The sequence below is a fragment of the Trichosurus vulpecula genome, chromosome 5 (assembly GCF_011100635.1).
Source record: "Trichosurus vulpecula isolate mTriVul1 chromosome 5, mTriVul1.pri, whole genome shotgun sequence".
NCBI lineage: Eukaryota > Metazoa > Chordata > Mammalia > Diprotodontia > Phalangeridae > Trichosurus > Trichosurus vulpecula.
Window position 1 is genome coordinate 274,047,322 of NC_050577.1, and position 72,089 is coordinate 274,119,410.

Here is a 72,089-nt window from a genome sequence, read left to right on the forward strand (position 1 = left end):
TTTCTTCCCTAATCAGCTCAGTCCCTGGTGATCTTCGAAGTTCTATGGTGAAAGAGGATAAAAACAGGTTGAGAAATAGCTGTTTGGCTGGAATGTAGTTCACTTGAAGCAAAATAGTGTGAAATAAGGCAAGGATAGTAGGTTGGAGCAATATTGTAAAATGTCTTAAATGTCAAGCTAAGGAGTTTGCGTTCTATAAGCAATAGGAAGTCACTAGAGAGTTCAGAGCAGAGAAATGACATCATCAGACCTGAATTTTAAGAAGATTATTTTGATAACTGTGTGGAGGACTGATTAGAAAAATGAAGCCTGGAAACAGGGAAACCAGTTAGGTGGCTATTAGTATTCCAGGTCGAAAGGGAAGGATGAGGGACTGAACCAAGGTAGTAGCAAAGAGAGGTAAGAACAGATGTTAGAGTTACTGTGGCAGTAAAATCAACAGGATCTTCCATCATCTGGAATTGGGGGTGGGGAAGGAGCGAGGGATTAGGCAGAGTCAAAGATAACTGTGAGGTTTCAAACCTGAATCATTGAGATGATGGAAGCACCATAAATAAGAAATGAGAAAATTGGGAGGAGGCAGATTTATGGGGGAAGATGAGGTATTCAATGCTAGATGTTTTGAGTTTGAGAAGACAGCAGGACAATACAGCAGGTAGCTAGAAATGCAGGATAGGAGCTTGGGGAAGATCTCACTAAGCTTTGGAGAAAAAATGGGAAACTGTTAGAAACTTTGTCAGTCAGTCAGTAAACATTTATGAAGTTCCTACTCTGTGCCTGGCACTACACTAAACTTTAGAGATACAAAGAAAGGTAAATACAGCCCCTGCTCTCAAAGATCTTATAATTTAATGAGGAAACAACATAAAAACAAATATGTACAAACAAGCTATATATTGGATAAATTGGAGATAATCAGCAGAGGAAAGGCACTAGAATTAAGGTAGATTAGAAAAGGCTTTTTGCAGAAGGTGGAGTTTGAGCTGAGATATAAAGGAAGCTAGGGAAACTAGGAGATGGAGATAGGGAGAGGGAGCATTCTAAGTATGGAGAAGAGCCAGTCAAAGTACCTGGATTCAGGAGGTGGAGTGTATCTTGTTCTAGGAACAGCAAAGAGGTCAGTATCACTGTATCACAAAGTGCAGAGGGGAGGAAGTGTATGGTATAAGAATACTGGAAAGATAGGGAAGATGGGTTATGAAGGGCTTTGAAAGCCAAATCAAAGGTTTTATATTTGAACCTGGACACAATAGGGAGCCATTGAAGTTTATTGAGTGATGAAACAGACCTGTTCTTTTTTTTTTAATTCCATGTTTGATTATTTAATATTTTTTAGATTTCGGCATTGATTTCCACAAGATTTTGAGTCACAAATTTTCTCCCCATTTCTACGCTCCCCCCCACTCCAAGATGGCATATATTCTGATTGCCCCATTCAACCATTGAGCCCTCCTTTCTGTCACACCACTCCCCCGCCCCATCCTCATTCCCCTTACTTTCTCATAGAGCAAGATAGATTTCTATGCCCCATTGCCTGTATATCTTATTTCCCAGTTGCATGCAAAAACAACTTTTTTTTTTGAGCATCTGCTTTTAAAACTTTGCCCCTCTTCCCTTCCCACCCACCCTCCCTAACAAGGCAGGCAGTTCAACATAGGCCACACATGTATCATTATGCAAAACACTTCCATAACAGTCATGTTGTGAAAGATTAACTATATTTCCCTCCATCCTATCCTGTCCCCTTTTATTCAATTTTCTCCCTTGACCCTTTCCCTTTTCAAAAGTGTTTGCTTTTGATTACCTCCTCCCCCATCTGCCCTCCCTTCTATCATCCCCCCTTTTTATCCCCTTCCCCCTACTTTCCTGTGGGGTAAGATACCCAATTGAGTGTGTATGTTATTCCCTCCTCAAGTCAAATCTTATGAGAGTAAGATTCATCCATTCCCCCTCACCTGCCCCCTCTTCCCTTCCCACAGAACTGCTTTTTCTTGGCATTTTTATGTGAAATAGTTTATCCCATTCTATCTCTCCCTTTCTCCCTCTCTCAATATATTCCTCTCCCATCCTTTAATTTTATTTTATTTTTTAGATATCATCCCTTCATATTCAATTCACCCTGTGGCCCTCTGTCCATATATATATGTGTGTGTGTGTGTGTGTGTGTGTGTGTGTGTGTGTGTGTATATATACATATATATATATATATATATACATATATATATATATATATATATATATATATATATACATATATATATATACCCTTCAACTACCTCAGAAGGGTCGCATGAATTACACACATCATTTTTCCATGTAGGAATGTAAACAAAACAGTTCAACTTTAGTAAGTCCCTTATGATTTCTCTTTCTTATTTATCTTTACATGCTTCTCTTGATTCTTGTGTTTGAACATCAAATTTTCTATTTAGCTCTGGTCTTTTCACTGAGAAAGCTTGAAAGTCCTTTATTTTATTGAAAATCCATATTTTGCCATGGAGCATGATACTCATTTTTGCTAGGTGGGTGATTCTTGGTTTTAATCGGAGCTCCTTTGACCTCCAGAATATCATATTCCAAGCCCTTCGATCCCTTAATGTAGAAGCTGCTAGATCTTGGATTATCCTGATTATGTTTCCACAATACTCAAATTGTTTCTTTCTGGCTGCTTGAAGTATTTTCTCCTTGATCTGGAAGCTCTGGAATTTGGCAACAATATTCCTAGGAGTTTTCTTTTTGGGATCTTCTTCAAGAGGTGATCGGTGGATTCTTTCAATTTCTATTTTACCCTCTGGCTCTAGAATATCAGGGCAGTTCTCCTTGATAATTTCTTGAAAGATGATGTTTAAGCTCTTTTTTTGATCATGGCTTTCAGGCAGTCCAATAATTTTTAAATGATCTCTCCCGGATCTGTTTTCTAAGTCAGTGGTTTTTCCAATGAGATATTTCACGTTGTCTTCCATTTTTTCATTCCTTTGGGTCTGTTTTATAGTATCTTGATTTCTCATAAAGTCACTACTTTCTACTTGTTCCAATCTAATTGTTAAGGTAGTATTTTCTTCAGTGGTCTTTTGTACCTCCTTTTCCATTTGGCTAATTCTTCCTTTCAAGGAATTCTTCTCCTCATTGGTTTTTTGGAGCTCTTTTGACATTTGGGTTAGTCTGTTTTTTAAGGTATTATTTTCTTCAGTATTTTGGGTCTTTTTTTAGCAATTCATTGACTTGTTTTTCATTATTTTCTTGCATCACTCTCATTTCTCTTCCCAATTTTTCCTCTACTTCCCTTACTTGCTTTTCCAAATCCTTTTTGAGCTCTTCCATGGCCTGAGACCAATGCATATTTTTCTAGGAGGCTTTTGATGTAGGCTCTTTGACTTTGTTGACTTCTGTCACCAAAAAAGGATTCTAGAGTCTGAGTCTGAATCCATTTTCACTGACTGTTCATGTTCCCAGCCAACTACTTGACCCTTGAGCTTTTTGTCAGGGTATGACTGCTTGTAGAGCAGAGGGTGCTTTGTCCCAAGCTTTAGGGGCTGCGCTGCTGTTTTCAGAGCTACTTCTACAAAGAAAGCTCTGCCACAGCAGTGCTCCTTCTCCCCCAAGAACCGCCAACCAGGACCGTGACCCAGTTCCAAGCAGGCCAAAGCAGGCTCTGCACTCCCACTCTGATCCACCGCTTAATTCTTCACCCTGGGTGGGCCTGGGGCCTGAAGCTGGAGCTCTGGAAGCAGCTGCAGAGCTGCACCACCTCCACCGACTCCCGGGGCTGAGGCCAACTGCACACTCCCCTCACTCCAATCCAGCAGTTTTTCCACTAACCTGCTTTGTTGTCTTTGGCGTTTGTGGGTTGAGAAGTCTGGTAACTGCCACAGCTCAATGATTCAGGGCCCTACGGCCTGTTCTGCCTGGCTCCTGGTCTGATTGGTCCTGACATGGCCCACGCTGGACTGCGCTCCGCTCCCAGCACCATGCCATAGACCCTTCCCAGTGACCATCCAGGCTGTCCTGGGCTGAAGCCCTGCTTCCCTCTGCTATTTTGTGGGTTCCACAGCTCTAGAATTTGTTCAGAGCCATTTTTTCAGGTGTTTGGAGGGACCTGGGGGAAAGCTTAAGCAAATCCCTGCTTTCTAGCCCTAGACTTGTTCTTTAGGAAGATCAATTTGACATCTGAGAGGAAATGAGACCAACCAGCAGGTTGTAGCAAAAATCCAGGTATGAGGTGAGAAGGGCTTGCACCAAGTGATTTGGGAAAAAATATTCTCAAATCTGTCAGTTGGAGAAAGTCTCTAAGGGAGGCAGAGCCAAGATGGCAGAGCAGAGAAACATTCAGTAAAGCTCTCCCAAACTCCCCTCCAAACAACTCTAAAATAACATCTCAAATCAAATTCTGGAGCAGCAAAACCAACAAAAGGTTGGATGAAATAATTTTCCAGCCCTCGCTTAAGAGGTTGGCAGGAAAGGAAGGTCTCACTCGAGTGTTAGTTGGGTCTGGAGCACAATACAGACTGCACAGTGCAGACCCTCCATGCTACAGAACCAGCAGGGGCCTTGGATGTGGCTGCATTGGTGGTGGCAGCAGCAGCAGCTTTGGGAGCTCTCAGCCCACAGGCCATTGGGGGAGGGGCATCAGACAACTGGTTAGGAGATTGCAGGGGACCATTTGCTGACAATGGTTTTAGGGCCCTGTTGCTTTGCCCACAGCACAAGAGCCAAAAGGAGTGATAGCTCTTGTGGTCACAGGGAAGCAGGGGCCTTGGTTGAGGTTCCAGTGCAGAGGAGAGTGCTCATGGGGGAGTAGGGACCCTGGTCTCAATTCCAAGACAGATGGGAGCGTTAGTTATTTGCTGCAGCTGCAGGACAGCAGGGACCTGATCACAGTCCCAGGGGCAGTAGCAGTGGCTACAGGGAAACAAGATTCCTTCCTGGGTAAAGACCAGAGCACAGGCCAGGAGAGCAGGGACCACACTTCTCCTTAGATCTTAGCACCTTGGAAGCACTGAAAACCTACAGACCCCCAGAACTACCTCTGAAAACAGCAGCAAGAAAGGCCTGAAGCTTAGGACAGTGCCACTTCCTTTCCAGGAGCAGAGTCCAACTTTAATATAAAGTTATAAGTGAAGAAATAGACTGGGAAAATGAGCAAACAAAACAAAACAAAAAAAGAACCTGGTCATAACAAGTCACTATGGTGACTGAAGATCAAGACACAAACCCAGAAGAAGATAACAATGTCAAAGCAGCTGCAAACAAAGCTTCAAAGAAAAAATGTGAATTTGGATACAAGCCCAACAAGAATTCCTGGAAGGAAAGAAAAGAACTCCTGGAAGGGGAAGGATCTTAAAAATCAAATAAGAGAGATAGAGGAAAAATTGGGCAAAGAATTGAGAGTGATACAAGAAAATTATGAAAAGAGAGTCAACAGCTTGGTTTAAAAAAGGCACAAAAAATACTGCAGAAAATAATACCTTAAAAAACAGAATGGGCCAAACAGTAAAAGAGGCACAAAAATCCACTGAAGAAAATAATTCTTTAAAAATTAGAAGTAAATGCTAATGATTCCATGAAACCAAGAAGCAAGAAACAAAATAAAAAGAATGAAAAAGAGAAGAAAATATGAAGTATTTCATTGGGAAAACAACAGACCTACAAAATGGATTGAGGACAGATGATATAAGAATTATTGGACTACCTGAAAGCGATGATCAAAAAAAGACCCTAGACATCATCTTTCAAGAAATTATCAAGAAAAACTTCCATGATATCCTAGAACCAGTAGGTAAAATAGAAATTGAAAGAATCCACCAATCACCTCCTGAAAGAAATCTCAAAATGAAAACTCCCAGGAATATTATCATCAAATTCCAGAGCTCCCAAGTCCAGGAGAAAAAATTACAAGCAGCCAGAAAGAAACAATTCAAATATCATGGAGCCACAGTTAGGATCACACAAGATCTAGCAACTTCCATGTTAAAGAAGTGGAGGGCTTAGAATATGAGATTCCAGAAGGCAAAGGAACTAGGATTACAACCAAGAAAAATCTATCCAGCAAAACTGAGTTTAATCCTTCAGGGGGGAAAAATAGATATTTAATGAAATAGAGGACTTTCAAGCATTCCTGATGAAAAGACCAGCGCTGAATAGAAAATTTGACTTTCAAATACAAGGCTCAAGAGAAACATGAAAAGGTAAACATGAAAGAGAAATCATAAGGGAATCAATAAGGTTAAGATGTTTACTTTCCTATTTGGGAAGATGATAGTCGTAACTCCTAAGATCTTTATCATTATTAGAGCAGTTAGAAGGAGTATACATAGACAGAAGGCACAGGTGTGAGTTGACTATGATGGGATAATTTTAAAAAATAATAAAATTAAGGGACGAGAGAAAGGGACATACTGGAAGAAGGGGGAAGGGAGAGCAAAAAGAATAGGGAAATTTATCTTATGAGAAAGGAAGAATTTTAACAATGGAGGTGGAAATGGGGGAGGTGGTGGAAAGCAAAGCTTGAACTTTACTCTCATTGGAATTGGCTCAAAGAGGGAATAACATACACATTCATTTAGGAATAGAAATCTATCTTACTCTACATGGAATCAGGAGGGGAAGGGAATAAGAGAAGAAGAGGTTGGCTAATAAAAGAGAGGACGTGAATGTGAATGGGACACACCCATAAAACAGAATGAATTAAAAACCAGAATCTAACAATGTGTTTTTATTAGAAACATGCTAGAAATAGAGAGTTAAAATAAGGGGCTGGAGCAGAATCTATTATGCTTCAGTTGAGGTAAAAAAAAATAATAAAAATGGGTATCAGTCATGATATCAGACAAAGCAAAAAGCAAGAATAGACCTAATTGAAAGAAATAAGCAGGGAAACTACATTTTGCTTAATAAAAAAAGATACTATAGACAATGTAACAGTATCAATAAAAAATATAGGTTCACAAAATGGTATATCAACCAAATTCTTATAGGAAAAGTAAAATATGAAAGTCTTTAGAGCTCATCTCCTCATATGGGGGAGAGTGTCATATATTTCTTGGTATCCTTTATTTTAAGACCCAGCCATAGGCTCATGAACTATAGTTTCAGAAGTCTCTCACACCCTTTTCACTCCATCCTTTTCTCACTGGGAATGCTTTTAAACTTTCTCATTATATTTCCTGGTCTATAGAAAGGTGTCAAGTAATTAGATCTCAGAGAGCTCCATTAACAATTACCTTTGGGAAGGATGCTGGAATAACCACTGTTTTAGACAGTTTACATAACACAGCTATCACTTCTTCATCCCTGTATATCTTAGATCATACTTTACCTTATTCCAAAGTACCCATGGCACAGTATATATCTATTATAATATCATAAGGAGATTTGGAGATGTGGCCCAGGAACTGCTTCTGTGCATGAATGCTGTCACAGCTATTGAAGACTAAGAAAACTTTTGCTACTGAAGTCCTTAGCACTTACAAATGGTTCAACATCAGATGCTGATACAACTTTATAACATATTTTTATGATTTTATATAGTAGAAATGACATTGAAGATAATATATTACCATCTGTTTTGCTACTGTACCCTACGGACCATGGGACATATCCAAGTGACTTGTAGACAAAGCCTTCTACATGTATTGTCTCTCCCGTTAGAATGTATGCTCCTTGAGAGCAACGGCTGCTAAGGCTTTTCTTTTTGTGTCTCCAACACTTAACAAGGTATTTTGAGCATAGCAAGGGTTTAATAAATGCTTTTTGCTTCCTTCATATATTCTTTATTACTTCAGCCAGTAGCTAACACTCTTGATGAGGGTCAACTCCTGCTACTGGGGGCCAATTTTCTACTAACTGAATTGCGATGATGGCTAACTATCTAGCCCAACAATCAAATACGAAATGTACAATCACATGTGAACAATTGACAACAATCAACAAAAAATTTAAATGACATTTTGATCCACAACAACATAACAATTCCTTGAATCAACTGATTTTGAAGTGAAAGGAACTTTAGAATTTCATTAGGAAAGTTGACTGTCAAAGCATCCTAGAAAAAAAGAAAAGAAAAAAATCAATGGCTCCTTGCAATGAAAGAACAGGAAGCTTTAGTTTGATCCAGAGCTCAAAACAATCCCCACGTGTAGCACTTTTTTTAATCTATACATTGTAGCTTAACATTGAAGAGTTGGGTGTATCATCTCTTCACATCATCATAGCTTTGATCTGACACAATGTCTCCATGCCAGAAGACTCAGGAAGTTGTAGCAAAACACATAGAAAAGAAACAATAGCAAGGTAAATAACAAGAGAAAAGTCTATAAACAAAAGGCTACAGTTTCCCACAGATTCTAACATCAATTTGAGGAGTTCTACCTGAACAAGTCATCCTGTGCAAGTTGGAAATCTCTCACGGTTCTGTCTCTCAGCAACCATCTGTGTTTCACTGATGCTCCATTTTGTCTCTGCAACTCCATTCCAAAGCTGTCGCTTGTTGCTTACATCCCAACCAAGATGATGCCAGCCTTTTCCCCAGAGCTGGAGCTGTCTTAGGTTCTTAGTATTTCTTTCTTAAAGGAATGTTACCACTTTTAAGGGTGGGGTGGGGAGGAGACTATCCATAACCTATTTCATCTCCTTTATTAGTCAGGACCACTCAGAAAAGACCACTTCAGTCTAAATATTTCTTTCCCAAAAATAAATTCAGCAGGAATTTCCTTAGGTCTAATTGGATGATCCAGTAGGTTGTGAGTAAATTTCTTTCAATACCAATCATGCCCTGGCAGCTAACACCAGCATCACGCAAACTATCCTGGAGCTTCAATACACTTTAAGGAGTCGGTAGCACCAGTGCTGGCAACCTTTCCCCTTCATTCCTATTGCTGTATTCAGGTCACTCATACATACATACATACATACATACGTATGTACACACATATAAACATACTATATATGAATTTATAATATACTATGTATATACTTTAAAATTTAAAAAAAAATACATACTTTAAAATTTATGAAGCACTTTCCTCAAGACAACTCTGTGAAGTAGGTGATGAGGTCAGAGTTGGGAGAGCTGGTTCATCAAATGTGAAAGAATTCACTTAGACCTTCTCTGTAGCCACTGGAAGCTTTATTGATGGGAAAGCGGCGGGGCCCGAGATTTAGCAAGGAGCTAAACAAAGGCACTGATGTAGGGAAGGAACCAGACTTATATAGACCAAAAGCTATACAGCCTGTAGGATGATTTTAAGGTTTCTTGTGGGGGTTGGAGATTTAGGGGTAGGATAAGTCTTACAAGATAAGGACACAGGTAGAGGGCAACCAATGACACAAGATAAGAGAGACCAGAATTTTTATGACCCCGGATGGGGGAAAGAGAGAATTCCATGGCCCAGGGTAACGGCAAGTTTGGTGGTATTTCAAAATAAGGGGAGGAGACTTTAGGGCACCAGGGAGAGAGAAACTCATCCCTTAGGGCACCTTTGTATCAAGAGACTTCAAGGCATCTCCAAGTTGAAGGACAAACCAGGGAAAAGGCAACTTAGCCCTTGGGGCACTGTTTACATCCACCACAGTAGAAACTATAATTACTCTCTCCATTTCTGGGGTGCTGAAGCTCAGAATCAGAGAGACTAAATAATATGCCTAGAGTCACACAGATGTTGGAGCTGAATAAAGTTTGGGTTCCAAAACTAATACTCTTTAGTTCACATTTATATAGCACTTTACAGCTTCAACAGACAGATGTTCCTGTTGGCATATGACTTTATACTGATTGTATAAAGATGCGGACAATTATATTCGCCCCCAAATTCATGGTTATTCAATTCAACAAGATGATTTTACAAAATTTTTGTAGTTTTTTTTTACCTGTCTTGGTTTTTACAGAGGCGTTTCTCAACCCAAAGACAATTTTAAAAAAGAGTAAAAGAAAATCTACCTGCTTCTCTCAAAGGGAAGATTGGTATCAGCATAACTCCCGCCAAAATGTAAGTGGCCTAGGGTTGAGTGAAAATTACCACCACCCCCACCCCTTCCCACCCCACCCCCTCCCTATCTTCAGGTGAGAGACAAAACTATCTTTGGTGAAGGTCTCTATAACACAGAGAACTTTCTCCAACATGTGCCAGCAACACATAAGGCATTCCAACTAGAAATGTAAACAAAATTTTCTAAAGGGTCTCTCCAACACAAAGGACATTTGAAGTTTCTTCAATAGAACCCTGCTTTACATGAGCCACAAGTAAGGTAAGAAAGTAAGGTAAGGAAAGAAATCAAACAAATTCAAAAATGTCTGCCTAAAAAAGAATTAAGTACTTCGGATTGATTATTTAGGGATCCTAGACCACTGTTGTTGTTTGTCTTTCATCCTTCATTCTCAAAGAGGATCAATGACATCAGGAGAGTGAAGTCACAACTTGCAAGTGAATTGGATTTAAGTAAGACAGAGCTGTGCAAGATGATCAGCCTCACTCTTCCCTCTAGAGTCATCTGGGTCCAGTGGCAAGACATAGGTCAGGATGATTGTCGATGATCCTGGATTCCAGGAGATCTTGGCCTTTTTAAGCTGACATCTTTCCCAAGTTTCAGTTTGTATCAGGTGTGAAAAATATTATACTATTTTATATCATTTTTAATTTCAACTAGACCCAGAGCCTGAATTAATGAGTAACTGGATGAAGATCCAGGACCTGGGCTTCTTCGTTCTCTCTAAAAGTTTGCTCAGGAAATACCCTTACCACTGTCAACAAGGCAGATTACACTGACCTAAGGACATTCTTACCCCTGTTAGCCATTAAAGGATGAGGCCCTAACCCCAAGAGAGACTACCTCACTTAATATTAACTGACCTTTGTCAACATTCTTTAGAACCCTATTCCATTAAGGAAAATCCTCTTCTTGTATCATGGTTAAGCATACATGGGGGCCATAAAAGTGAGGTAACACAGGCTTGCTGGGTCTGCTAAAGTAGCGTATATAAGTTTTCTCATTCCTATGTTCAGACAGCCAGAGCTTATGCTCTGACTCCTTGAATGTACAAGTAAGCTAGCCTAGCTATGCTTTAAGGGAAAATAATAAACAACATGAATTTTTCTATCACCTAGCTCTGTTGTTTCCTTCAACCAAACTTTCAGGTTTGACAGTTATGGTGCCGTGACCTTTGGATGGAAATGATGGAAACGGGCCAAAGCAGCCCAGCCTTGCCAACACTTTGTGTGCCACAGGATTAATTTTTCCTGGAATTTTAGCCTTGACAAGGTAGGGGTAAGTTGTCTCTCTTCCCAGCTTCCAAAAAGGACTCCCACAAAATTGGTTGAAGTCCGAAAATTCCCTTTAAGCTAGCTCTGGGGGCGGGGATCAAACCTGTGGTAAAACACAGATCTGCAGTCAAATGCACAAAGATCCCCTGGAAACACTGATTGATCTAGGAAATTAGCTATGGATCAATCAAAAACTAGAATTAGAAGTCCAACCGTTCCTCCACTCCCTCCACCCTATTCCTCACCCCCTCCCTCCCTTCCTTCCCTTGGAGGCCCGGATCCGGGGGAGAAAAACTGCACTTTGCTGTTACCCCCTCCCCCTCTGCCTCCCAGTAAAGGCTCTGATCCGGAGGGAGGTAACTCTGTTCTGCTACCATTGCCTTCTCTCTTCTTCCCTCCCCTTTCCCCCTTTCCCTTAAGGGCTCTGTTTTTGCCTTCTGCCCTATTCCTGCTTCCTTCCCTTAAAGGCTCTGATTATGGGGAGGATAAATGCATTTTATCCTTACTCCTAGCCTTCCCTTACCTGTCCTAGTCCTCCTCCATCTCCCCTTTCCCCCTTCCTAAGGGATAGCATATGGAGAATCAGAAAAGTCAGGAACGCCAAGGCTTCCCCAAAGACCATAGGGGTGCTAGTAGCCAACTCATGAAAGCTTCTAATTCTCTGTTGTTTAAACCCTGAGCTCAGTCTGTATTTGTTTTGTTAATTGTCTGTTAATTGTCTGTGTGAGAGCGTGTGTTCTATGTCTATACCGTGTAAAATCTGAAACGCAGGTAGCCAGAGAATTCTAAGGCTGCAGTTAGGGAAACAAAGACTCTTTTCCTTATGGTTCATTGTCTAGTCAACTTGGAATTACAACGGAAATAGGGCTAAAACATTTTAGCAGATTCTGGGATTGATTATTCATTAAAAGTTTGGAAACTGGTTAGTTGGATTTGGGGAGAGAACTCCTGAGACTGTAAAATCACTCCAGGAGCTCACTCTTGCTGAACACCTCCTCCCAATGCTGATCTCTTATCATTCCCCACTCCCTCTCCAGAGTTAAGAGGGAATCTTTTCCTTTAGATTTAAGTGCAAAAAGGTTTTTAAGGAGTGAACAAAAGGTGACGTTTACTTGAGTTATAATCATTGAGATATTTCACCATTGTTGTCCTGTCTCTGACAGAGCCAGGGCTGCAGTAAAAGTTAGAGCAGCTAAAACAAACTCCTTTCCTCTCAGATCAGATTAGGAGAAGAGAATGCAGGAGAACTGTAGGGAAAACTTAAATCACCCTTCCCCAGCTGGCAAAAGGAGGAGAAGGACAGAAATTCGCAGACTAACAGTATTCTGACAGTCCTGTGCCCCTGGGTACCTTTGTAGCCCATCCTTTTTGGCAAAGCTTGGAAATGTCACCCAAGTCCTATGCATTCTGCCCACTCTGTCCCCAGCAGCTGCAAACTGCCCTAGGCTCAGTAACTTCTGCAGTTGTGGGGGAAGGGTGAGGTAGATGGATTTGGACTTTGGTTAGAATTGTCACCACTAAAAAAAAAAAGAATTGTCACCACTGGGATACTAGCTTCTGCTCTAGATAACTTCACGCTTCTTTGTTCCAATTGCAAGACTGTATTTTAATCTCTGTTTGACCTGTTTCCTGATTTGTAAAGGGAAAATAGTAATGATAGTTGTTATGGGATCAAAATGATAACGATTGTAAAATGCTTAACATAAAGTCTGGTATATGTTAGACACAACCTTATTATTATATGTCTCTGATTTAATGTAATTGTTAATTTGAAGTGGTTTTTGAATGCCAAAAGTAATTAGCTAAATAATTTCTATATGTGATAATCTGGAAATGCAATTGATGTCATCTGAAAATTATTGTTTCTGTATTCCTAAAATTGTATTGTATTTCTAAAATTCTCTTAGATTGTGAAATTTGAGAAGACCATTGTGTGATAAGAAATGATATTATAGCAATTTTAATCTGATATTGATATATGTGAATTGGGTTTTTAAAGGGATGTGATAAAATTCGATGATTTAGAACTATTATATGTGGTTATAACAAGTGAATAATTAATAATACTGATGAGAAACCATGAGAACAGACTTTCCATGTGAAAAAGTTTTCTATTATGAGAATATATCTGGTGATTTAAAGTTATAGTTTCAAATGATGAGATGAAAGATTCTCTGTGCATGGAGATTTAGAAATACGTTCACCTAAATTGATAAATGGGTTGTTTTAAGTTTTAAAATGCATAATTATGTTGAGGGCATTGTTACATTTCTAAATTGTGTAATTTGGTAAACAGATGTATCAGCAATATTGAAGAAAAATGTGATTTTATAGATAATAATCTTTTCTTTTGCAGTGCTAAGAGTATTGGGCCTTAGAAATTAAAATGTTACCACTAGTGATTATGAATTCAGATTTGATTTGCTCATCCAACTAAGTTATAGTCTGTTTCAAGTTTTAAATACATGATAATTGCTTGTGGTACACTTATATTTCTAAATTTGTTATATTATGCAACTTGGTTAACATTGCATTACCTATGCTGTAAGAAAAACAATTTCTCTTATAATCCAGATGTTATTATATTAAGAACTGTGCCTAATTAAGAAATTGAGGTTGTTAACTGAAACAAGGACTTTTGAAACCATCTAGTCATGAATTCTTATCAAACTTGTGTAAAGCTTTCTGTGTAGAGGAATTCCTATGAAGTAAGTTTTTAAAGTCCTGGTAAACTTTGTTATTGTAATAAGACTAATTTAATTAGGTAAATTTATAGAAACTAGGTGTCTTCCCCATTACAACACCTTTTTGAGTAAGGAACTTTGTAATATCTAGGAATTCTGTGCAATATTTGAGAATGAGGACATTTGGCACCAATTTAGTTAATGAATTCCAGGGTTTAAGGGTTAATTTGCTGTAAGGAAAAGGAAGGAGATGCCTATCATCTTAAAACCTTCTAAATAATTTTCTTCTGGAAAGTTTAGTGAGTATTCCATTTAACATCAGAATAAATTTTAAACTGTTTTTAAGAAGGGAAATAATTCTAGAAATGTTTTGAAAAATGTTTTTGTGATTTTAAGCAAAAGTTAGAGCTTATCAATGTGTATAAGATTTGATTCCTAAAGTGTCCCTTTCCTCCAGAATGAGTAAATAGGGGACATAAATCCATCAACCTGTGAGGTTGGTCATTAACTTCTTTGTTTTGTTTAAGCTGGAATGGATTCCAGTATAGACAGTTATGTCAGTAAAACGTATTAATTTATGAGCTATTTTGTTTTATGGTTGAAACTTAAAGGAAGACTGAATAATGGGTTTGAAAGATTTGGAAAGGTAAATAAAGGTTTGTTTGGAAATACAAAAGGCAGATAAGAAGGTCTGGGGACAAATGGGAATTAGCTAAGCCTCTCCTGTCCTGAGAGAATACTAGTTTCAGATGGTTTAAGTAAATTGAGAAAGAGTGTGAGAAAGTATTTTAGAAGACAGAAAAGAGATGTAGCTTGATTTGATAATTATTAGCTCAATGAAATTTGGGACAATCCAATATGAAAGATATTTATTTGCTATTTAAGATTTTATGGGACTACAATTCAATATTGTTTTAAGCTCTGATTACAGAGATAGGTCACATGAAGCCAGTATTAGAATGGCAGGCATTACAGGCTGAGAATTTTAAAGGTGGATGTCTGTGCCTGGGAAAAAGTTTTGAAGATAACCTTGGACATGGCCTAGGTAGGATCTTCTGACTCTGTTTCCCAATTCTGCTGTTTCCTTTCTGAAAAGGAAAAATCCCTACCTGATTACTACTAAGTCCTGCTTTTAGCACCTTAGTGACTATATGATTGGCTATCAGATATGACTCATTCCTGGAATCAAACAGAGCTAAGGAAGTTCTTTCCTTCTGTTAAGATATATGACATTGTCCCTCTTTTCTTTCATAGCAAATTTATGTTATCGAGAAGTTTTGTAAGCACAATGCTAAATCTATTAGGTAATAGATGAATATTGGAATATCTCTGAGTTATTATAATGGGATGCAGGAATGAATAGCTTACAATTTTAACCTATGTTCATGGCCAAATAAAAATTAAAAGAATATAGAGATAACATCCTCCCAAAGGAGGAAACGATTAGACAAAGTAATAAGGCAAAGATATAATGTGATAAATGTCTAATAAAAAGAAAGGGGATAGAAAATTTTGGAAAAGGCAATAGGATCAGATTGATTCCTCTAAGAATTATATACAGATGTGTATGATTGCTCCAAAATCTATCAATCATGGAAATTCAAGCTAATAAGTGTGTTTTGGTAATAAGATCTTAAATTAGGATTTTTGCACAAGAGAATTGTATAAGATATTGTTACAAGTGAAATTATATCTCCTTTGTAAAGTATCTGTCTGATAATTTTAAGAGGAAGATCAGTTTGATTTTATGGTTGGATATTCACATTTTAAAGGTTTCTTATACCAGGTACAAAATTTAGGTAAGGATAGAAACAGCAGATAATATATAAACTGAAATACTCTGAAGTTTCAAAAAAAGGAGAGCCAAATTTAAGTGATTGTACTACGTTATATTAAGTTAGAATTGTCTGAGAATTTCTAGCTCTGAACCAGAGAAGTAGAACTCTCTTTTACTATCTAGGGACCAGATAATTACAATCAGGCATCTGGGGAAAAAGAGTGCTGCTTTAAATGGACATTGGGAATATGCAACTGTGATTTAAAGTTACTTTGTATACAAATTGTGCAATTAATTGCTGGAATTAAATCAGCAACATTTTAAGTTTTGTTAAGAATGGCTTGTGGGTTATTTTGTAAATGCCATCAAAGAGACATGGCATGACTAAAAATTTATGATGTTATTTGTACCGTGCTACTAGGATGCAAGGAATTTAATGTTAGTCAGCATTGTTAATAATGATTGCATTACTTTGAATGGTTCATGTTTAAGTTTTCTTGGTTATCTAATGTGTAAATGTAAAACATGTGACATGTAAATTTTCACCTCTCAATACCAGTCTATTATGAGCCATTTAAGTGGTTTGATCTGTACCTGACTCAATGTAATTGTACAATTTGTGAATTGTGAGAAAAACTTTATTGTAATTTTATCACTGTTTGAACTTAGCCCTGCCTGGCTGGGACCTATGTTGTGCTGTTTTTCTCTCACTTATCAAATCATATGTGTTCTGGGAGCTCCTGTCAGATCTGACTATTTCTATAGCTGCCAACTTGTGGATATGGACTCCTTGATCCTTCTGTCACATCTGATGACTGCCCCTGCTCCCAAGTGGACATCTGAGCCCATAGGAGACCTTGCCCTCCAATTTCAAAGGAGCCTGAAGGGGACAGCATCAGATGCAGGCAGCCCCTCCCAAGAGTCCAGACCAGAACCTGAACAAAGAACTGCTCTTTCCCTTTCTGAGTCCCTTGTGTTCCCAAGACTGTTTGCCTATGTCTTTGGTATCTGTAGCCATTATGCTCCCTACTGATACCCCTTGCAACTTGCTCCCTCTGCTTGTTTACAATTAGTTTACAATTACTGTCCATCTCTGGGGATGTCCAACCACAGAAAGAAAGAAAAAAACCTGAATCCACCTAGATAAGGATTTTTTAGAACTTCACCCCTGAGGACGATAGAGGTTTTTCCATACCTTAATTGGTCTTCAGGTGAAACTTCCAGTTTGCCTTTGACTAAAAGGAGGAAATGTGAAAAATATTATACTATTTTATATGATTTTTAATTTCAACTAGACCCAGAGCCTGAATTAATGAGTAACTGGATGAAGATCCAGGACCTGGGCTTCTTCGTTCTCTCTAAAAGTTTGCTCAGGAAATACCCTTACCACTGTCAACAAAGCCAGATTAGACTGACCTAAGGACATTCTTACCCCTGTTAGCCATTAAAGGATGAGACCCTAACCCCAAGAGAGACTACCTCACTTAATATTAACTGACCTTTGTCAACATTCTTTAGAACCCTATTCCATTAAGGAAAATCCTCTTCTTGTATCATGGTTAAGCATACATGGGGGCCATAAAAGTGAGGTAACACAGGCTTGCTGGGTCTGCTAAAATAACGTATATAAGTTTTCTCATTCCTTTGTTCAGACAGCCAGAGCTTATGCTCTGACTCCTTGAATGTACAAGTAAGCTAGCCTAGCTATGCTTTAAGGGAAAATAATAAACAACATGGAATTTTCTATCACCTAGCTCTGTTGTTTCCTTCAACCAAACTTTCAGGTTTAACACAGGCAACACCCATTTGGTAATTAAAGGCTAGGTAAGAATTGAGGCAAAAGATGGCCTAGTTTGCCTTCCCAAAAGAGACAGTCTGGGAAGGGAAGACCCTCAGAGTGTCTGGATAGCACAGAAACAATTGCTATTTACACTCACTCAGAGCCATCAGAACCCAAACAATGAGCAAGTGAGGCCTGGGCAGGGATCTATTATTGGCCAATCAGTGATAGTCAGAGTGATTTGGGTTTAAAGGCTTAGTCCAGTAGTTCCATTTGAATCTCAATGGGCTTTTTCAAAGCATGGTTTTTCCAAAGCTATATTTCAAGAAATTATAAATAAAAACTACACAAGGTAAAATAATTGTCCCAGTGTTTAAAAAAAGATAGAATAAATAAGTAGGGGGGGAGAAGGTTAAAGCCTCTGGGGTGGTCCTAGGTCCCCAGATCCTGCTCCTAAGTGGACTGATTTTCTGCGTGAATGTAGTAGCTGGCTATGAGCTGTGCTGAAGGCCTTGCCTGGCTTCAATTTTCCCCCTCTACAGCCTTCTGCCTTGTAGCTCTATGATCAGCTAGGTTTGGAGGAGAAAACAGATTCCTACTCCCCCTCCTCTACTTCCCTCTCCTCCTCCCCTTCCTCCCTCTCCTCCTTATTTTCCTCTTCCTCCTCCCCCCGTTTTCTACCATTAGGTAGATTTTATCCTATGGACCTAAACAGTTCATGAGGATCTCAAATAGGCTATTCATATGCCATGTTATGGCATAAAGTCTAAATCTATTGAAAAGTAAATTTTTAGAAAATTATTATGGAAATGCTTTTGGTGTGCTTGAGGTATATTACTAGGCATTAGCATTCTAGGAATGCAAAATCTACAATACTTTATAACACCTTCCATACTCACAATGTGCACAATAATATAACTGATATTAGTACAAAAGCAGTCACCTGTGTGGGACAGTGACCCTTCCCCAAATTAAATTCAGAGGTTTCTCAAGGTAGAAAGTAGAAAAGAATTTTATTGCTTTCTCATGAGAAAGGATGCCACCGAAGCAGGGCATTCTAATTATGTTTTACATTTATTCGGTCTGAATAAATGAGAACGTCTCCTGATCAGAGTACAGGAGAGTACAAAGGACTTAGATGGACGCCACTCCTTTAATTGACTTTTCCTGCCAGGTTCTTCATTGTCCAGATACAACCCCCTGACTGCCTATGTCATGCAGTCCTCAAATGGTTTATTTAATCATGCGCACAAGCCTCTGACCTTTCACCTGACCTTCCTGAGGCCTGGTTTCTGCTAGATCAGAGCTCTGACTGGAAGTAGTTCCAATCAGTCACCTGACTTACATTCTGCTAAAGCTGGGGTGGGGAAGGGGCAGAAGGACACCTTCAACTCTGTGGAAACAAAACCCTTCCCTCCATCTCTTACATACCTTTGCAAAAGTTATCTCAAAGAAACTGGTCTGGCTTGTAAGGGAGACATGACAGAAAACTGACTGTTCAGTCATAGTCAATACAACAAAGCTACCCATTCTTCTCTACTAGGACAGTTTGGAAAAAATACTTTATTATTTATCATTTATTAATATTATTTGAACCTAGCTTTACTCCCTAGCTTACTGTAGAGACCAGGCTGACCTAAGAGACCTCTGGGGAAGCCTAGAATGGCTATAAGGAATGCTTAGATTAGACCCTACCCTGTTTTTTTTGGGTCCCTCAGGTCTTACCTTGGGTCAACCCAAAACTTTTGGGTTCCATCTAAAGTGTGTTTTGGGGTTCCTGGAATTACATTGACTTGCCTGCTAAAATACAGCTCAACTTGCCCTTATCTGGAGACTCCTCCTGCCTTTATGAGTCCAATCAGACAAATGTCCATTGTTTGAATTCCATATAATACAAACTTTTCTGAGACTTGAGAAGGAGCTACACCTTTTTCTGGCTCTTTCCTTTACCAAATGATCAAATAAATTTCTTTCCAAAACTACTTCAGATTTTGTGGTTCATTCTCACAACTAACAAGGGTACCCAAATATATCTCTGACAAAGGCTCCACAGTGTTATGCTCCCTCTGGGCTACACTTTTCAACTCAAATTTCTCAGTGGGGTCCCCAGGTTCAAAGTACTTATTTTTTTTTGGAGGGGGAAGGCAAGGCAATTAGGGTTAAGTGACTTGCCCAAGGTCACACAGCTAAGTGTGTCAAGTGTCCAAGGCCAGATTTGAACTCAGGTCCTCCTGACTCCAGGGCCGGTGCTCTACTCACTGAACTACCTAGCTGCCCCCAAAGTACTCTTTGCATCTATATACTCAAACTCTAGCTCACATGCTTCCTTTTAAGAATCAGCATTTAGTGGAAGTCTTCCTCCCTAGCTGTCTTCCTTCTTAATTGCCTGATCTCACTCTCCTTAGAAAATTGTCTCATGTTTAAAGTGACTCCCTAGAGGGATTCCCCTTTTTAAAGGGCTATCAGAGTATGACTAGCTGCCCTCTAATTCCATCAGGTTTTATTGTAACAAAATACAAATTTTTCTTACACTTTGTTTAAGACCTTACCATCTTGTCTTTATTACTTGCTCTTATACTCTGTAATTTTAACAGGACTGATGTACAGGAATGTTCTGATCCAGGCCTAACTCAGGCCAGTCTGGTGGTTCAGACTCAGAGTCGGAACAAAATGAAACACAGAAAAATTCAACACTTAACACAAACATTTATTTAACAGCAGTATAGAGAGGATACCTCAGCAAAGATATAGCACTGATTCAAATTTATGCAGATAAACTGCCCCCCATCTCCATGGATTTGAAGGGATATGGTTGGGTCAGAAGAAAGGGTTGACTCATGATATCCATCAAGTCTAAGAGGTACCACTGCTCAAGGACTGACATTTTTATGCTCAAGTGACTGGAAAATTGAATCAACAGCTCCAGCCCTAGTTCCCTAGCCAATCAAGTATAAAGGATAGTTTCCAATATCAACAGCAGTGAGTGCAAACCTCTTACCCTGAGATGGGAAAAGGGAGGCAATATAATCAATTTGCTAGTCATAGACAGGTAGGGAACCACATGAGATCACACTGGGCATTCTGATTGGTATAAGGAGCCCCCTTGGGCAGAAGTTGCTGTCATGAAGCAGCCAGGTAGCACAATGAATAAAGTGCTCAGCTTAGAGTCACAAAGAGTTTAAATCCAGCCTCAGATACTTACTAGTTGTGTAACCCTGGGTAAGTCATTTAACAACTGTCAGCCTCAGTTTCCTCAACTGTAAAATGAGGATGCTGACAATAGCACCTACCTCTCAGGGTTGTTATGAGGATCAAATGAGATAATATTTCTAAAGTACTTAGCACAGTGCCTAGCACATTGTAGGTGCTTAATAAATGCTTCATTCTTTTCTTGTCTTTTGTTAAGGGGATTCAAAGCATTGTGCATCCTCCATAACATGGCATCACAGCCCCCATGTCTAGATTTTTCATAGACCCATTTTCCAACTTCTGCCATTCTGCTGTCTAAGGAGGTCAAACTGGTTGTTCAGTTCGTTAGGACTGATAGGTACTGACATGCCATACATACAACTGTAAATGGGTGGGAAAGGTTTTGGCAAAACTTCTCTATTGGTTGCAATCCCAAAAGAGAGAGCCTTTGATTATCCAGGCCTGTTCTCTCCAAGCCCCAGAGCACTCAACCAGACACACAGCCACCACCAAGGCATCAGAGTAGATAAAAATCTTATCCATCCAATCTTTCAAGGCTCTTTCACACCCTAGCCACAATGCTCATAGCTCAACCCACTGGGAGAACTTTCCAGGACCCCTATCTTTCAGATAATCTCCCATTCCCAGGTTAATAGTCCCTGAAGTCTAACTGTGTGTGTCTCTCACAGGGAGCAGAGCCATCAGTGAAAGAGGCACCATAATATTCCCTAGAAGCCAAGCAGGCCTTCAAAGGTAGGATCCAATGGGTTAGGGAAGGAGCAAAATGTCAGGGCTGGAACTGGCAGCTTCATTCAGCCTCTAGCACAGTCACAATCAATTTGTGAAGGGCACTAACATATTAGGGACTTGGGAAGTTAAATCCTAAGGGTACCATTTCTATTTAACAAAAAAGGCCTCTTGTGTCACCCAACTCATGATAGACAACTGTGGATAAAATTTGATTCATATGACCCTTTATCATACTTTCAGTAACAACTAAGGCCTATTAAAAGGCAAGCAATGGTTTTTCAAAAGTAGTATAGCAATGCTTGAAAGAGCTTGCATCTCCAGAAGCCTAATGGTTGTTTGGTCTGGCCTAGGTGTCTACCAAAGGCTCCACTCAGCCTGGACAGGAACCTCCAAAAACATGGGCCCTACAAAACCCTAAGAACACAGTGGGAGAGATTCCAGGACAGCCCATTATAGGTCTTCAAGGGCTATGGCATGTTCTGAGCCCCACTTGAAAGAGGCAGACTTGTCAGTGATTTGGTAAATTGGGACCTATCAGGGTTGTTGTTCAAGCAGTCTATGACTCTCTCTGACCCCATTTGGGATTTTCTTGGCAAAGATGCTGGAGTGATTTGTCATTTCCTTCTCCAGCTCATTTTACAGAAGAGGAAACTGAGGCAAGCAGGATTAAGTGACTTGCCCAGGGTCACATAGCTGGGGTCCAAGGACAGATTTGAACTCAGATCTTCCTGACTCCAGGGCTGGTGCTGCATCTACACCACATAGTTGCCCAGACACCTGGGTAGATTACGTGGGCTCTCCAAAATGTGAATAGTCCAAACATTGTCGAAGTTAAGAGTTCTTAGGTTTATCATTTAGGTTCTTCCCACCTACTATTTTGGTAAGATAAATATCCTAAATCCCTCTCACTCCTGTAAATTAGGTGAATTTTCATTAAAAGGTATTAAAAACATCCTCGAAATTGGCTCAGGGGACTAATGGATCAGGCTATTGACTTTGTTTCCTGGTGCCCTGAGTACAAAACAATCATAAAAGACTCTATGCATTGTCTGATGCTTGGCTGTTAGACCACAGTGGGCAACTCAGAGGTAGGTGAGCTTGGATCAGATGAATCTCAGGATGGCTAAGTAAATCTTTTGTTTACTGTTGAATCCTCTCAGTCACCTAGGTATACATCCTAGGTGCCATCCTACACGCCTCACTTTCTCACCCCCATATCTAATCTCTTGCCAAATCTTGTACATTTTGCCTTCCTAACTTATTTTGCATATGTCTCTATCTTTCTCCTGACACTGCTACCACCCTTGCCCACAGCATCTGCCAACTAATTCCAAATGTTCTGAGCCAGGCCTTATTCAGACAGGTCTGGTAGCTCAGTCTCAGTATTGGAATGAAATGAGAAGATCAGAGGCAATCTAATGCTTAACGAAAAGTTTACTTAACGATAGCATGGTTCAAGAAGACACAGATCCCTTCAATTCCATATGGATCTGAAGGGTACGGTGAATCAGAGGGGTGTCAACATCCAATACAAGTAGGATATCTGTCACATCTGAGGTGTATCAACTCCTCATGAGTTACTATTTTTATGTTCAAGGCGACCAGGCTGCCTTATCAATACCCTGAGCCCTAGTCTCAAGGACAGCTTCCCTGCCTTTTAGGGAGAAATTAGCCCATTCTACATGACTAGAATCCTAGTTAGTCTCGTTGATTTTGTTCCTGCCTCAAGGGCTCTCTTGATAAATTTCTTTCCCCAATACATATATAGTACTTTTAATAACTCCAAATTTCTCTCTGAAATAAGAGACCCAGTTTTGTTTTGTTTTGTTTTATTCTTCTTCCAGAAATGCCATATGGCTTCGAATCATGGAATACCACAGTCTCTAAAGTTAAGGCTCACCCAAAGGGCAACCAGAAAAGAAGGACTGTTCATGTGGCCAAAACTAGGGATAATGGTTGACAGCCCATGTCCCCTGAGCCAATTTCAAGGATATCCCCAAGATGTCAAGAGGAATAAAGAAAAACCCTACAGCATGTTGGGTGGACTTCCTATGAAGGACTTAAGAGGGAACGTGTGAGACTTTCACAGTCATGGATTGATTCGAAGTAATAGCTGCATCAATGAGATCGCAGATCCTTGGAAGTATTAAAGTCTTATAGCTCCAATCACCCTGGGAGTTAATAGTGTCACTATCAGTCCCAATTTATAGATAAAGAAACTCAAATTCAGAATGGTTAGTAAAGAATCATAGACTTTTATTTCTCGAAACAGTCCTTACTCATCATTTAGTCCAACTCTTTCATTTTACAAATGAGGACACAGGTGAAGTTCACCCAAAGGTGAAGTGGCTTGCCTAAGGTCATAAAGCTAGGAAATAGCAGAAACAGGAAGTTCTCTGGTAACAAATCTAGTATTTTTCCTTCAATCCACAAAGAGACTTGTAGAAGATTACTCACATGGTGGATGAGCTGGAACATGCTTTCAAATCTTTTAACTCCAAGCCCAAAGCTCTTTCCACTATGTTGAACTGGGGGATCAGATCTGGTGAGGGATGTTGGGGGGAGGTGTCAGTCGGGGAAGCTTTTTACCTCCATGGCTTAATTGAAAGCATTTTGAAATGCTGCAAGTCTAGGGAATATAGTAGCTAAATGACAGTGACAAGACAGGGTTAAATTACTGGCAACCTCAAGAACATACACAGCTTAATGGGGTTTACTGGAGGTAGCTATTTGTGGCTGGGGAAACAAATACTTCTCCTACCACTATTCTAGGAACACTTTATAGTTAATGCCAGCCAGGGCCACCAAACCAAGTTGAATTATTCTACCTTTTTCTCTTCTCCCTGTTTTCCCCTTTCTCTCCATTCACGTGAAAGGAATGGCATTTCCTTTTTCAGATTGTTGGGTTGTGAGGTTTGTTTATTGTTTTTTCTGTGTGTGGTCTTACGTTTTTTTGTTTTTTAATGGCAACATCCAGGCATAGTCAGATGGGGGAAGGAGGAGGAGAAAAGACAAAGACCCACCTTTTCTTTAGCATTTCAATCAACAACCGCATTTTCTTCCAGCAGCCACAGTGAACATCCATGAATAATGGATGATGTCCTGATGAATATGCACAGAGCCTATTATGCCTGGAGGGATTTGGTAAATAATTTATGAGCATAAAATGTTCCTCACCTTGTTACAGAATAGAAACTGTATATATATTACACACACATATATGTATATATAAACATATATATTTATGCAAACCTACCAAAAACATATTTACCTTCAAACTGACAGGATATGTTGAGATAAAGTGACAGCTAGAAGATCCAGTTTTACATTGTTAGAAAAAATTAAAATAAATAAGATAAAATATGTGCATGCAAGAATGATAGCGGCCTTGGCTGTCCGCAAGAAAAAGAACCTGCAACAAACATTTCTGGTCACATAAGTGTTTTCTAGCCCTTTTGTTTCTGACCTCCATTGTGGGGTTGATCCCAAGGAGCATGAAATCTGGCTCTTTGGAGATGGACATTAGCCTCTTGCCGGGGGAAATGTTCTTTACTTCGCTAAAATAATAAAACTATTTTTAATTAGTGCCTATGCATACCCATCAGCAACAGAGGTAGAGACATATGATTCAGCAGTTGTAGAATTTGGCAGTTCTGCAGAGTTGAAGCTCAGTAAAGGGAGCAGAAATATACATTCTAGACAGGTACAGAAGGATAGTCCAGGAAGATAATTCTGATCAGGTAATCAATGAGCATACTATTAAATGCTAATACATTGTGCTAGGCACTAAGGATATAAAAACAAAAATGAAATACTCCTGTCCAGTGGCAGGATTCAAATGAATTAACAACCAGTTCTCCACAGAACTGAACCAAGGTGCTGCTCCTGCCTCTGACATGATGGGGCTCAGGCCCTGCCCTAGCTAACAACAGATTCACTGAACTCAACCTAAAATCAGGTACCAGTTCTACCTAACTGGTGTGAACCGGCTGAATCCCACCGCTGCTCCCGACCCTCAAGGAGCTTACAATCTAGCCAATTACTTTCATTTATGCTGTTACTCAGTCATGTCTGACTTTTTTGTGACCCATAGCACCCAATATTGTCTATGGCAGGCTTTCTTTTTTAAATTAAATTAAATTTATTGTTTTTAATTTTCAACATTCACTTCTATAAGATTTTGAGTCCTAAATTTTCTTTCCCTTCCTCTACTCTCCCTGCCCAAGACAGCACGTAATATGATACAGGCTATATATGTGCAATCATAGTAAATGTATTTCCGCATTAGTCATGTTGTAAAGAATCACAACCAATGAGAAAAACCATGAGAAAGAAGAAACAAACAAAAATGCTTCGATCTGTGTTCAGACTTCATAGTTCTTTCTCTGGATATAGATAGCATTTTCTATCGTGAGTCTTTTGGAATTGTCTTAGAACCTTATATTGCTGAGAAGAGTTAAGTATATCAAAGCTGGTCATCCCACAATGTTGCTGTTACTAAGTACAATGTTCTCCTGGTTCTGCTTACTTCACTCAGCATCAGTTCATGTAAATCTTTCCAGGTTTTTCTGAAGCCCACCTGCTCATCCTTTCTTATGGAACAATAGTATTCCATTACATTTACATACCACAACTTTTTCAGCCATTCTTCAATTGATGGACATCCTCACAATTTCAATTCTTGGCCACCACAAAAAGAGCTATTATAAATATTTTTTTACATGTGGGTCCTTTTCCCATTTTTATGATCTCTTTGGGATACAGACATAGAAGTGGTATTGCTGGGTCAAAGAGTATGCAAAATCTTATAGCCCTTTGGGCATAGCTCCAAATTGCTCTCTAGAATCATTGGATCAGTTCACAACTCCACCAACAATCCATTAATGTTCCAATTTTCCCACATCTTCTCTAACATTTATCATTTTCCTGTTTTGTCATGTTAGCCAATCTAGTAGGAGTAATGGGATACCTCAGAGTTGTTTTGATTTGCATTTCTCTAATCAATAATGATTTAGAGCATTTTTTTCATGAGTATTGATAGTTTTAATTTCTTCATCTGAAAAGTGCCTGTTCATATCCTTTGACCATTTATTAATTGGGGAATGACTTGTATTCTTATAAATTCAAATCAATTCTCTACATATTTTAGAAATGAGGCCTCTGTCAGAGATACTGGCTATAAAAATTGTTTCCCAGCTTTCTGCTTCCCTTCTAATCTTGGTTGCATTGGCTTTGTTTGTGCAAAAACTTTTAAATTTAATGTAATCAAAACTATCCATTTTGCATTTCATAATGTTCTCTATCTCTTGTTTAGGCATAAATTCTTCTATTCGCCATAGATCTAACAAGTAAACTATTCCTTGCTCTCCTAATTTGCCTATAGTCTCACCCTGTGTGTCTAAATCATGTACCTATTTTTACCTTATCTTGGTATATGGTGTAAGATGTTGGTTTATGTCTAGTTTCTGCTATACTGTTTTCCAGTTCCCCCAACAGTTTTTATTAAATGGGGAGCTCTTATCCCAGAAGCTGGAGTCTTTGGGTTTCTCAAATAGTAGATTACTATAGTCACTGCCTACTGTGTCTTGTGTGCCTGACCTATTCCACTGATCTGCCCCCTTTTTCTTAGCCAGTACCAAGTAGTTTGATGCTTGCTGCTTTATAATACAGTTTTAGATCTGGTACAGATAGGCCACCTGTATTTCTTTTCATTATTTCCCTTGATATTCTGGGCCTTTTGTTCTTTCAGATGAATTTTGTTATTATTTTTCCTAGCTCTATAAAATGATTTTTGGTAGTTTGATTGGTATGACACTGATTTAGGTAGAGTTGTCATTTTTATTATATTAGTTCGGCCTACTTATGAGCAACTGATATTTTTCCAATTACTTAGATCTGACTTTATTTGTGTGAAAAGTGTTTTGTAATTGTGTTTATATAGTTCCTGGGTTTGTCTTGGCAGGTAGACTCCCAAACATTTCATGTTGTCTACAGTTAATTTAAACGGTATTTCTCTTTCTCTCTCTTACTGCTGGGCTTTGTTAGTAATATATAGAAGATGCCAATGATTTATGTAGGTTTATTTTATATCCTGCAACTTTACTAACTTTACTTGACCTCCTTTTTAATTGAACTAAAAATGTTAAGAAATAAGGATTTCTCCAGTCTACCAACCTTTCCAGACTTCCTCTTAGGAAAGTACATAAGAGGGAAGAACTAACGCTAAGGCCTAGGGAAGTGGACTAAGGGTGGTAACCAAGTTAGGGCAGCTGGGTGGCACAGGCGCTAGAGTGCCAGGCCTGGAGTCCAGAAGACCTGAGTTCAAATCTGGCCTCAGATACTTCCTAGCTACATCACCCTGGGCAAGTCACTTAAACCCATTTGCCTCAGTTTCCTCATCTGTAAAAACGAGCTGGAGAAGGAAATGACAAACCACTCTAGTACCTTTGCCGAGAAAACCCCAAATGGGGTTGCAACAAATCAGATATGACTGAACAACAACAGCAAACCAAAGTTAGAATAAGAAAATACCTCTTATTTTGTTAAGATAGTTGCCTTCCTCATCCTTGGAAAATGACCAATGAGAGTTATAACCTAAAGGCAATACCGTCTTTCTCCATTCTAAAGGAATTAAGATGCTGATGACGATGTCTCTGATAATTCCTAGAAAACCCTTGACCCTAGTGGTCAGAGAAGAAATTCAGTGGTTTTAAGATAGTTGTTTTCCTTGTTCAAGATTGCTATAAAAGTTACTTCAGATTGTTTTGAGACAGTCTTCTCTGAGGCCATGAGAAGATCATGTCAGTTTGGACATCTATTCCCAAACAGAACACAGCTTGAATTAATAAAATGTTAAATTAATAAAAACTGGGAGAGAAGTGCCTAAAACAAAGTACACTATTAACTTTTTGTTGGCTGCTAAATTTTGTCATTTCTGTATCCACAACATTTCTTCCATCTTTCTTTCTTTCCACTTTCCATCTTTCTTTCCATCTTCCCTTCTTTCCACTTACAGGGCTATCCCTCTAGGTCAGGCCTTCATCCCCTTTAGCCTGAAGACCATTAGTGGTCTTGATGGCTCCAGTGGGGGGGAGGGGGGAGCCCCCAGCCTCAAGGCCCCATGGGCCACACTTGAGGACTGAAAAGGCCACATGTAACCTTGAGAAGGAAGGTTCCTCACCCCTGTGAATCTAATCTCTCTCCCCTCTATTCTATTCTCCACTCAGCTGCTAAAGTGATTTTTCTAAAGCACAGGTCTTAGCATGTCTGTCACCCCTCACTATTCAATAAACTGCTGTGGTTTCCTATTATCTCTAGAATCAAATTATGAACCTCTCTGTTTGGCATTAAAAGCTCTTCATGATCAGGTACCAACCTACCTTTCCATCCTTACTCTCCTTGTACTCTGTGGTCCAGACTAATTCTTGCTGTTCCTTTATACTGACATGAAAAAAAAAAAACAAAACTAAAATGCCCAAACATGAATAGGAAATTAGGGTATGATAGTGTCCATTAGGTAAAGCCACAAGAAAAGGAATGGATTTATATTAAAAACTTTCTGCAGATTTTAATCAAGACATTTGTTTTCACTTGCTTTTGCATTATATATGGTAAATATCTACACATGGAGAAATATAACTCCTGATTAGAAGCTATTATGTTAATTTCACTGTCGTGACCTATTATTTTATTGTTGTATTATTTTTTCAATTAAAATATCTTTTAAAAGATACTCGATTAGGTTGAGCAAATGAAACTTGATCAAATTAAACAAACAATTGTTATTTATAAGTCTACTCCACCCTTCAGAAAATTCACAACAAAGAAGTCTATTTTATCACTGAACATATTTTAAAGAATGATATGATTCACTAGATTTCATTACTTTCTAAAAATTAATAAATTATTATTACCATTTAATGATATAAAAAAGATTTTAGTATCATTTGTAAAGAAAATATTTTAAAATGTCAATTACTTCATCTTTAGTTCATCTTTTTAGAATTTTTTGTGTATATATGTTTTGCAATGCACATATTAGCACAGTAATATATGTATAGAGGGTGTCCCAAAAGTCACAGTGCAATATTAAGCTGGGAACTCCTCTATAATTTATAAATAAATGAATATTTAATAAATGTATATGCAAATGAAATGCTCCAAAATGTTTTATTGCTAGAGTTGTGGAATCAAAAAAGTTTGGTAACCACTAAGCCAATTCGCACCTAGAGGGCACGGTGTGCTTTTTACAGACTCAGCATTCATGACACACATAAGCAAATACAAAAAGAAGAAAAAGGGGAAAAATGATTATGTAGAGAACCATAAACTTCCCTTCAAAACTTTGTAGTTTGACTGTGAGCTCCAAGAGAGCAGGGATTCTTTCACCTTTCTTTGTATCCGAAGAGCTTAAGCACAGTGCCCGGCACGTAAGTGCTCAATAAATGTTTACTGATTTTTCAAAATGTATATATTAACTTAAAATGGTATAGCAAATGCTTCTATGTTTTTGTGTCTCCTTCCAGACTTTTCTCTGTACTCATCCTGAGACAGTGTGACTGAGCTTCTCTCCATATGTATATTCAGTATTCATATCTATCTATGCTATAGTATGTCATCAATATTTATTGAACACCTACTACATATGCAATCTTATTGTAGGTCAATAGGGGAAGTGACCTAGCCTTATTGATTTTTGTATCTTCACCTCCTGTCCAGCATTGAGCCTATGCAGCAATGAGATGACCTAAAGTCCAGGTGTAGAGATTGGAGGTGGGAGGGTTGTGGAATTTTACCTGCACAACAGCAACGAGACCTGGGACTTGGACCATAGTTAGGTTGGTTAGTATATAAGGAGCCCTGGGACCCTGCCCAGGCAAAGCCACTGGAGGCTAATAGAGGGAGAGGATGGATTTGGGGACTAATGAGGGACTCTTAGTGAAAGATGTCAATAATTATGTTGGAACCAAGCCCAACACTGGCTCTCTTGGGGACGGTGGGATCCAATCCATCTTCTCACCTTCCTATTGGTTGATAAACATAACCACTGGAATCATGTCATGGCCCCTACTTTGGAGATGACTGGATCAGATGACCTTCAAGATTCTAAGAAATTCCTTAGGGTGCCTAGATGTTGCCAAAGTACTGAACTATGATGAACAGGCTAAAGATTGCTGGTGTGTTCCTGTATCTCAAACCACCCCTCTTCCTCTTGCCCCAGAATCAGAATTTACCAGTTGAAACTTCAGCAGAATAAATCTAGGCCAACTCCTATGTGAAAGGAATTCCCACTATACACACTAGCAAGTAGGTCCTTACTATAAGGTTATTTATACTAACTTCGGCTTCAGTTTTTGGGGCTACATCACTCAATCATTGGGTTTTAGAACTCTTTCATCTCACATCAACCTCTCTGTTCTCTCTGATCTCCTTTTTCCTCCAGTTATTTCCCTTGGCCACAAATCTGTCTTTTCTCCTTTTTCCACCTTAAAACACCACAAGGATGAAATCAACAAAGGTGGAAGACGACAACAACAACAAAAACCAAATGAAAACAAAAAGAAAGTAGAATGAATACTACCCTGCCTCAAAAGCAAAAGGCTTCTCCCTTCCCCCATTTTAACATAAAGTTATTCCTTCCTTTTCTCTTTTTCTTTCTTTTGTTCTCTTTCTTTCTTTCTTTCTTTTTTTCTTCCTTTCTTCCTTCCTTCCTTCCTTCCTTTCTTTCATTTTCCAAGGACTGTAGTGCAATGTTTGGCTTCACCATTACACAGCTATGATGGTGCTAATGCAGTTCTGCCACTTGGGGATTATCTTTGACCTGGGACAATGTGGTTTCCCACTAGGCAAGCTCTAGAAGAGCATGTCTGGGTGAAAAGCAACCTCCAACCCAGAGCCCACACAAAACATCTATTCACCCTAGGCAAGTGTAAGAAACAATAATTTTACCAAGAACTCCACATGGTCATTAGTGAATCTAGGAAAGATTTATTTTATTTTACATTCTTGTGGATGGGTAACTTCCTAAGGGAGCACACTTGTTAAAACAAATACAAGGCTATTTATTCCCTGTTCCCAAATCGAATTTCCCTCTCCTGCTCCCCATTGGCTGGATACAAGTTCCCGAACCAGATCTGTTCCCCTTCCCTTGTCATGCATTGCATGTGCATTCAAATTAACTTGCTCTACCCTGGGCTGTGGGGGTTAATATTAAACAGCTAGTTAAGCATGCCTACAAGCTTCTGATCTTCTACCCGGCCAGAGGCCTGGTTCTACCAAGTCACAGCTCTGGTTGGAACTAGTTACAGCCTGTTATCTTTCCTGCAAAGCTGGGAGTGTGTGAATGTCATACCTGTGGAAACAGAACTCCTTCTGCTTCTCACACAAGGATCGAAAATTTCAGCACCCACTGCTGCTCCCTCTATCCCCCACCGTATCACTGCACTGGAGTCTTCACTTGAATTCGTGGGACTGGACAGCACAAAATAGATGCCTTCGGGCTATAGAGGGCAGAATTGTTATAGTTTCTTTTTGTCTTAAAATATGTGCGCTGATAAAGAAGTGTAATGGTAAAAAGTGCAAGTCCTTTCATTTCCCTTTGTTGTCATACATCTCTTTTCCGCCCCAGGCAGCTGCCTACTTTGCCCAGTGCAGCTCTGTCGCTGACCAACAATAGCATTAGAGTAGGGGCAGCAAGATTGCAGGTCCAGGAAACAACCTGCTGAGTCAAGCATGTTATGGGCATTTTCCCTGGAGTCCCAGCAGGACCCTTGATTGAAACGTCCTTTGACTGGAGAGAGAAGGAAAAAGGTGACCTTGAATCTCACTGGGCAGGGAAGTTGGCTAATATTTTCAGGGAACCGGGGGCGGGAGAAACGGCAGGATCGCAAACTTTATTCTCCCTCCCCCAGCGCCTTTCCCAAAGATAGTGTCCCTTCCCTAGAGGTGTATGGCTGAGACTAGAAAAAAAGCGGCTGAATAGCCCGGAGTCCGAAAGCTACCCAGATTTGCATGCTTAATGCCAATGAAGCTACCGTACCTAGAACTCCCAAGAGGGCACGGGGAAGGTTAACTTGGAAGAGAGGGGATGCACTCACTTTCCCTTGAGGTTGGATCCCAGGCTCTTTTACTCCCACTCAGCCCCACACCCCCAACCAACTTCTCCCCCTCCCAAGACCCAACCCATCCCGCCGCCCCCTGGCGTCCAGCTGGAGTGGTACAGCATGCGGCAAAGCTCTTTGCATAAATTATGTTCATGACGCAGCAGCTAAAAAAATTCCCAAGTAGCAGGAGGGAAAAAAAGGCGAGGGGGGGGCGGGGGGAAGGGGGAGAGAGAAAGGTTTTTTAAAAAAGAAAAGAAAAATATCTATCCGACTGTCCCCCTTCTTTCCCTCCCTGCTCCCCAGCCGCGCCCCCCCCCGCCCCCCGCCCTTGACAGCCCTCGGAGTTCCCCCACTTTCACTTGTACTCCCACTCCCACCCAGCGCGGGCCGGGGGTCTAGGGGCACGCGGGCTGGCGGCGGGTCCGGGCCGGCTCCGCGGCCGAGCCGAGCCCAGGCGAGCCCGGCCGCTCTGGCTCCTTTGTCTGCGGGCGGCTGGCGGCCCCGGCCCCCGGGCCCCCGGGCCCCCAGGCCCGGGCTGTGAGATGAATCCCTAATCGGGGGGCGCCGAGCATTGGGGGCGAGGCGGCGGCGGCTCCGGCTCCGGTGAGTAGCGGGGTCCGAGGCGGGGAGGGGTTTGCAGAGGGGGGGAGGGGGGCTGGGCAGGGGAGGTTTCGGGTTTGGTTAATATGCAATGCCCGTAATTAGCATAATTTATATATTTATGATAAAGAGAGAGAGAGGGAAAAAAAGGCTAGGGCCGGGGCGACGAGTAGCTCAGGGACCAGGAGACGGAGGGAGCTGGGATAGCGCATCGCTCCCCGCCGACCTGGGGGGCCCTGAGCCCTGGGGGCCGCGCCCGCTCTAGCCCACTGACCACCTCGGACGCGAGCGGCGGAGCGCCCCGCGGAGAGATCCGGGCTGGGTTCTCCACCTTCTTCCCCTCCCCATCCCCCAACCCAGCTGGGGTAGAAACAGCAGTGGAAGTCTCGCGCCCCCCACCTTGCGGGGACGGCTCATGAGCCGACGGAAAACCTGGATGCCTGAGTTCATGGAGGGCTAGGGTCAATCTGTCCCCCGCACAGTGGGCTAAGCCTGTTTCCCTCCTGGTACCACGGGCTGAACAGCTAGAAAATGCAAAAGGGGGGTGAGGTGGTGGGGACCTTGGGAGAAACTGGAAGGGTGGGGAGTGGGAGGGTCAGTGGAGCTGAATAGGGCATGGGTGTTTCATAAATATTTAATCGCAATAATGATTATTAATAAATAATCATAATAAACGGGCTAATGTGCCCCCCACAACAGAGAATGGAGCCCCGAGGGAGGCGTCTCCTCTGACCCCCTCCCCACTTTGGATCCGCAGCAAATAGGATTTGACACAAAGTGGCACACCCCAGATGCAGCTACAGCAGTCCAGAGTCTGGACAGGGTTAGGGGGTCTTACCTGGGCAGCCGAAAACAAAGAAGCCTTAGTAGAGGGAATTAACCCTAGTCACTTTTCCTAACTCGGTGTTTCAAAAATATATTGCCACCCCCCCTTCCCATTGTCACCAGTGTCCAAAAAAAAAAAAAAAAAAGAAAAGAAAAGAAAAGCCTCTGCCTTTCTTGAATTAATCTATATCTTATCAGGGCTTTGTTCAAGTAACCTTAAGAGGTCAGGGGATCAACGATGTCGGAAATTCTAGTTTGAAGGAAATCCTGACCTAAAGCTTGATTTCTTTCAGATTCCAGGGCCTATATTCTTATTCCTGCTTTAACATTTAATTAATTCCCCATCTTCCACTCTGTGTAACAGTGACCAATACAGTGAAGCACCTCTGAGGAATGCTTGTATTTATTACAGGAGACCCTTAACTAGGACCCTACTGCTAAAACTTTACTTGCCAAGCCCGTAATGCAGCCAGCGACACTGACCATGTACTGAAGGGTTACTCATGGAGAGATAAAAGGGATAGTGAAATAGCAGTGGTACCCGGGGTAGGCACATACTGAAAAGTTGTATGCAGCTTGGGAACTTGTCAAGGAGAATTGAGAGGTAGCCATGAATGATTTTATGGGATTTGAGTTACCCTGTCTCTTAGGACAGGACAGTTAGTATGGACACTGACTACAGCCATACACGAAATATCTAGGGAGCTAGGTAAATGAGTGGTGGACATGGGCAATTTCTTTTAAGCTCACCACTCATTTCCTTGGAAACATTTTCAAGTGACCCCAACTCTAAAGAGAGGGGCTGAATACCAAACATAGAAAAGCTAAGTGTTGAAAGTAGCTTCCAGGAATATAATCATGCATAGGCTCAAAACATCCTGAAATCTAGTAAGGGGCTTGATGCTTTTGCCTTCTTTTCTTCTCTCTTCTCCTGACATGGCTCATGGTGGAACCAGGCAGAGATGAGAAGAAACAGGAACAAATGTATATAGTCTTTTATTAGCTTCGTCAGTATTGTTTGCCTGGCAGTGCTTTGGATGGTGAATACCATCCAAAAATGGTATGAAAAAGAATGTTGAATACCAGTGCTACTACCCCTTCACTTTATTCAATGTCTCTAGTCATTGAGACTGCAATTCCTTAGACTGTGGTCAATTCTTTCCAATAAGCTCTGCAAAGTCTCTTCCTGTTCTTATCTCCATTTTACATTCAGGGAGCCTGAGGCCGGAGACAGATACTCTGGAGTACAAGATAAACTTGAGGCTCTTTGAAATAACTCAAACTTTAGCTGTTCTCAGCAATGGAAGAATCTAAGACAACTCCAAAAGACTCAGGATAGACAATAGTATCCACATCCAGAGAAAGAACTTTGGAATCTGAATGCAGATGGAAGCATACTATTTGCTCTCCTTTTCTTTTGCTGTTTTGTTTTGTTTCTTCTTTCTCATGGTTCCTCCCATTGGTTCTAATTCTTCTTTACATCGTGACTAATGTGAAAATATGTTTAATATGAATGTATAAGCAGAGCCTATATCAGATTGTATGCCGTCTTGGGGAGAGGGAAGGAGAGGGAGGGAGAGAAAATTTAAAACTCAAAATCTTATGGAAATGAATGTTGAAAACTAAAAATAAATTATTTTTTTAAAAGAAATAACTTAAACTTGAAGCCTTCTGGTTTCCTATCTCTTCTGGTCCTTAGGTCCCAGAATCATTAGTCAGCCTCATTCCTGATTTTTCCACAGATGGAAAAGGAAATCCTGGACCTGGGGTGAGACTAGGGGGTGTACCACATTGGTCTTTGCCAGGAGCCATTGAATTGGAGTATTTTTTTAAATGTGGAGCAGGGGGTAGCTAGGTGGCGCAGTGAGTAGAGCATTGGCCCTAGAGTCAGGAGCACCTGAATTCAAATCCTGCCTCAGACACACTTACTAGCTGTGTGACCTTGGGCAAGTCACTTAACCTCAATTGCCCTGCTGTCTCCCTCCAAAAAAAAAAGTAGATTACTTTCTTTGAGCACATGCATGCTGATGGTAGCCCCCCAAACCATGTTGAGTGGTAGGTACAATGCCAAACTGGGAATAAAAATTACTAGTAATGTCACAGCCAACAAAACTGACTGTAGGTCTCCCTCATTTGGGAAAATGAGTTACAGAGTTGAACTAAGTCATGTGAATGGGCAACAAAATTTAGAAGATGCTACCACATTGACATGGACTCAACAACGTTAAACCACAGAGTGAAAATACGATGCTATCAGTTGCTCAGCTCTTCTCCTGGTAGTGGTACCCCAGGCAAGCTATGCTCCAGCTTATCCCAGTTCCTAGCACCCTCTACCTAATCAGTGGGCTCCCCAGCATCAATCTGGAAGTGCTGCAGTCTATCTTCACAATGAAGCCTTGTGTCTTCCTGCTATCTCTCCTAACTGAATTTGTCTCAATCAGTTGATTTAAGGATACATTCCATACTGCTTATCCCAGTCCTTGAGGATAGCTTGCATTTATGCTATCTGATTTGAGATTTTGCTGCTTGAGACCAATTCTTAGCAAATACTTGATCTCTTCTATTCCCTAAGTGTTCTTCTTGAGTGTTGGTCAACTCTGACCCAAAGGAATTGTCATTCAGACTCCAGCTCCCCAAGAGGGAGACCAAGTCACGTTATCTGAAAATAATGACTGAGCATTTTGGAGAAGACTTAATGCCAAGGACAGAGGCTTTCCTGCCTAATAGTATGTGTTTGTGTGTGTGTGTGTGTGTGTGTGTGTGTGTGTGTGTGTGTGTGTATTCCATATGAGTTCTCCTTTGTGCCTCATGTTTTATATTTATAGTCAACACATGATTCTCTGTCTCAATGAAGTAGAGTCATGTCATAAATTTAAAAATGAAAAACCTAGTGGGTTACAGAATATATATTTCTCTTTGGCTTTAGAAATATATTTTATCCATATGTATGAATGTAGATGTATTTTATGATCTGGAAATTCACAATTTTTTATACTGAATAATGGAATCTACACTGAGAAGATTTGGTCCATGAGGAGCTAGAAAACTGTCCAGCTTCCCTCTTTCTAACACCAATATCTCCAATTTTCTGTAGTGACCTTCACCTCCATGTATACTGAAAGAATCCCAGATTCTCATTCTTATCCAGGTCATTAGTCCAGTTCCCTGTCCATTTGCCCCTTTCCATTTTATGGACTGTGTTTCAGGGGATTTTATGGCTGCAACTCATCACCCCTTGCTCTTTCCACCACCCCTTGCAGGATGCTCTGCTTGGTGAGCTTGCCCCACCACCACACCTCCTCTGAGTGACCATGGATCCTGGAGCAGGGTCTGACACATCTCTGACTGTCAACGAACAGGTAATAAAAATAGCTCACAATTCTGTAGCCTTTTAATTTTCATGAAATACTTTCTTCACAAACAGCTCAATGAGATAAGTAGCAAGTATTTTTCTTTACTTTCTTATGACTTAGTAATTTATCCTTCATTTATCCCCCACTTTGGAGGGGGAAGGCAGGGCAATTGGGGTTAAGTGACTTGTCCAAAGTCACACAGTTAGTAAGTATGTCAAGTGTCTGAGGCTGGATTTGAACTCAGGTCCTCCTGACTCCAGGGCCAGTGCTCTACTCACTGCACCACCTAGCTGCCCTTCTTTGCTGTCTTAATAAGGAAATCAAGGCTTGGAATTTAAGAATTTCAGATTACAAGTTGAGTCCACTACCTTAGGCTATTTCTTTTCCAGATATTGAAAGGGAAGGAGTAAGGCACACAAAGACAAAAATACAAGAATAACTCACTCATTTCTATCATTTATAAAACTCTCTGCATGACAGCCTTGTATAAGTATTATTATCCCCATTTTAAAGAGGAAATTGGGACTGAAAAAAGTTAAGAGATTTGCCTATGGTCATACAACTAACTTGTAAATACAGAGTGTCCCAAAAATCTTAGTCCAGTTTTAAGCTTTAATAGTTTTAATAGTTTAAAACTTCACCAAGACTTGTGGGACATCCTCATAATTGTTTCATTAGACTGGATTGCCTCTCAGATGTGAGAAGGATTGGAAAGAGGGTTTGGAGCCCATAGGCTTACCTCAAACTCCAGAAGCTTTGGTGGATAGCATCAGTCTTTTTTCCTCACTCTTGATTCCTGAGCTGAATTAGAGCCTTTTTCACTTTGTTTTTCTGAGTAGTTTCCAATTGTGGAAACCCCCTTAGAGGGGAGGGGCAGGGTGTCTTACAGGGGAGGACCAGGTTTTAAAACGTGTCCTTAGGAATGGGAAAGAAGGCCCTAGAAGGCTGAGTCTGGGTGTAGGGTAAGCTTTTTGGAATGGGAATCATTCCTCTAAATTCCTACTCCTCTGGGACCTTACATCTTCTGTCATCATAGCATATAGCTAAAACCAGCTTTCAGGTAGGGTGGCCCCAGACACGAATGATGTGTAGGGCAGAAGTGGCCGGCCAACAGCTTTCAAAATGTTCAATGTGCACAGGTTTGGAGACAGAGCTCTTAGGTACCGTGCCAAGTGCTAGGGTAGAAAAATTCAAGTCTGCCACAGACTCTGGGGAGTTTGTGATCGTTCCATGAGTGTGGGATCCCTTGGAGCCTGAGGGTTCCCCCAGGCAAGAACATGGCAAAGGGATATAGATTTGCTGGCCTCAACCAATCAGTTAATCAATTAAACATTTAATAAGTGCCTACTATGTGCCAGGCACTGTGCTAAACACTGGGGATACAAAAAAAAAAAGGCAAAAAACATCCCTGCCTTCAAGGAACTCACAATCTAGTGGGGGAGGCAACATGCAAACATACACAAACAACCTATAAACAGGATAGATAGGAAATAGTCAACAGAGGAATAGCTCTACAATTAAGAGAGGTTAGGGAAGGCTTTTTGTAGAAGATGGAACTTTGGTTGGGATGTAAAGGAAACCAGGGAAATAATTAGGTGGACTTGAGGAGGGAGAGTATCCCAGGCATGGGAGACAGCCAGAGAAAATGCCTGGAGCTGAGACATAGAATGTCTAGCTCGTGGAACAGCAAGGAGGCCCATGTCATTGTATTGAAAAGTCTGTGACAGGGAACAAGTTATAAGAACACTGGAAAGGTAGGAAAGGGCTAGGGTATGAAGGGCTTTGAATGCCAAACAGACTATTTTGTATTTGATCTAGAGGTGATAGGGAGCCACCAGAGTTTGTTGAGCAGCTGTGTGATATGATCAGACCTGTGCTTTAGGAAAATCTCTTTGGCAGATTAATGGAGGATGGCTTGGCAAGGGAAGAAATGTGAGGCAGGCAAACTCACCAGCAGGCTATTGCAGTATTCTAGGCATGAGGTGATGAGGACCTGAACTAGAGTTGTGGTAATGTCAGAGGAGAGAAGGTATTCGAGAGATGCTGCAGAGGTAAAGTCTAGAGGTCTTGGCAACAGATTGGGTGAGGGAGGGGAGAGAATGATAAGAGATAGTAAAAAGTCAGGTTGTGAGCCTGAGGGACTAGGAGGATGGCATTGCCCTTTACAGTAATAGGGATAGTAGGAGGATGGTGGGGATGGGTTTGGGGGAAAGATAAAGAGTTCTGTATGGGACACGTTTCCTTTAAGATATCTGTTGAACATCTAGTTCAAGTCATCTGAAAGTTGAAGATGAGAGCCTGCATGTCAGCAGAGAGGTTGGGGCCTTTGGTGTTGGTGACTAAGATCACTGGTAACTTTAGAGACAGCAGTTTCAATGGAATTGTAAAGTCAGAAGCTGGATTATAAGGGGTGAAGAAGAGAATGGGAAGAAAGAAAATGGAGGCACCTGTTGCAGATAGACTTTTCAAGGAATTTAGCTAGAAAAGGCAGAAAAGATATAGAGTGATTGTTAGTGGAGATGGAAAGATCAAGTAAGGGTTTTTTTCAGGATGGTGGAGACATGGGCATATTTGTAGGCAGTAGGGAATGAGCTAGTAGAGAGGGAGAGATTGAAAGTAAGTCTCAGTGGGGATGACAGAGGAGACAATCTGTTGGAGGAGATGGGATGGAATGGGATCACTGAAAAAGTAGAGGAGTTATCCTTGGTGAGGAGTAAAGCCACTTCTCCATGTGAGACAAGGGTGAAGGAAGAGAGTGGCAGAAGGCACCTGAGTGATGGGAGATGAGGAAGAGGAGAAAAGAAGGAATTCACAGGGAATAGTCTCAAATTTTTTCCATAAAATATGAATCAGGATTCTCAGATAAAAGAGTAGGGGGTTTGAGAAGAGATGAAAAGGTTTGGAAGAGCCACTGTGGAAAATGAGACATCGAGTTGATAAAGGCAGGCATAGACAGATTACTTAGCAGCATGGGGGCCCAGTTGAGGTTGTGTAAAAAAATTTGTGGTGGACCCGGTCAGAACATTTGGGTGATTTGTGAACTGCACATCAATATGAGGCAGCTATGCGATACAGCAGCCAAAAAAAATCTTATGCCATCTTGGGCTCCATTAGGAGAGACTTTGTTTCTAGGAATAAGGAGTTTAAAGTCCCTTAGGTCTCTTGTCATATCTCATCCAGAGTACTGTATTGAGTTTGGGGAATATAATTTAAGAACATCGATAAGCTGGAGAAAGTCCAAAGGAGAGCAACCAAGATGTGGAAGGGCCCAATTCCATATCATATGAAGATTGTTTGAAGAAAGTGAAATTTAGTCCAGAGAAGAGAAGACTCAAGTGGGGCGTGATAGCAGCCTTCTGATATTTGAAGGGCTATGCGTCCTTTGGAAGACTGACTAGATTTGTTGCGTTTGGCGCCAGAGATTAATGCCAGAAAAAAGTTATAAGAATGAAAATTTAGGCTTACTGTCAAGGAAAAAAAAAATCCTAACAGAACTGTGCCAATATCAAATAGATTGCCTAGAGAGGTAGCAAGTTTACATTCCATAAGGACAAACCTTATTGGATATCACTTATTGGGAATGAATTCCTTTCAGGTATGTCTTGGACTGGATGAGTTTAAAGTCCTTTCCAGTGCTAAAACTCTGGGATTCTATGAAATGAAGTTCCTATTATCTGAGCTATGCTAACCAGCCTCAAGGACTTTACAAGCAGTTTTGGGACCATGTTTCAAGAATATAAATTACAAGGAGACTCTCTTCATCCCAGAATCTATTAAAAAGAAAAAAAAAAGAACTTTGTAGGTCCTTCAACTCCCAACTCCCAACTACAGAATGGACATAGCCATTCATACTGCTTAGACAGCAACTATAATTCTTCCTGTAAGATGGAGGACCTCCAGGCCTTACCAACTCACACCCTCTAGACCTCCAGGTATTGCTATCTGACCTACCAACACCTTCTAAGGATCCCTGAGCCTTATCATGGTCTCTTTTGCTTCACTCTAAGGACCACCAGGCCTTTCAGTCTGCTCTTCAGGTGAACCCTCCTATATGTGTTGTTTCTCTCAATTAGAATGTAAGCTCTTTGTGAGCAGAGATTGTCTTGGATGCATCCCAAATGCTTACTATGTAGTTGGCACATAGATCACCAGGCTTACCTTAGAAATCATGGGAACACCAGGAAATCTGTCCCTCCTCCCCAAATATGCAATGGCACATAGTAAGCAGTTAAATGGTTTTTCATTCATTCATTGGAAAAACAATTCTTTGTCCTTAGGGGAATTTCTTATTGGGAACTAGGGGAATTCCCTGACCCAGCTTATGCAGTGAGTTCTGTGCTAGGGGCCTTCACAAGTCTGCCATATCTCTGGAGATATTCATGCAGTGTTAGAAATGGGACATTTTCCATTGTGTCTGCATGGCACCCTGAAATTCTTGCACTTTTTAAATCCAAGAGAGGGAACAACTGGGCATTTTAGAATTACAGAAATCAAAGCTTTTACAGTGGAGGGGACAAGGGAGGATGTGAGGGGGAGTGAACCTTACTCTCATCAGAATTGGCTCAAAGAGGGAAAACATACACATTCAATTAGGTATAGAAATCTATCTTACCCTATAGGAAAATAGGATGGGAAGGGGATAAAAGAAGAAGTGGTGATAGAAGGGAGGGCAGATTGGGGCAAAGGTAGTCAGAAGCAAAACACTTTTGAGGACAGACGGTGAAAGGAGAGAGAGAATAGAATAAATGGGAGGGGGGCGGGAAATAGGATAGAAGGAAATACAGTTAGCAAGGGTAACTGTGAAAAACAATGTTGAAGCAAGTTTCTTTGATAAAGACCTCATTTCTCAAATATAGAGAACTGAGTCCAATTTATAAAAATAAGAGCCATTTCCCGATTGATAAATGATCAAAACAAATGATCAGATTTCAGATGAAGTAATCTAAAATATCTATAGCCATATGAATAAATACTCTAACTCACTATTGATTGGAGAGGTGTAAATTAAAACAATTCTGAGGTACTACCTCATACCTATTAGACTGGATGATAGGACAGAAAAGGTAAGTGACAAATGTTGGAGGGGATGTGGGAAAAATGGGACTTTAATACACTGTTGGTGGAGTTGTGAACTGATTCAACCATTCTGTGGAGCAATTTGGAACTATGCCCACAGGGCTATAAAATCATGCATGCCTTTTGACCTAGTAATACTATATGTACAAAAATATTTACAGCAGCTCTTTTCTGAAGGGTAAAGAATTAGAAGTTGAGGATAAGCCCATCAATTGGGGAACAAGTTGTGGTATGTGATTATGATGGAATACTGTTGTGCCATAAGAAATGATGAACAGGATTTTCTCAGAAAAACCTGGAAAGACTTGCATGGGCTGATGTAAAGTGAAATGTACTGTGTACAAAGTAACAGCAATATTGTAAGATGACCAGCTATGAATGACTTAGCTATTCTCAGCAATACAACAATCCAAGAGAACTCTGAAGGACTTATGATGAAAAGTGCTATCGATTCCCAGAGAAAGAACTGATGGTGTCTGAATACAGATTGAAACATACTTTTTTAAAATTTCTTTATTTTTCTTGAGGTTTTTTTTGTGGGGGGAGGGGTCTATGTTTTCTTTCACAACATGACTATTATGGACATGTTTAGCATGACTATACATGTATAACCTATATTGAATTGCTTGCCTTCTCCATTTGGAGTGAGGGTGGGAAGGGAGAAAGAATTTGGAAATCAAAATTTTTAAAAATGAATGTTAAAAATTGTTTTTACATGTAACTGAGGAAAAAGGAAATACTAAATAAAAGCTAAAAAAAAAAAAGAATTGTAGAAATCATTGCTCTCAGAGTTGAAAAGGACCTGGTAGGTTAGTAAGTACAAATTCTGCCTAAGCATAAATCGCCTCTAACAAAATCCCTGATAAATGATCATTCATCTTTCTCTTAAAGATAACTGATGACCTGGAAATTTGCCATCTTCCAAAACAACCCGTTCTACTGTACTAGCAAATATTCAAACTTAAAAGCTAGGCAAAGTGGGACTTTGTTTGATCTGCTCACCAAAGGTTATCCTGCCATGTAACAGAGTGAGAGGGCAACATCTTCTTTGGAATCATATCTTGGGGCAATTGTGCTAGGGTTTCTGCCCGCACGCAAATCACTCAGGCCATAAGTATGCCTTCATTCTTAAGTCCTGATTTCCCTCTCTCCTTCCCATGCCTCCTCCCTTCTGAGGATAGAGCTTTAGACCCCAAGGGCTACAGCTCCCTCTGTCTCCACTGTCAACTGTCCCCACCCTTTTCTTTCAGGTCATTGTGATGTCTGGTCATGAGACAATCCGAGTATTGGAAGTTGGAGTGGATGCCCAGCTCCCAGCTGAAGATGAAGGCAAAGGCCTGGAGACCGTGGCCGCTGATACCTCCCAGAGTGGCGGCCCCACTGAGGCAGACAAGTCCACACAAGAAACAAGACCAGAAAATCCAGACCCCTCTGCAGAGGCAACTGGTACAAAGCCATCCTTCCCATCCCATTGCTCCTTGACTTCCTCCCTATCTCCTATGCCTCATTGCCCCAGGGATAAATTTTAACTTCTGGGTTCCAGTTTACATCAGAATCTTGTTGACCACTTGTATATTATTTTTTTTTGTTTTGTGGGGTTTTTTTGGAGGGGGGAAGGCAGGGCAATTGAGGTTAAGTGACTTGCCCAAGGTCACACAGCTAGTAAGTGTGTCAAGTGTCTGAGACCGGTTTTGAACTCAGGTCTTCCTGACTCCAGGGCCGGTGCTCTACTCACTGTGCCACCTAGCTGCCCCTGTATTATTATTTTCTGACCACAATTTGACCTTCTTGCTGGTTAGCAGGTACATGGCAAACTCTTTATCCACAGGAAATGGTTTGCATTTCTGCGCAGCCCACAACTGGGCTAGTATGAATTAGGATAATGCAAGAGGAAAGGGGGCAGGTTTTACATTTTGTCTAAATAAATCCTGTAGTAATTAAAAGACTAAATTAGATTATCAAGTTCATCTTAGAGAGTGTGGGAGCACCATGAAATCTGTCCCCCTCCCCAAATATGTAATCTTCTTTGTAATATGGACGAGTTAGAAGACAGAATAGGTAGGGAACACTGGGCAGAAATCCCAGCTTTACTATCTTGAGTTAGTCTTAAAACACTTCTCAGTCGAGGTGACTCCTTGGAGTATATAATTGTTCTCCCCTTTCCTCCCTCACGGTGGGCCTGAATTTGTGATAATATAGCCATACTCCCTCACCCAGCTCCTTTTGTGACTAATGGTACACATTTGTGAGATTGTAGATGCTTAAGGGTACATGGAACAAGGTTAGGGAGACCATGGAATAGGGGAAAAAAAAGCTAACTGACCTTTGTGGGGCTCAAATCTATGACCTTGGTCACCCAAGTACAATATGTTTAGCAGCCAAGTTAACTCCTACTGCTCCTTCTAGAAGAGCCCAGGACCCTTTCTTCTTCCACAAGAAACTGTCTCCAGTCCACACAAGATACCCCTAGAGCTATGATGCATATGCTCTCCACTATGTCTATTTGGGGTTTATCTATTATTAAAAGCATTCATTAGATTGAAGGCTGCACCACCACCACTGCCTCTGGTGCTAGGGATCTGCAAATGGGCAAGGAAGAATGAACAGAGGTGAAAAAAGACAGATCTCCTCCAAGAAGCAACAGCAACATTTTAACCAAGCATTTGCCTAGATACAAAACTATATGCAAAACAATATTGAAACATTTTTGTGGTCTTCCTTTCCTTTGTTCCTCCCCATGTCAACCCTCCCTCCCTTTCCCCTCCTCTTGCCGAATTTGGGAATGAGAATCAGTGAATGATGTCCATTCCACTACTATGCAGTATCCCATGGATCAGAGTGGCACCCCATACATTGGTCCTGCCTGAAGAAGATAAGACCACTGCATCCAATAATCCCTTTTCCTCTTAACATAGCTGCTAGAACCTGGCTTCTGGGCTGATCCTCAGCAAGATTGTGAAATATGTATTCAGCACCTCCCAGTTTCCCTATTTTGTGCTCATTTGCCCTTTTGTGGCTCCCAATCTTCAGGTACCCAGTGTCCTGCCATCTAAACCTGCTCCAAGGAAGCGAGTCAATATGTCATTTTAAACATTGGTATGAATTTGATTCAATCTGTTATCTTTCTCAGGGGCATTTTCCTTTGAAGCATTATTCATCATTATAGATTGCAAGACTTTGTCCCCTGCTAAAGGAATTTTAGTATTATTGAGATAGTGAGAAAAAGATTTGTACAAATCAAATCTCACAGGCAGCCACTTACTCATGTATTTGTACCTGCTGAACACCCTTCTGGGTCTGTGGTGCAAAGATGTTTTCCACCAGGTGACTCTCAAACCCCTGGGTAGATTAGGTAGGTAAGAACTCTTGCCTAAAGCAAAGCTCTAATAGTACATCCTTTAGAAAACCAGAGAGACTAATTGTTCAGTGGTCTTGGTAGCAGGGAGAGTTCATGAGATGACTGAAAGGAACCAGGCCAGGCCTGACAGTGACCCAGTGGAAGCATCTTGGCTCAAAAAGCATCCCAGTGGAAAGAATGGTATTCACCGTCTTTTCCAACCCTAGTAGAGATTTGAAGGCATGTCAGCCCACAGTAGGGGGAAAATCAGTGTCACCTTTCAGACTGTCCAATGATCAGTCCTTTTTCTCTTTCCTCCTCCCCCAAACATGCACACTACCATTGGTGCACCCCTGTGAACAAAGTTTTTTAGGTATAAATTGAACAGATTTTATTCTTTAGCTCCCTCTGTCTCAAAGCTGAATAGTGACCCTGTTATCTGGTTTCCAGAGTACCTTAGGGGAAGCCCCCTCCTTCCCCTTCTTAAGTCCTTATCCCTCCTTCCATTCTCTCTCTTTAAAGGTCCCAGAATATTGACCTTTAGCTTGTTTTTTTCTTTCGGTTATAGCCATCCATTTGTACTCTTTCACTTTAAAAACTTGGAGCCTGGGCATTGAAGGGAACATGCAAATCCTTATAAATATATTTGCAAATTATAGAAAATAATAACAGTCCACACCCAGTTTTCTTGTGGTTCATCTGAAGATGAACTATAACACAGTAAGATAGGTTGTTGTGCCCTGCAAATCCAGGAAGGGGGTCAATCTATGTTCCTTAATTTCTGGGATACTAGGATCCTAAGCTATGGATGCCAATCAATTGAGAGAAACAGAGAGAGAGAGAGAGAAAGAGAGACTCCTCCCCTGTACTTTATTTAGCTTGGGGGGGGGGGCTGACTTTAACTTACTGTATCATAGGCAAATGGGCTTCCCAGCAATTTCCATTTTCTTCGCCAGGGGTAGTTGGAGAACCCAATGCTCCTACCCACCCACACTCCATCGTTTATCTAGGGAAACTAGTGACAAGCAGTGGGCAACAATTCTAGGGTGGGGGAGAAGGGAGTAGCATTTTAGCTGATGAGTTTCCATTGACTACCTCTTTCTGACTCACTCCCATTCCCTCGCCTCTCTTGTTCCCATGTAAAGTGAAATCACTGACCGGGATCACACCCAGCCCTGTGCCCACTGCTGCCACCTTTAACCAAGTATCCAACCAGCCTCCAGCACCACAGACCCTGACACCGCTGGCTGTACAAGCCACTCCCCAGGTAAGAACCCTCTGGGGATCTGCATATTGGGCACAGAGGGGGAAGCTAGCATAGAGGGGAGGAAATAGTTACTGGAATGGAGTCGTTTTGCTAGCCTGGCCTTGGAATGGGCTATGGGTTTGGGGAGGGAGTAGCCCCTGAAAACAACTCTCCTGACCCTCCCCACCTACCTCCCCCACTCCAACACAGACATAATACACACACACTTTTCCCTGCCCTGGTCTTTGGCCCATCCCTACTGTAGTGCCTAGGATCTCAGTCTCTCTGTCATAGACACTGGCATACAAGAGAAACTGGGCCTGAATTTGCCACCGAAAACCATACATTGGACTAGATTTTCCTCCATCCCACTTCGCCCATGAGTCAGTCCCTTGGAAAAAGCAGTCTTTTGAAAGTTGCATTCTTTCTTTAGGATACTAGGGTATTTGTTAGTTCACTAACTGGGAATCTAAACTGTACACTGAGTAGGACCCTGTTGGGTCCCATTGGAGCTCCATTGGGACCCGAAACAGTTCACACAATACCCAAAGCAATCCCACTTAGATCCTGGCTTAGACATGGCCAGAATTTGGCTCTGTGAGTGAGCTAAAGTCCCTTTGGGGCCTTGGATCGCCGACAAAGGCACAGCTGATCAGGGATTCTTAAAATAGTGAATCCTGGCCCCTTTGGTAGTCTGATGAAGCCCAAGGACCCCTTCTCAAAAGAATGTTTTTAAATGTATAAAATAAGATACATAGGATTACAAAGAAAAGCAATTATATGGAAATACAGTTATTAAAAAAATTTAAGTTCATGGGTACCAGGCTAAGAACCTGGCCTCAGAGCCCAACTAACTCAATATAGGCATTCTCCTTAACCCTAGAGCTTCTCTTAGATTTTTATATGGCCTTGGCCGCCTGCACCCTTTCAAGCTTTGCTCTATTAGGATATTTTGAAGAGCCCCCAAGCCAAGAAGCCCAGGTCAGATAAGTTTGGGAAGTCTAGGAGATCCCTGATCACTGTAGAAGAGGGGAGCCTATGGTCCAGCCCTATCCCTTTGAGCAGGCTTTACTGGAGCTATGCCTCTTTTTCCACTAGGACTCAACCAGGGTCTGAGATTGCGGCACTGTCCCTTTGTGACCCTTCTCTGTCTTCCTTTTCAGTTGGGAGTGGGGAGGGGGAAAGTTCTGGTCTGTCAAAGCCCCACTCCCCTCAGCTAAATCTAGGGTACAGTTGGCCTTGAAAGCCTTAGCTCTTCCCTTAACCCATCTGACCCCTTCCTTTTTCCCCTGTCCCCCAGTGCATTGTTTATTCTTCCCCTTCCTCTTCCCCCCTACCCCTCAAATGCATTGTTTATGCTCCCCCAGGTCTGGCAGGCCTGGTGCTCTTGGCTGTCAACGTTGATTTTTTTCTCTTTTCTTTTTGAAATCTCGTTTGCTTTTGCAGGTCTTGACTCAGGAAAACTTAGCAACAGTTCTGACAGGAGTAATGGTTCCAGCAGGAGCTGTTACTCAACCTCTTCTTATCCCCATCAGTATTGCAGGTCAAGTGGCTGGTCAGCAGGGGCTGGCCGTGTGGACAATTCCTACAGCAACCGTGGCTGCCCTCCCAGGACTGACCGCTGCTTCTCCCACGGGGGGGATTTTCAAACCGCCTTTAGCTGGTTTGCAAGGTAATGGCACCTCCCCCAGGACAACACCAAGGCTACTCTCCCTCTGCCCCACTTCGTCCTCTCCTCCTGTGCATCCTCCATGCCAAGCTCAGAACCAGAAGCCCATCCTTGGGAAGACAGTCCTAGAAACTGAAGCATACAGCCCAGAAACTCAGCCATGGAGGCTTCTGCACATCACAAGATTGGGGCTACAGCATCACACAGGGGCCAAAGAGGCCTCCGGGCCACAACCACAATTATCTGTGACTGTTCCTTTATCCCTTGTCAGACTCTAAAAGGTCACCAGGTGACCAGCATCCTCAGAAGGACCTGAAGAAAAGTCAAGACCTGGTTTTAAAACCTACAAGTGTCTCAACCTGATGGGAGGGGGTGGTTCTGGCAGATGGGTGAGAGATGTTGGCATGTGACCCCTTGCCTCCAAGGAGTGAGAGGCAGGGCAGCTGCCCTTCATGCCTCTGTCTCTCTACTGGGCTTTGTCTCCCATTCCCCTCTGGTCCCCTTTCCTCCTGCCTGCCTGCTGCCCTGTCTGTACCAGTGCCTGTGGGAATGGAACCAGTCCGGAATACAGCAAGACATTTCAGCGCCCCTGTCTCTGCCTTGCTCCTTAGCGGCTGCTGTCCTGAACACCACTCTACCAGCTCCTGTGCAGCCTGCACCGCCCCTGCAGGTTTCCCCGCCTGTCCAGTCCCGGCCTCCTGCCGCCCAGCCCCAGACGCTGTTCCAGCCCCAGCCACTACTGCAGACCCCACCTGCCATCCTGCCACAGCCTGCTGCCACCCCTGCCCCCAAGCCAGCAGACACTCCTTCGCAGATCACAGTCCAACCTGCGGGCTTCGCATTTAACCCAGGAATTGTAAGCTACCTCCCACACCCTTTGCTAACTGGGTCTGGTCCAGTCTTGAGGACTAGGCAAAAGATTGTCCCTAAAGAGGAAGGGAAATCCCTTTCTACCTCTCCCAATTCAGGGACTTTGAGCCATGTCATTCCAAAACATACCCAGCATCATCTAGAGACTGGCTCTCTCTTAAAAGGCTGCTAACTCATCCTAGAGACCACTGAATTCTTCCCAGAAGACAAGGTGGATTTTCCAGATGCCAAATGGGTTGGGTGATCAGAGTGGCACTTTTGAGGATTGAAGATGTCCTGTGAAATGTCTGTAGGTTAGGATAAAGGCAGAATTCAAATTAAAGCCAGTGCCTAGGTGTCTCATTAGATCTTGCCATCAGGCCAAGAGAATATTAGTTGCTACCCTCTGTCCTTTTCATCCTACTTCCTGCCAAACAGCTGAGTCTAAACACTCAACCCTGAATTGTTAATAAAGGTCACATATTCTGCATAGCTCCTCTAATTTCTCCCCTGTTCCCTTTTCCTTCAGGTCTTTATTCTCCTATCTGTATAATTTGGGTTCTTATCTTAGTTGTTTCCTCCCCCCGCAGATCAGTGCTGCCTCCCTTGGGGGACAGACCCAGATCCTGGGTTCATTGACCACCACCCCAGTGATCGCCAATGCCATTCCCAGCGTGCCTGGGATCACAAGCCAGATCTTGACCAACGCACAAGGGCAGGCAAGTGGATGAGTCCAGAGTCACAGGTTGAGCTATGGAAGGGGAGTGGGAGGTGGCATTAGAATTAAATATCAAGGGCAAAGGGGATCCAGAAAGATTATCTGGATAGAATAGAGATGGAAGGAATACTAAGGGGAGCCATTCAACATTAGAGCTGGAAGGGACCTTAGAAATCTTCCAGTTAGACCTGTTCATTTTATAGATGAGGAAACTAAGGCCCTCATAAGGCATAACCCATTATCTGTCCATATGTGCCTCTGGAGTTGCAGAGAATGAGAAGATTTGATGTCGCTAACCACAAGTCTACTTTCCTTGTCCCCTTTCAGGTCATTGGAACGCTTCCATGGGTGGTAAACTCAGCCAGCATAGCAGCCCCAGCTCCAGCACAGAATCTGCAGGTCCAAGCTGTGACCCCTCAGCTACTACTGAACGCCCAGGGCCAAGTGATTGCTACACTGGCCAGCAGCCCTCTTCCCCCTGCAGCAGTCCGGAAGCCCAGTACCCCAGAGTCACCCGCCAAGAGTGAGGTAAGGAAACTGAAGTGTTCTCTGGGAATCAGCCTGGGCCAGGAGGGGAAGGAAGAGTATTTGAGTTAGTCAGTAAGCATTTAAGCGTCTCTCACACGCTAGGCACTGTGCTAACCAACAAGAATATAAAGAAAGACAAAAGACGGTGCCCTAAAGGATCTCTCTGTTTAATGGAGGAAACAACATGAAAACAACTATACACAAACAAGCTGGGATAAGTTGAACATAGTTAATAGACTGGGCTATGGCTGAACAGCACACAGTCTCTTAGGATAATATTTTATGAACCATCAGGTCCTAGACTTACCATGCTGGAGTTAGCCTTGGAGCAAAGGAGGCCAGTGTCCCAAATGGGCTCTATGTGAAGTGCCTCCGTCAGATTTTGGTGCTCAGAGTAAAGCTAGAAAGACCAAAAATCCTTGGTGGTTATTGCTGTCGCTAATGATGATGATGATGATGGCAGTAATAGCTTATTTTGTATAACACTCTGACACTTAGAGAACACATTCCCTGAGAGAATCTTGAATGGGAGATAGGTTAATATCTAAGGAAACAGGCTTTCATATTCCCCTTGGATGCTGTTCCTCACTCTGGAGTCCATACTGTGTGCAGACTTGACTGGTTCAGCCTGAAATGGCATGAGGATTCTAAGTCATCCAGGGTCTGAAAGGTGTTAAAGGTGTTAAATTCCTGGCATGGTGTTGTATTTATTTCAGAGTTAATCAGGGAGGACCAATCTGGAACTAAGGGCTCTTCCTGGAATGAACTGACCTCCCTAGGAAGCCTTATTTCAGCCAATTCGCATTTATTAAGTACCTACTATGTGCCAGTCACTGTACTGTACACTAAAATTTGGCATGTTAATTATAAATGTCAAAACTAAAATGTCATTTTCTTACCGGTTGCCGTATAGAAAATTCATTCATGTTATAAGAAATTGAAGCATTAACTCCTAGTCAAACCCATGTTGATTTATAGAATTCTTTTATAAAATATGCACTATCTCCACAAGTAAAAGTAGGAAAATCTCCACAACTCTGTGTTTCTTTTACTCACTGACAAATTACATTTAAAATGGAGAATTCTGACCTATTGAAAAAGAATAAGAAGTGTATTTGATATGCCCTCTGGTAGCCTCTTACTCCATGTGGCTGCTGTGTTGGACCATGATAGTATGGCATCGTTTCAATATTAGTACAGAGAAAGGGGCCCCAGAAAACAGGGATTTCATACTGTTCTTGCCCTTGAATTTGTGCCCACTTTTCATTGAGATGAGGGAACCATTCCCCTGAGGCCAGGTATTTTGGCAGCAGAAAGTGGGTTTGCTATCTCCTTAGGTGCAACCCATCCAGCCCACACCAGCTGTGTCCCAGCCAGCTGTGGTCATCACCAGCCCAGCCCCAGCGGCCAAGCCTTCTGCTTCTGCTCCTATCCCTATTACCTGTTCAGAGACTCCTACTGTCAGTCAGCTGGTGTCTAGTAAGTATGTTTGGCTGTAGGTGGGGCTGGGGAAGGAATTGGAGAGTAAGGGACTTCCATCAGGAACTCATTTCTTCTCTAATGGCTGGTCTCCTCAAGGGCCCTATTGACTGTTTTTATAGATAACACCCATGGATTAGATGATGGGAGAGAGTGGGGTAGGGTAGAGGTCAAATGCTTTGGATTGGCTTCCCTATCTCCCATTCCTGTCAGTCTAGATTCCAGGCATAATGGTGGAGGCTAGTTGCCTTTCCCTGTTGAACCTCTCACCCAGTATTTGAGGAATGTCGTATCTGGGCTGAACTGCCTAGAGAAGGGGAAATGTAGAACTAGCCATAAAGAGAATGGGGGAGGGTCCATGGTCAGGCACATGGAACTGCCTCCATGATGGTTAGCTTGGCTGACTCTGAATACCCTTCTCCCTCCTCCCAGCCTGAGCTTAGAGTTGGGGTCACTGGTGTCCGAAGGATGCATGAGCCTTTTTCCGAATGCCATGGTCTCTTCCTGCTGCTGTCTGTAATAGTTCTCCTTTTACACACCCCACCTGTGGTTCCTTCCTCTGTCCTAGAGCCCCAAGCCCCAAGTCTGGATGAAGATGGGATAAACTTAGAAGAGATCCGGGAGTTTGCGAAGAACTTTAAGATCCGGCGGCTCTCCTTGGGCCTTACCCAGACTCAGGTGGGCCAGGCTTTGACTGCCACAGAAGGACCTGCCTATAGCCAGTCAGCAATATGCCGGTGAGTTATAGGTAGGGTCTTCAACAGGGTAGGGGGAGTTTATTGGAGTCCCTGGCTATACCAGAATTCATAGATGCCCATCTATCCTGTCTTTTTCCCTATACTCCTCACACCTGACTTTTCCAAGATGAGGAAAGGTATCCTTAGGGTAGGACTTGAATCTCTAGAGAACTCTGAACTGCTAAGATTCCTCTCAAGTCATCCCATGAAGCCTGAGTTCTCTGGGTATTGAGAGTCAGGCTCCTTCTCAGTTCAGGGCTCCTAGAGAAAGAAGACACTATAGGTATTTAGGTACTTAGCCACAAAGCTGAGAGCCAGGGTGGAGGCTCATCCCTTGATTATGGCCCTGCACAATACTCTTAACCCACTTTTACTTCCATCCCCTACTCAATTCAACCCAACAATCAGTTACTAAGTGTCAACTGTGTTTAAGGCATAGTCCTAGGTCGGGGTGGGGAACCTGATAGAATTTCAGGGCCATTTGTGGGGACCTAGAGGGCCAGATGTGGTCTTAAGGCTGCAGGTTCCCCATCCCTGTCCTAGGTGCTGGGGATATAGAGACAAAAATGAAAGCAAGTCACTGCGTTCAAGGAGCTGACTTCCCTTGGGGAGGAGGACTAGGAGCTGAGGCAGGGGAATATAGCATCCCTGTGCAAAGTGTGATGATAAAGCAATGGGACTGATTTTTCTTATATCCTCCATAAATAGACTCCAAAGAGTTCTAAGAAAGGAGTTCTAAAAATGTTGTGAGTAGATCCGTTTATAGTCTGCCAAAGTGACTATTTTTGAAGGAGACCATTTATGTTTGTATAAGTTCTGATACATTTGTTTAAAAGCCGTTCTCAATCATTTTAGTCATGTCTTGTACGTATGGCTGAGGGAGGGGCATGGTGTTCCTTGCAGTGTTCTTAGACTCTAGGAGAGTCTGACAATTCCAGAAGTTCAGACTTAGGCAAGAATGAAGGGGAAGATATCAGGTGGTAAAGTCCTTCCTTATCCCATGTTGAAGGGAGTCAGCATGGACTGGGAGTCAGAGGACCTGGGTTCAAATCCCGACTCTATGATTTACTAGCTGTGTAACCTGGGGGAGGTTATTTTAACCTCTATGGGCCTCACTTTAGTTACCTGTAAAATGAGGGGATTGAAGGTGATGGGCTCTAGGGTTCTTTCTGGCTCTAAATCTGTGATGTTATTCTTTTGGGAATGAAGGGTTATGATAGGGAAGTGGGGTGGAGTGGGTTTGGATGGGTCCAGACTACCTCAGCCTTCCATCTCTGCTTCCCTGGGGGCTGGGGCACCTACAGGTTTGAGAAGTTAGACATCACCCCTAAGAGTGCCCAGAAGCTGAAACCTGTCCTGGAGAAGTGGCTGAACGAGGCAGAGCTTCGAAACCAGGAAGGTCAGCAGAACCTGATGGAGTTTGTAGGTGGAGAGCCTTCCAAGAAACGGAAACGGCGCACGTCCTTCACCCCACAGGCCATTGAGGCCCTTAATGCCTACTTCGAAAAGAACCCTCTGCCCACTGGTCAGGAGATCACGGAGATCGCTAAGGAGCTCAACTATGACCGAGAAGTTGTGAGGGTCTGGTTCTGCAATCGACGCCAGACACTTAAGAACACCAGCAAGCTGAATGTCTTTCAGATTCCCTAGGGGCTTAGTGGAGAGGACCACTCCCCTCCCCGAGGGCCTGCGTTTTAGCACTTTGTATTCTTTCCCTGGCACCCAGCCTGCAACTGCCACTCCCTGAGTGCTGCAGCCAGCCCTTCACTTGGTGTAGCTGCATTAATCCTGGGTCATGGTACCCCACAGTGGGCTGCATGCATGTCTGATGCCCAGCTCCTCCCTCCACCTGTGCTCCACGGCAGGGAGAGGGAAGAGGGGCAGCTCTGAGGGACCCAGGTTCTTGGTGGAGGAGCCAAACCAGAGGAACTAATGATCTCTGGAGAAAAGCACTTTGCAAAAGTGGTTTTAAGGGGGGAATTCTAGTTAGGAATCCAAATGCCTGCCCCTAGGAGGGGTTAGCAAGTCCAAGGGGACACTGACCATTACACTCTTGTTTTCTATGACATCCTCTGTCCAGCCCCCGCTTCTCCTTTAGGTCCCTCTGTGGCTGTGTACAGAGAAGGCACAGCTTCATTCAGCCTCCTGACCCTGTCAGGTGCCAGGCCTGTCCCTTTTCAAGGATCCATGAGGAAGGAATAAATGAAGCTTGGGGTGCTGTTCAGGAGATGGGTTCCCAGAACCATGTCCCTGAATGCTGAACCCCTTTGTCATATGTCTGCTACCACTCCCTTATCCTTCCCATCCCTACCCTTGTTCCTTTGGAAACAAATTGCACTAACGCAGATTCCTTTATTCCATGGTTCTAATGGGAGGAGAAAATATTGATTACTAGGCCCCTAGCTGCCCATGCCTTCAGTGGAACAGAGGTCCTGGGTCATTCTAGGGACCAACCAACCTCCCAGACTTGTATATATTGTCAGTCCCTGGCCTTTCCTTCAATCCTTCCACCTTCAACACGTAAGGAGAGAATTGTGCTTGGGCTGAGCTTGGTCTGGAAAACCCCACTGCCCAAGCAGTAAACTTTGGAGAAAATGAGGAAAAGAATATTGTGTCTTCCTTCTGTCAAGCACAGCACTGGGGCCTCCCCAGAGGAGAAAATTAAATTAAAAAGCAAACAAACCCAGACAACCAGGCCTGCCTCAGGAAAAGGAGCAAAACTCAGCAGGAGCTGATACTCCTCCTGACATTCTTCCCTTTTCTTGTCCCTTTACCAGAAGATTGAACTTAAACTTTCTCAGTTAACTTCTTGCCCTAGACCCTAGAGATGAAATTCTCTTTGTTCAGAGGCCCAGCCCAAGTCTGTACATGTAAGTTCACCCTGTTATACCCCTAAATCATTTCAGATATGCTTAAAAAACCAAACACTGGGCTGCTTCCTTCTCCAAAATATTACTCTGTTTTCTTAAGCTATTATAGCATAGATTCATCTGTGTGACTTCAAAGGGTCAGACAGGACTTGTTTCCTTAGATAAACCTGATTTTGCGTGTACAACTTACCACTCTCTCCATCTCCTGTTCCCTTACTTACTGAGTCAGGTCCCTAACAACGAAAGGGTACACCCTAGAGTTTGCCCACTCCCAAAACCCCACATGCTCTTGCCATGGATAGAACAGACTCTTGTCTCCCAAGAGGAGATTGTCTGTTGCCCAGCTCACCCCAAACTTGGCCTACATGGAGAGGCAACATGGCAAACGCAAGTCATGCCATGATCTTGCAGCACACGTTGCAGTTATGAGATCCTTTTCCTGCTCCAGATTCCACTGGCATGCTCTACTTTTCTCCCTCTTTTTCCAACTCCCAGCTGAGACCTTCTAGCCCTGTGCACTGTCAACATTTCTTAATGGCTCTGTAGCCCTGCCAGGCATTGAAGGATAGGCATGTTCAGGGTTATTCTCCCTCATTCAGACCAAATCACCTGAGAAAAGAGAATGTGGTTGAGAGGAGACTAGGATTTCCCTTCACATTGCCTAAAGAAGAAAATAAATATGAGCAAAGAAGAGAGGGGCTGTAGAGGATTATGAAGTAACATCAAAGAGAACATAGGGAGGCATCCAGGGATTCGCCTGGATGAGGTTTCAAGTTATGTCCCATTTCAGTCTACGTCTACACTCTAAGAATTAAGTTAGATTTTAAACACCCTCTCCATGGTGGTCAGGACTCATACAAATGATGCTTAATAATATCTGCAAATTGCCTTGAACCCCAGGGACCTAGGTGAGATTTAGCCTGACTAGCTTTTCTGTCTAAGATAGAGCTTTTAGGAGTGGATAATGTGATGTCACTAATGGTGGGGTGGAAACAGACTTCTTATCTTCCATCGCTCCCCTGGAAAAAATATACAGACAACCCCACAGACCAATGGGAAAATAATTGCTAACATTTATATAGTGCTTTAATATTTGCAAAGTGCTTATTATCTATTATTGGCTTATTATCTCATTTGATCACTACAAAATGCCTCACTGCTCTTTGAGGTAATTCTATCAGTGGGAGTTACAGGTCACTGTCTCTTTGAATCCTTTTCACTGTCAAGCGCTGAGAGCAATTGGAATGAATTTTGGGAGCCTTTCTCTGGACTTGGAACTGTACACAGTGGCTGCTAACTGTATAATGGGTGAGGAAGGAAGAGGAGAAATGATTAGCTTTTTCTTTTTTTCTGTCTCTTTAAGGAGGAAGTCTAACTGTAGTTTTAAGGAGCTGATCTGTGACAGCCCTGTGCTGGGCACAAGCACATGACTCCATTTCAAAAAGGAGCAGAATAGTGGTCCCAAAAACAATTACCTAAAGGAACAGTGGCTGGTCCAGATAGACCAGACAACACAACTGGGACAAAGTATAGGAGGTCATACCATTTCTCAATCTGCAGACACCCAGATGCCCTCCTGCCTCATAGATCATACTTTGCCAAGTCCATTTCTCTCCGTCCTTATCTGTCTGTCATGGGGCAAGGTCAGACCCCATGGAGTCAAGTGGCTTTTTTTTTGGTGGGGTGGGAGGAGAAACATTTGATGTAGTGGTGTGAAATAAACAGTATTTTTTTTCTTTTTACTTTTTCTATCAATCTAGTTGGTTCTCATTCACTGAATGGAATAAGATTCTATAGGAATTAGTATCTAAGTCCAGACTTCTCTAGAGGAGATCTTTACCTGGCTTTGGGATTTTCCTTAGCAGACAAAATGGAGAGCTGAGACTAGTAGACAAACAGAACCTCATTCCTTGCTTTGTATCTCTTAGGAATGTTCCTTCTACTTTATGTTTGCTTTTCTGGTAACACCTACTTAACCTTTGCTGGCATGAAGCGAGCTTCACTATTCCTTTTCCTTCCATCTCTCCCTAAACAGCCTCCCAAACATGATCAGATAACTCTTAGAAAAATCAAAAGTCCCCAAATTCTGCCCAAGTTCTTGGGATCAAAAGAATCCTAGGATCATTGACTCATCAAAAAAAAATTATTGATATTTTTTTCTAACACCTACATTTCCCAATATTTCCAAAAGAGAGAAGAAGCAGTTTAGTAAAACTAACCAACACATCAAAATAGGCAGCGTCACCCACTTGAAGTCCCTGACCTCAGCAAAGAAGCAGAGGAGGTATATTCTGATATCTCTTCTTTGGGAACAAATTTGGTCGTGATAATTTCCCAGCATTCAGTTTTGTTTGTTTTGTTATTGTTCCCATTTATGTTGTAGTGCTTGCATATATTGTTTTCCTGGTTCTACTAACTTCACTTTGCATCAGTTCATGTAAGTCTTCCCATATACTTCTGTATTCAGCATAGTAATATTCTATTACATCCATGGCCAAAGCTTGTCTAGCCATCCCCCTATCAATGAGCATATATTTTATTTCCAGTTTAAGGCAAGTAGGTGGTACAATGGATAGAGTGCTAGACCTGAAATGAGGAAGACCTGAGTTCAAATGCAGCCTCTGACACTCTGGGCACTTAACCTCGGTCTGCCTGAGTTACCTCATCTGTAAAACAGGGATGATAATAACACCTATCTCCCACACTTGTTATGAGGATAAAGTGAGATAATATGTGTAAAACACTTTGTAAACCTTAAAGTGCTGTATAAATGCTAGCTATTATTATCCTTTGCTACTACACAAAGGGCTGCTAACAAATATTTTGGTATACATGAGGAGAATCACTTAGTCTTAAAGTTGGAAGAGACTTAAGTGGTCATCAGATCCAGTCCTCTTTCCAGCATCCTGACAAGAGTTGTACATTGACCTGGAATTGTGTGGGTAAATATCAAGTGGGATAAGGCATTTATATAACGCCACATACTTTCCAAAGCAATTTCCCCTCCCTTTTAGTTATTTCCATTTGGAGGGTGAGGAAACTGAGGCCCAGAGATAGAATTACTTACTCTCACATAACTATTTCATGGTAGCATTCTGACTGATGCTCTCTCTTCTATACCACAATACCTTCAAACTAGATCATAGTTAACCCCACCTAAATTGGAACTTCTTCCAGTTCGCCTGATCCTGAATTCCTTCAAACTCTTCTGACTCCCATCTCTCCATCAACTGAAAAACAATGGATGGGCTCTTAACTTCCAGCTACTGAGAGAATAAGTGTAGGAGATCCAGCTTAGTTGTGCACTGGCTGAGGGACAAAATATGCAGAAGGTTTAATCTAAGTTCTAAATTACCCAGAGAAGCTAGTGTAGAGATAGATGAGCAGAAGGGGGGAGAGCTACTTTTTCTAGCTGATTCGTATAACATGACTCTCAGCCAGTATAAGAAGACGCCCTTAATAGTACCTGACTATCTACCTATCGAAGAAGGAATGGGGTAATATTACTTCTGTTATGGTGGCCAAGGAGGTCCTTCATAGTCATATAGGGGAAGGGAAAATGACTTAACATGTCAGAGGAATTGCTTCTTGATTGAAACAGGAAAACCAAAGAGAACAGATTGGGAAAGAAAGAGAAGCTGAAGCCTTTTGAAGTTGTCAAGCTTTCCAGGCCACTGAGACTTCCCTTGGTATTCTTCTATCAGCAGTGACCTAAAGGGTTCTGCGATGTACCTCAGCAGACACAATGGTCCTCTCTCTCTTGAACCTCTGAAATGGGTGCTGGCTTAAGCCTCAGAAAGGGTCTCCTTTGGAGACTTGGAGAAAAGGATGGATAAATTTGAACATAGAAATGTTTGTGAAACTAAGAAGAGGGTAAGGAGGAAGCAAAAGCTGGCTAAGAATATTTAAGCCGTTAGGCTCCTAAGAATTCCATTCTTTTCCCTGTGGTTATTCATCCTCACCCCCCACCCTATTCATCTTTTCAAAGTGAAATTTTTTCTGTCTTTTTTCATTTTTAAAAAGTTTTCATATTTTTTTAAAAAAGAAAGAAAAAGATTGTCAACCTGAGTGTCAATGCCACTGGAGTGTTCCATATTTTGATGACCAGGGAAAAAGTTAAATGTCTTATTGATACTTTTTTGTCTTTACATCACAGTCCTGCCTCCAGATTGAACCCTCCCTTTGTAACAAATAAAAATATTCAAAACAAAAAACATCTGCTACAGAGACCAGGTCTGACAATGTATCCAATATTCTATCCTAGTTGTCCCACATCCCTCTGCTGTGTGAGAAGATGTATGTTTTGTTATCTCTTTTCTGGAACCTTGGTTTTTCTTTCACACATAGTTGATCTTCCTTTTAGTGACATTTTCATTTGCACTTCATATTGTTCTCTTGGTTGGGTTTATTTTGTTCTGCATCAGTACATAAAAGTCTTCCCCTATTTCTCCAAATTCTCCATATTCATCATACCACATTCATTCATACCACAGTTTTGTTCAGTCATCTCCCAATGATAGGGATTCACTTTGTTTCTAGTTCTTTACTACCATGAAAACTGCTAGTATAAATATTTTATATGATAGACTCTTTTTCTGTCCCTGACTTGGCTATTTGCCCAGTATTGGGATCACTGGGCCAAAGACTGTGAACAGCTTTGTCACTTTTCTTATATTATTCCATATTGAAATATAGAATGGTTGGACCTTTTGACAGCTCCACCAAGTTGTTCATGAGTATGCTCTTCTACCTGTAGTACATGCAACATTGACTGTTCCCAACTTGAAAACAAGTTGTTTTATTTAGTGTAAGAGGACTGATAAATTTCATGAGTTCCATAAGCAACCTGATGAGATTACAGTGCCTTTGTTAATCAGTCAACTGCCAGCTACTATGTTTGGCACTGGAGATACAGATTTTTAAAAAAGGAACATACCTACTCCGAAGGAGCTTACATTCTATCCGTTCTATAGGGTTCTGGGGTTAGAGAAGGAAGGAAATATGTACATATGTAAGTACATAGAGAATAATTACAAGGTAGTAAATTCAAAGTAGATAGGAAGGATTCCTAAAGAGTTTGAGAAACATGGGAAAATTTGTATGAACTGATGTAGGATGAAATAAAGCCGAATCATCATTTGGAGAGATCAGCAAAGGCTTTTGTGTAGAGGGTGGTGCTTGAGCTCAGTCTTGAAGGATAAGAAAGATTCTATGAGGAAGAAATGAGGAGGGAGAATGCTTGGGGCATTGGGAATGGCCAATGGAAAGACACAGAAAAGGGAGATTGAGTGTCATGTATAGAACAGAGAGAATGCCAGTACAATACAGGAGAAAGAGTAATATATAATGAAGTTGGAAATATATTTTGGAGTCAGGTTTGAAGGATTTCAAAAGTCAAAAAAGTTTATATTTTATCCTAGAGATGAGGAGACCCTGAAATTTACCCAGTAGGGGTGTGTGTAACCTACTCATATCCACATGTAAGGAAAATAACTTTGGTAGCTGTTACAGAGGTTGTATTGAAATGGAGAGATGAGTCAGGGAGACCAATTAAGAGGTCTTTGGAATAGTCTAGGAGAAATCTGAAGAGGCCTCGAAATTAACAGGTAGCTCTGTGAATAAAGGGAAAGGGTTCGATGTGTAACATGTTGAAGAGGAAGAAATGACAAACCTTAACGATTAATTGGATATGTGGGGTGAGAGAGGATGAAGAATTGAGGATAGCATTGGGATTATGAACCTGGAAGATTAGAAGAATGGTAGTGCTTTTGAAAGAAATAGGGAAGTTTGGTAGATTTCGAGTTCTATTTTGGACATATTTTGAGATATCTCTGGGTCATCTAATTTGAAATATTTGTTAGGTAGTTGGTGAAAAAGTTGCCTAGAGTTATCTGAAGAGCATCATCCGTGAAAGTGGGCATTTCTACTGCTTACTTGCTGAGAAGACACACAGAACTACTCTGACTTGTTTCCAGTCAAGGTGATACAGTTTGAGAGGTTCAGGCTCCCCTCAAGGACTGAAGTGCAGGAGAGTGTTGTCTGGAATGAATTCATGCACTCAAGCATTCTTTAAGTCAAGTTAGCAAAGGTTTATTGTAACATCAGGTGCAGAGTTCCTTAAGGAACTTGCAACCTAACAGGCATGATGCTAAAAGCTTATATAGGAAAAGTAATGGATTATCTGGCAGATATGCTAAGGTGATAACATACAACCTTAGTCACAGGTGTCATTCCCTACTGGAAATGGGGTGGGAGGGATGGGAGAGGGGGTTTCCTAAGGGATGTGTTTTTGGTCTGTTATGTCTGTAACAAGATAGCTTCAGGAGTTTACATCTATAGCTTGACCTCTGGATTGTATATGGTAACATGGTAACATGGTAACATGATAATTCTGCTGGTATAAGATAGTCCTGTTCATACAAGGGCAATTCTATAGAGGTCAGCTTGTTCTTGTAATGGAAAAATAGTTTGCCTCATTGGGGCCCTAGTTATTGCTAGGCATAATGTCCTTGGGCTGAAGAGAAAACTGTCAGGGATAGAAAGAAATGTGATCTTGGAAGTGGGGTCCAAGCACAAGCACCTAAGCACCCCAAAAAGGGGAGATAGACTCTTATCAGAAGAACTGTCCCTTTCCTGAGATCTGTGAAATTAAGCTATGAAATAGATTGGACTTCTTCTCCTGGGTTTTCTCTCCCTTGGGCTTCCAAATCAGAATCTAGAAAGGGAGAGGGGTTAAGGAAGGAAATTTCTCCCTTCCTCCTTTCCCCCAGGAGTAAAAAAAAAATGGCAACTTGACACAATGAGCAGCTTGTCTTTGCTCAGTATAGATTGAAAAGGTAGTTCCTGGATGTATAGTTCCAGGATACCTTCTGTTTTTCTTTTTCCTTTACTGAGCACAGGTCAGAGATCAGAAGCTGTACCCACATGGACCGGTCCTTGAGCCTGGTTCAAAGGGACCATTATCTCTTTTTGGTTCTTTGCCCCCATTCTAGAGTTTTACCCTGAAGAAATGTAAATAAAGGTTAGGTATATAGCTCATATCAAGTGGATATCAGGCAAGCTGGATTGTATAGTAGATAGATCATTGAACTTAGAGGGAGACCTGGGTTCAAATCCTGACTCAGATGTTTACTAGCTATGTGGCCCAGGGCAAGTCACTTAGCCTCTTTGTGCCTCATTTTCCTTATTTGTAAAATGAGAGGGTTGGACTCAATGACCTCTAAGGCCCTTTCAGTTTTAAATCTATGGTTCTCAATTCCAACCCAACCTACATGAAAATCTAGTAGAGGATAGCCTTTCAGTTACCCATCACAGAAAATACATAGAACACCAAAGACTTAAAGGAGTCCAAGAAGAAATACAGAAAAATAAAGCATTCAAATGGTTCATTGGACTAACCTCAGATGGTAGCAACAGTTTGAAGGATTCATAAAAAAATACTTTCCATTCATCTCAGTCCTGCAGTGCCAAAGCAACTTATAGCAATACCAGGGTTAGCAATATCATGGTAAAAAGGACAATATCTTTCAGTTTCCAGACCATGCTTAAACCAAGGAAAGCTAGCCTGTACCAGGAAGAGTAGTAAAAAGGTTGCTGCTGTTTGTCCTTCATTCTGGAAGAGAACATCAGGGAGGTGAAGAGAACATCAGGGAGGTGATGCCATGACATGCAAGTGAACTGGATTTAAGTGAGGGAGGGCTGTTCAAAGTTACCAGCCTCACTTTCTCCTCTGGAGCCATCTGAGTCCAGTGACCAAATATGGATCAGAACAACTGGAGATGACCCAGGATGCAATGAGGGACCTTGGCCTTTTCAAGCTAGGGTCTTTAACAGATTTCAGTTTGACTGAGGAAGTGCCTATTCAGTGATCAAGGTTTAAAAAATGAGACAAAGAATGGCCTCTTCAAAAAAAAAAATCAATCTGGGAGGGGAAGACCCTCAGGGTTTCTGGCCAAAACAGGAACAATTGTTATTTACATTCATTCTGAGCCAATCAGGGCCCAAAGAGTGACGAAGTAGGGGTTGGTCTGGAACCAGAATGATTTGGGGTTAAGGCTGGTCTTTATTTTTTTTTTACAGGGGGGAAGGTAGGGCCATTGGGGTTAAGTGACTTGCCCAAGGTCACACAGCCAGTAAGTGTGTCAAGTGTCTGAGGCCGAATTTGAACTCAAGTCCTCCTGACTCCAGGGCCGGTGCTCTACTTACTGCGCCATCTAGCTGCCCTTTAAGGCTGGTCTTTAAGAGAGAAAAAACAAAACAAAACAAAAAAAGTTTCAGAGATTAAAATTTATTTTTCCTTTGAGCAGAGCAGGGCAGGCAAGGGTGTGATACCCTATGTGTCAAGAGAATAAAAAAAGAAAAGGGAAGGAAAGAAGGAAGGAAGGAAGGAAGGAAGGAAGGAAGGAAGGAAGGAAGGAAGGAAAAGAGAAGTGATGGGGTGATAGGACCTGGATCCCTAAAAGGAAAAGACCATGTCTTTGAAAGCAACCCAGTCCCTGAATTTTCTTGTACATTTCAGCAACCCAGTTCACTGGCCTCCACCCAAGGCAACTGGCCCAGTCCAGCCCACCTAGATCAATTAATTAGCTTACTTGACAATCCTTTCACTGTCACACCCCAGGCTACTTACCACTTCTTAATCCCATCCAGACCTTTTGCTCTTTTTACTATTCCTTTTTTTGTACATAAGTATCAATGTCACCCCCATCAAGTTGTAGATTCATTAAAAATCTAGCCTGCTCTATCGGTATTACAATAAACCTTCTCACTTTGACTGAAAGAAGGTTTGAGTGCTTGAATTCTTTCCAGGCAGACTCCCACTGTACCCTGACATTTCAGGGTTCCCAGCAACCCCAGACCACATTGTTGGGATTCCCAGCACCCCTAACTGTATAGGAAGGAAGGAAGGAAGGAAGGAAGGAAGGAATGATTCCCAACTGGAAGCTGGTCTACTCACAGAGGTTGCTGTTTGGCCTTCATTCTCAAAGAGGACCTCAGAGAGGTGATGCCATGCCATGCAAGTAAATTGTATTTAAGTGAGGGAGGGCTGAGGCTAAGCCTAAAGGGCTTGCTGGTATGATGGCTTTCCCACCTCCTGCCTGGGAGATAGCAGGGCTCAGAGCTAGGCCCCAAAGGAGCCTCTCAGTCCAAAGGCAGGAGATTCTGCTCTTTATGAAAGAGCATAGTAGTTCTCCAGACAAGGCATGTAGCTGAGCCAGAAAGTGTAAGAGAAAAGCTTGATTTCCTTTCTTTGTGGTTAGGCTCTGTATAACAATAACAATGTAGATGATAATTGTCAAAATGCCTATGTGGTTCCGTATTGCAAAGTATACGAGACTCTCCACATTGAAGGCAGAAGAAGTCAACCATTTATTCAGACACCAGAGGACCATGTTCCACAAGCCATTTATCCAATCTATGACAGCAGCAAAACATCCAATACACAATAGCACAACGTGGAGCCTCTCCATCCCAAAACTTCTCCGACCCCCGCTGGAGTCTTCCCAAAGACAAACTCACAGTACAGCTAAAGCAGCCTGTTCAGCTCTAACTATCAATATGGCGGCCATTAGCAGCCCTAACTGCTCTCTCTCTCTATCTCTGCGTTTCCTGTGACATAACTTCCTTTTTCTGTCAGGAAGCTCCTCCTACCACATGTGACTTAGGCTTCCTGTGATGCAAGCAGATCATATAGGCTATTAATGTATGGGAAAGATATTCAAATCTAAATTGCTATTACATTCAGCCCCCAAATCTTTCATATCCATTATATAGGGCAATGGGAATTCTGGGTTAACTGGTGTCCACAGAACTTTACACAACAATGTAACAGAGATAACACAAGATAAGCATATAAAACAATGTCAGCATTCTCCCCTCAAACAAATGGGGCTCAAAATCTTGGGGTAAGGGGCGAAGGTCTTGTCCTCCAAATCTTCTTCCTGCTGAAATTGTAGAGCTGTCCCTGCCCCAAGAGATTAAGAGTCATATTCAAGAGGCCAGTTCTTTAGCAAGCTGGCAGCTGGAGCTCAGCTGACACCAGATCCAGGGATGACACATCACAGTCATGAACAGGTCCAGAGGTAACATCCAAACACATCAGAGACTGACATCTGGCTTAAGCGATCAAGCATCTGCAGGTGCATGGTACTAAGCCTGCAGGAAATAAATCTCACAAACAACTTTAGCAGACAAAAATCCAAAAAGAAACAAAGAGACTATCATAGCCTCATTCACAACAGAACACATGAGTCAAGGATACAATTTTGTAATCATTTTCTCCTGGGTAAAACACTGTTATAGTGTTGTCTTTCCCATGTGCTACAATTTCTGCAGCCTTTGGAACATCATCCAGCTTCCATTTTACCCATACTTTAGCTCCCAATTTTATTCTATCAGTAGAACCAAATCCTTCCTTTCCTCCGATAGTTACTTTGGAAGGACGGTCAGTTTTCACAAAGTGGTATTGTTTCACAAGGAACAATAATCAATTGAACTATGCTGTCATTTTTACACAACTGTATAGGTTCTTCACCTTAATTCTGGAATGTCACAATAATTTCTCCTTGATAACTAGAATCTATCACTCCTGCCAATACATATATTACCTGAGCTGCTAATCCTAGTTTAGGTAATATCTGTCCAAAATGATTCTTAGGGATTCTCATACAAGTCCCAGGAGAGATTTTTCTTACCTCTTTTCTGTCCAACCAAAAGTTCTCTAAACAATGTAAATCATATCCCGCCAAACCAGGTATTCCTAGATACTGTGGTGGGACATCTTCCCTCACAGTCCAATATTCAATATTTTGGATCTCATGTGTTTGCTGTTTTCTAATTTGCAGGTTTGGGGTGATCATTCTGGCTAGAGGTGTACTTCCTCCCAATGGTCTATTATTCAAATTACGTAAAGCAGTGAACAAATTATCTTTCCAATGTTGATGTGAATTATTAGAACTTAACTTTCTTAACTGTTCTTTCTACCATCTATTCATTCTTTCTATCAACCCAGATGTGTGTAGATAATATGGAATATGATATATCCACTCTATATTGTTCAATACACAATATCTCATTACCTTTGAAACATGACCCATTGTCACTTTGAATCTGCATTGGGGTTCCATAATATAGACTTATAATATCTAGAGTTTTACAGGTGTTTTTCTGGGTTGCATTCTTATAAGGATAAGCCACTCCTACACCTGAATAGGTGTCAACACAAGTACATATAAAGTTGCATCCTTTATCTTGGGGTACTGGTGCAGTATAATCTATCTGCCAGATCTGGGCTGGAACTTTCCCCCTTGCTATGTCTCCAGTTACTACCTGAGGAACAGTGTGTTCCTTTTCCAATTGACATATATGACATTCCTCTGCTACTTGCTTTAACAATGAATAAGAGATACTAATACCTCAATCTTGTGCTCACCAGTGTGTGGCCTGGACCCCTAAATGTCTGGCCGTTTGGTGGACCCATTTTGCTAGTACCAGATCATCAGCTGGTGTCAGAGTAGAGACAATATGTTCAGCAGCAATCTTTGCTAGTCGATCAGCATGTGCATTGTACTCACATTCTGGTGTAGTGAGGGACATGTGAGCATCTACATGAAAAACTGACAAATTAGTAACCAAAGACATGTCCCATATATCTTCCCATAGTTCTTTGCCTTGTTTATCATGAATTTCCTAATTCTGATTTTTCCACATTGGCATGCATGTGGCTAACCCATAATTCAGTGAATATATGACACTGTCCTCCTTTCTCTCTGTTTTAATAGCTTGATGTACTGCCATAAGTTCAGCATATTGACTACTTCCACCTATCCCAGTACTTTCCAAAGTTCTCTTAGTACATGGGTTATAGGCTACTGCTTTCCAATGTCTTTTATGTCCCAAATATTTTGCTGTCCCATCAGTAAGCCATGCATGTTTCTTCTGTTCTTCAGTTGGTCCACCATATCCATCTTTCCATTTTACCAAGGATTGTACCAACTGTTGCCTTGGTTCAGAGCATTTGTCATTTCCATCAACGTCTACATTTGTGATGGATTCATGTAGAGCAGAAACTCCACTTTAGCCTGTTTTGATCTATTCTGAATACGCCATTTCCATTTAATTATGCTAGCCTCTAGCGCATGTCCGATTCTGTGAGATGCATGGGTACTCGTTACCCAAATCATAATGGGGATTCCAGGCCTTAATATTACTTCATGGCCCAGAATAAGTTGTTCAGTCTCTAGCAAAGCCCAGTATGCAGCTAACAACTGCTTTTCAAAAGGTGTATATTGTATTCCAGATGAAGGTAGTTTCCTTGACCAAAATCCTAAGGGTACATTTCAGCTTTGTTGTTTCTGCCATAAACTCCAATTCACATCTTGTACAGTCACTTATAATTCCACCGGTATACTTTGCACAGGTCATAAAGCCAGAGCCAGTTGTATAGCAGCTTTAGCTTCTTTAAAAGCTTTACTCTGTTCAAGTCCCCAATCAAATTCATATTTTTTTTTCCTGCATAAGCAGGTCACATGGCCTATTAATGGGTAGGAAAGATCTTCAATCTAAATTGCTACTACAGGTTCCCAAGGGATTAAATGAGTACAGAACCAGGGTTCTTTGTTGGAGACGGTGCCCCCTTGGGCCAAAGATGATATGTGTATATTATGGTATATGTTGTAAGATATTGGTTTAAATCTAATTTCTGCCAAACTTCTTCCCAGTTCTCCTAGCAGTTGCCTATTTTAAATGTTTATCTTTTTATAGTGAACTTGGCAAACATTAACCAACATGAATATTTAAATATGCAAAGAACAGCAAAGGAAGATTTCTTGCATATGAAACTGTCAGCTTCTGTTATATAGTTTCTTTAAAGTATTAAATTTAATTGATTTGCTTAGCATTATCCTTTTCTGCTTCTGCTTTTTTTTTTTAATGTTCCATTGGAACTTTTTTCTATCATTTTTTTTTCTAATATCACTATTGCTACACACCAACTCCTCCCTAAACTCCTTCCTCAGTAGAAAAGTCTTCCTTGTAACACATAAGTATAATTAAGCAAAACAAATTCAAATATTGGCAGTGTCTGAAAAGTATGTCTTATTCTATATATCTAGTCTATCACTTCTCTGCCAAGAGGTAAGAAGCAAATTTCATCAGCAATCATTCTGATGTCATGATTCAACTTGGCAATGATCAGAGTTCTTAACTTTTTCTTAATTGTTTTCCCTTTACATTATGATAGTCATTGCAAAAATTATTCTCCTATTTCTTGCTCACTTTATGCTCTATGAGTTCATACATTTTTATCTTAGATTTCTCTGAATCTGGCCCTTTTGTCATTTCTTACAACACAATAAAATGCCATTACACTCCTATACCAAAATTTATTCAGCCATTCCCCAGTTGGTGGGCAACCACTGTTTCCAAATGCGTACTGCAACAAAAAGTGCTGCTATAAACATTTTTGTACATAAGTATCTTTTCTCTCTGTCTCTGATCTCTCTGGGATATATTCCTAGCAGTGGTATCTCTGGGTTGGCAAGTATCCACAATTTAGTGACTTTCACTTCTTTTTTTTTTTTTAAATGTGACTTTCACTTCTTGGTGCAAATTGCTTCCAGAATAGTTGGATCAATTCATAAAAGTTCTTTTTGGAAAAAGCCTCTTTTCCCCAGTAATTTATATGCTTGGATTCATAAAAAACAAAACAAAAACTCAACTCCTGTTTTTGGTTGCTTCTGGTTCTTACTTATTTACTCTGTTATAGAGAGTTATTTTTCTGTGTTTTGTTTTCTATTAACTATCCCCAATTAGTTTTGAATGACTCCTCCTGCTCTAGGACTATGCTCTCCTGATTGGTGAGAGTTCACCATATCTAACTGGTCCGGGACCCCACTATAGCCAAGGCTGCCCTCAGATGTCTTTCTTTAATACAGACTTTTAATTAATTAATGCAGCTATTAATGCAGATGATAAATGGCCTCCCCCCACCCCCCTGGGAACAGTAAGCAAATCAACTTTACCATTCTTGCAAAATGGATATCAATTGCTTGCCTTTTGACTCTGTTCACCATCCCAATGACTTCCCAGAATGAAACATCCCTCTACGGCCATCACTCTCCTATATGTGATACCTTCTCCTTTTAGACTATAAGATCTTTGAGGACAGGGCTGTCTCGCTTTTTCCATCTGTAACCCTCGCACTTAGCACAGGCACCGGCACATAATAAACACAATGGGGTTTTTTTTTCGCTCATCTATTCATTCATACACACTCACACTGCCTGGGGTTTGGTAAAACTAAGGTTCCTTTATTGGTGCTTTTTCTCATTATTTCTCCTGAGATTTATTTTATTTATTTTCTTTTATTCTTTCAAATGAATGTTGTTAAGATTTTGTCTAATTCAAAGAAGCATCTTTTGTATTTTGATTAATATGGCACTAAATCTATAAATTAATTTAGGGAGTAATGTTATTTTTATTATAACGGCATGGCCCAATCATTAACAATGAATAGCTCTCTAATTGTCTCTTTTTACTTCTATAAAGAGTGCTTTGTACTATGTTTATCTAACCAGGGACTTCTTAGTACCATATGTCTTATTTTCAGTGGGGCATATCAGTGGCCCTGGTTGAGGCTGGCAAGGCCTTTTGGTTGTGCCTCTTTGCGCTACCACACCGAATTTAGTTTCTTCAGATAGTTTAGAACACTAAGCCTCTCACAGGTCAGTATTCATCCTATCTTTCCCAGTGGTCTGGAATTTTGAACTGGATTATGTTGAACATTAGGCTACATACATTACATAGGCTGCTCTTAATTTCGTTTTGTTTATTTATATACTTGAAATAAAAATCTTTTGAGGGAAATAACATACATTGTTAGACACGGCCACTATATGGATTAGTTTATTTGATGATATTTATTACTATAAGTTTTTTGTTTGTTTGTTTGTTTTTACGTGTGGGTTGGTGAGATACTTAGGTGAAAAGGAAGGTTAGTAGTAGTAATATCAAAAAAAAAGAAGAAGAAAGGGGAAAAGCCATAGAAACTTTTTTTCTTGGAAACTTTTTTAATGCATAGGTGAGAACAGAAGGAAATTTAAAGGAAGTACATAAAAACAGGATTGCTTAGAAAGTAATGTGTTGCATGTATAACCTATGTCAACTTGCTTGCCTTCTCAGTGTTGGGAGGCAGGATTTGGAACTCAAAATTTGAAAAAGGAAATGTTAAGATTGTTTTTACATGTAAAAAATAAAAAAAAAATTTTAAAAAGAAAGTAATGTGTTGGAAGGGAATGACTTCAAACCATCTATAAGCAAAATCGCAAAGGAAAACATAGCTTGGGCACAAACTCAAATAGAATTCCTAGAAAAGATGAAGACTTCAAAACATCATTATCAATTAAATGAGAGTGCTGGAAGAAAAATTGGAAAAGAAATGAGTGCTATGGAAGAAAGAATTGGAAAGGGAATCAATAGGTTGGCAGAAGAGGTATAAAACCTTACCAAGCAACAAACTCCCTGAAAAGTCAAATGAACCAAATTAAAAATGACTCAATAAGAGAGCAAGGAATATTAAAAACAAAGCCAGAAGACTGAAAAAAATATAAGAAAATGAATAACAAAAATAGCTGATCTAGAAAACAGATCAAGGAGAGAAAATGTAAGGATTACTGGACCACCTGAATGCTATCAGCAGGAATAATTTGCCCAGAAAAACTGAGTGTAATGCTAGAAAGGAAAAATGGATCTTTAATGAAATAGAAGACTTCCAAGCACTTTTGATGAAAAGACCAGAATTGGAAGTTCAAACACAGGAAACATAAAAGGGTAAAGACAAGCAATCATAAGGGACTAAATAACAATGAACTGCTTATATTCAAATAGGCCCCAAGAGTGGTTCAGTTAGGATTTGATAATCTTAAAAGAAGAATGGAAAGAGGAATACTCTAAGCCACAGACATTCCCAAAGTGGGGATACCACCCCCTGAGGGTTGCTAGAAGGATCCAGGGGTAGTAGCCTCTGGTGCAATTGAGGGGAGGGGCATCAAATAAAAATAAGGGGATGGTGGAAGCATAAGGAAAGAAGAGAAGAAAATTTTGAAAAGCCATTCATACATGTTTCATCTGTTGTGTAACAGAGTTCAAGTCATAGTGATTACATTATTTTCCAAATAAACACACAAAATGCAAGTTATAACCCTCCAGTGGTCAAGTCTGCTGACAGGTCTTAAGAAGCAAGTGTTGGCAGGGGAGTGTGTCCCCCC

At 41.4% G+C, this 72,089-nt stretch overlaps 1 protein-coding gene across 1 annotated transcript; it reads left to right on the forward strand.

Annotated features, from left to right (window-relative positions):
• Positions 1-37,247: 37,247 nt before the first annotated feature.
• On the forward strand, positions 37,248-55,552 carry POU6F1 (POU class 6 homeobox 1). Its single transcript, XM_036762079.1, has 10 exons — positions 37,248-37,321; positions 43,642-43,837; positions 46,874-46,995; positions 48,421-48,646; positions 49,255-49,499; positions 50,083-50,211; positions 50,538-50,738; positions 52,076-52,217; positions 52,786-52,954; positions 54,259-55,552. Exons 1-10 carry the CDS (start codon positions 37,274-37,276, stop codon positions 54,602-54,604), a joined length of 1,824 nt encoding a protein of 607 aa, XP_036617974.1. The 5' UTR covers positions 37,248-37,273; the 3' UTR covers positions 54,605-55,552.
• Positions 55,553-72,089: the final 16,537 nt, after the last annotated feature.

Excerpts from the sequence above, each read along its gene's own strand:
- POU6F1 (XM_036762079.1), top strand. The coding sequence starts at position 37,274 with ATGGATCCTGGAGCAGGGTCTGACACATCTCTGACTGTCAACGAACAG. Across the intron at positions 37,322-43,641 it reads CTCTGACTGTCAACGAACAG|GTCATTGTGATGTCTGGTCA; the intron begins GTAATAAAAATA and ends CTTTTCTTTCAG. Across the intron at positions 52,955-54,258 it reads AGCCAGTCAGCAATATGCCG|GTTTGAGAAGTTAGACATCA; the intron begins GTGAGTTATAGG and ends GGGCACCTACAG.